The sequence below is a fragment of the Mobula hypostoma genome, chromosome 25 (assembly GCF_963921235.1).
Source record: "Mobula hypostoma chromosome 25, sMobHyp1.1, whole genome shotgun sequence".
Classification (NCBI taxonomy): domain Eukaryota; kingdom Metazoa; phylum Chordata; class Chondrichthyes; order Myliobatiformes; family Myliobatidae; genus Mobula; species Mobula hypostoma.
Window position 1 is genome coordinate 22,368,746 of NC_086121.1, and position 72,089 is coordinate 22,440,834.

A 72,089-nucleotide genomic window follows, 5' to 3' on the forward strand; every position below is an offset into this window, starting at 1 on the left:
TAAAGTTTTAAAAAAAATGTTATTTGACCTTTTGAGAATTGACCATTTAAGTCAATTCTTAGTATTTACATGTTTACATGCTAAATTTTTAGTATTTTTCTTTTACTTTTGATAATTTAACACTTTTGAGCTACTTCTGTCTCTGACCAAACTGCTCCAAAGCCTTTGATGGGAACTAGTTCAAAGTACATTTATTATCAAATTATGCATACATTATACAACCTTGAGATTCATCTCCTTACAGGCAGCCTCAAAACAAGGAACCCGTTTAAAAAAAGACCATTGAACACCCAGTGTGCAGAGGGGGAAAAAAAACAAATCATCCAAACAATGAAAGCAACCAAATAGTTTTCTGAACTGAGGCCTACAAAGAGGGTCCATCCACAGACCCCCAGATCAGCACAGAGCCAAGTAATCGTCGTGGAGCAGCGAGCTGAACTGGCCTGTCCCTCACCTCGGGCCCCAACACCTGGACATTTTCAATCAGGCCCAGTGCCCAAGTCGTTGCTTAACCATTGGGCTCAATCGTGTCAATATGCTCCAAGGCTTGGGCCCCACAACAGTTGCCCTGGGACACTACCTTTAGGATCTGCTGTCTCTTTTATAAATGGGATTAGACCGCTGCATTTTATAGGACACCCATACATCAAGGCCTTGTACATCAAATCCCACAGGGTGTTCAACAGTAGCAAGACAGTTTGAAACCAGCTCAGTATACAAGCATTTTGCCACATCATCTCTACGAAGTAGCATGGAAGACTCAAATAAATGAATTACTTAAAATGCTGCCTTTCAGACACAAGTTACAATGAATTCCAAAAGCAGCAACCAATGAAACATGCACTTCATTAAAGAGACAGAAGTCCTTATGTAAAGGTAAATGATGCAAGTTGCATTATTCTGCAATGGCGTCCACAGCGGAGTCTGGTCATGAATACAAGAGATCCTGGGAAACCAGAGCAACACACACACACACACAAATACTGGAAGAACTCAACAGGAAACCACTGTTCTTTTAAAATAATACTTTTTATAAGATTTGTACTTTTTAAATAAACTCAGTATTTTTCACACACTGGCAGAAATCGGTATAGCAGCTAAACTAACAGTTTATCACCTTTCTCATTTTTCATTTGCTAAGTATTAGCACATTACCCACATAATGTAATTGTTTAATTATGTAGCCTATTAATTCATTCCTACCCAAGGAATTTCTCTTATCTGATCTATAAAAGTGATAGATTTTTCAGAAGTGCCATCTTTATTCCTTTGTCTTACACCACTTAGCATTAATTCCCCTCTTAGCTTCTCAGCTCTTTGTTTTGTTTGCTCAGTATTTGTATGTTTGTTTGTACTCTAAAATAAACTGAAATTTTGGAATTACAACTGCTTGCTATTTTGACTCAGAATGGGGAAATGATAAAGAGAAGGTGGGAGAGGAAAAGTATTACTGCAAGTTGAAGTAATCAATGTTCATGCCATCAGTTTGGAGGCTACCTAGACAGAATATGAGGTGTTGCCCCTCAACGTGAGACAGACTTCATTGTGGCAGAAGAGGAAGTTAATGGTGAGGGATGAATGGACAAGGGAATGGGGGGGGGGGGATTGATTCCTACAAAATGCGGAGATTGGGGGGTGGGGGAGGTAAAGATGTGTTTGGTGGCAGGGTCTTAATGAAGATTGCAGAAGTTACGGAGAATGACATATTGGATGTAGAGGCTTAGAGTGGTTGGTGAGGACAAGAGGAACTCTATCCCTATTAAAGTGGGAGATGGGGTGAGTGTTGATGTCCAGGCATTAGAGGAGAGGCAGGTGAGGGCAGCATCAATGGTGGAGGAAGGAAAACCCTATTTTTTGGAGGAGGCCCAGAAAGGAACATTTCATTCAAGGAACAGATGCACTGAAGGCAAAGGAACTGAGAAAAGTTTCCCTACATGAACCTGCTCTCCCACTCTCACAATAATGGCCATGGGCTAATCACACTGCGGATATGATCTGAACTACAGGGAATTAGGTGGTAATACATAAGCACAAGAGGTTCTGCTAATGCTGAAAATTTTGGGCAACCCCACACAATGCTGGAGGAACTCAGCAAGTCGGGCAGTAACTACGGAGGGAAATAAACAGCTGATGTTTCAGGGTGAGGCCTTGTTCAGGAATGGAAAGGAAGGGGGCAGAAGCCAGAATGAAAGAGTGAAGGGTGGGGGGAGGAGGGAAGTAGTAAAAGCTGGCAGGTGATAGGAGAGTGATGAGAAAAAGTGGGTGGTTGGTTGAGGGGTGATGAAGTAAGTGAGGAGGGAATAGATGGAAGTAGTAAAAGGCTGAAGGAGGAGGAATCAAATAGGAGAAGATAGTGAAGAAAGGGAAGAAGAACTAGGTGGTGATAGGTAGGTGATGAGAACAGGTGAGAGGGTAAGCAGAATGGGAAGTGTAAAAAAAAAGGAAGGGAGAAGAAATTTTCAACTCCAGGCAAATTTCTTCTGCTCAAAGTTGTAAGTCTCCCCCCCCCCCCCAAAAGTACATATGCCAACTCCAAGATTCATTTTCTTTCAGGCATTCACAGTAAATACAAACAAAATAGAATCGATGAAAAACTTCACACAGCAAGACAGATGTACAACCAATGTGCAAAATACAACAAAACTGTTCAAGAGCAATACATTAATTAATAAATAAGCAATTAATATCAACATGAGATAGAGTCCTTGCAAGTAAGTGAGTCCATAGGTTGAGGGAACAGTTCAGTGAAGGGGTGAGAGACGTTATCCCCTTTCATTCAAGATGGTTGAAGGGTGATAACCATTTCTGAATCTGGTGGTGTGGGTCCTGAGGCACCTGTACTTCCTTCCTGATGGCAGCAGCAAGAGTATGGCCTGGATGGTGGATAGTGCCTTCCTATGACAGCCTCTTTGTGGATGTGCTCAATGGTGGGGAGGGCTTTACCTGTGAAGGACTGGTCTGTATCCACTATTTTTTTGTGGACTTTTCCATTCAAGGGCATTGGTGTTTCTATACCAGGTGGTGATGCAACCAGTCAGTATACTCTCTACTGCACATCTATAGAAGTTTGTCAAAGTTTTAGAGGACATGCTGAATCTTTGCAAACTTCTAAGAGACATTGCTATGCTTCCTTCGTAATGGCACTTACATGCTGGACGCAGGACAGATCCTCTGAAATGACACCACCAAGGAAGTTTACATTGCTGACCCTCTCTACCTCTGATCCCCTGATGAAGACTGGCTCATGGACCTCTGGCTTTGGTCAATAATTAGCTCCTTGGTCTTGCTGACCTTGAGTGAGAGGCTGTTGTGTCACCCCTCAACCGGATTTTCAATCTCCCTCCTTTATGCTGATTCATCACCAGATTTGGTTCGGCCAATGACAGTGGTGCACCTTTGCTGATGGAGATTGGGGAGGAGATGTTGCCAACCCAAACTGACTGGGGTCTGCAAGTGAGAGAATTGAAGATCCAGTTGCACAAGGAGGCATTAAGACCTAGATCTTGGAGCTTATTAATTTTACGGTTATGATAGTTTTAACTGCAGAGCAGAGTCAATGAAAAGTATCCTGATGTAGGCATTTTCACTGTCTAGATGTTCCAGTTCCAGGGTTGAGTGAAGTGCCAATGAAATGGCATCTGCTATTGACCTGAGTGCATCCAAGTCACTTTGCAGGTGGGAGTTGACGTTTCATCACCAACCACTCAAAGCACTTCATCTCAGTGAGGATGTTAATGATTCTGGTACAGGAACTTCAGGACCCACACTACCATATTTTGGAACAATTATCCTGCAACCATTAGGCTCTTGAGAGGGGATAACTTCACTCACCCCATTTCTGAACTGTTCCCATAACATATGGGCTCACTTTTAAGGACTCTTCATCTCATGCTCACTATTTATCATTTATTTTAAATTTTTTATTTCAAGATTCAAAGTACATTTATTATCAAAGAATGGACAAATTAAACACCTTGAGATTTGCTTACTTACAGGCAGCCACAAAGGAAAAAAACCTGAAGAACCCTATTTAAAAAAAAGACCATAAGCATTGCATAGAGAGAAGAGGGAAAAACACACACACACACACACACATCATGCAAACAATACAGGCAAACAACAGCATTCTGAACCAGATTGTGTCCTTAGATCCACTCCCTGGAACAGCTAGAGCAGGCCCAAGCCTCAATATCAGTTTATCCTATTAGTGGGGCAAAAATGCCACGAAACTTGGAGACGACAGCCACCAGTTGGCAGCTTGCTGTCTTTGCACATTGGTTGTTTGTCTTTCATTGATTCTATTGAGTTTCTTGGATTTTACTGTGTATGCCCACAAAAAAATGAATCTCAGGGTTGTACATGGTGACATACATGTTCCTTGATAATAATCTTACTTTGAAAATTCTATTTTTTTTGCTGCAGTACCTTCTACTCATTAAGAACTTCAGTATTGTCACTATTAAACATTTGACATACACATTTCTCTTCTAAATCTGCTGCTATACCTTCCTTTGTCCATGGTCAATATTCCTCTCAAGTTTTAAACTCTCAATTTGCTATGCCATTTCTTTGGCTACTTTAACAAACCAGATCAATTTCCTCAGCCCAAATTCAGTACCTAGTATATGGTAAATGCAAGCTCAGAACACAAGATCTTGGGAGACATGATGAATTTCATTCTAACAATCTGAGGTGTCCAACAATCTTTGCTCATTGCTTCATGTCATCAGATAACAGTAACAAAGATAGATTGGTGAAAAATCTGGCATAAAAATGGAACAGTTGCATTTACAGTTGTGATAAAGAATTTATTGATTTTACAAACTGAAACACAGATCAGAACATAAACCTACCATATACTAAAGTCAACTTTTTATTTTGAAGTTCTAAATAGATCTTTCCTGGCAAGGCTCATTAATGATTTCTAGATATTTATGTAGGGGGCTTTTAGCTTTAAAAGGAAAATATCCATAAATTCATATTAATAGTTGTATGAATTAGGTAAAGGCCTTGCAAAGTATGCTTGTCAGTTTAATTAACTTGCACCATCTTTCTATTGTTCTGTTTCAATAATTCCAAAATATAGTCACCAACACTTTCTCAATTCCAGAGCAACTTTCGAAAAACACCTTCCAAAGACTTGACAGATTATTTTGCACATTATAAGGTAGAACCATAGAAACTTTATATGACAAACATTTCCCTACTCGATACTTTCAGAATAAAATCATGGACTTTACACTTACAATAACACCAATCTTGTCAGGAAATTGACTATGATTTCTGGAAGATTTTTAGGCTCTCTTCAGCTATCTATGTATTAAAGACAATGGATACCACTAATATAGTCTAATTTTAATTAGTAGTCATTTATAATGTGGTTGCTGCAATTATGCATAACCTGCTCAATAGAGCGGAGGGCAGGTATATATCAATATCCAGGGAATTACATGAATTTGACAAAATTGCACTGTTCTTCAAACAAGTGAAAAATCTAATCTAATTTCTATTGCTTGCTAGAGATGATATTTAAAATTCCAAATATCCTATTTTAACACTTAATGCCACTGATGAAAATGGAACAAGACATTGCAAAGGCTCGTCTCATTAAACTAGTAGATTGCAATTATATCGCTAAATATTAAGCCAAGTAAAAATTTTGTGCAGGTTGTTTTGTTGTTTTGAAAAACTGTATTGCTAAATTCCAAAGGTGTCGTAATGAGGAAAAAACATAACCATCTTCCAGAAATAACCGATTAAATAATTATTTCTATTACAGTGTCATTCTCAGCAACACAAATAGTGCATTGAGCATTTGAGGAAATCAATTACAAAAATGATGGTTTCCCTGACAGTTTTGGCAAGGATTATCCATTAAACTTAATGAGGAAAAGCTTCTAATTTGCTTGTAGGAATGTGCATAAGGTCTCGATCTCTCAGGCGGCCACTTATTTTACACTGGACGACCACAATTGCCTTTCATCATTTTATTAAAATAAAAAGTAACTATTTTAAAATTACTTAAGTTCATACCCAGTTTTACTTTGCTCGGCATTCACTTTTTGTATTGTGTTATCCCAGAAATACTTCCTGTATAGTCTAAATACAACAGTAATATAAATACATTAAAAAGTCATTTACACTGGGGTAGATATCTTTAATCATTGAAGTAAACAATTAAAATCTGAAAATGTCGCTGCAAAACATGCCCCTTTTCAAAATAATGCTAGTTTGACAATCATAATTAGAGGCATACTATTGGTCACCCACTGTAAAGTACACATGACCAGCGCAGTAAATCCGAACCTTCTGCATATTCTTGAATTATTTGTTAGCTTCATTGATCCATTCACTTGAAAGAAAACCATAGGCTCTGGTTGGTCATATTTTGTACATATACAAATGTAATTTTAATTACATCACTCCAGCGCAGTCTAACGTCTTTCCTCTTCTGCAAAGTTTCCCCAAAAGGGGACAGATTTGCTTGCAAGTTTGGTCACGTCGCCAGCTTTATTCTTGTGCTATGCTTCGTAACACGTATTTCACTGTGTAGGCAAATGCTGCAAAACCAACAATGACGAACAAGTTTGCTAAGGCTCCCCCTAGGAGTCCATGGTTTCGGTTGGCCTGTTGAAGGCCTTGATGGTTGGCAGCTGGTAGTACTGCGTGCCCATTAAGAAGTGGCATACCATTCTGGTGCATTTCTCCATCAGGGATAACATCAGGTAAAGGCAGAGCCTGCGCCCTGTTACTTAGTTCTTGTGCCCGTTGCTTTTCTTTTATTTCCTGGAGGCAGAAAAATATACATTATGCAATGATTTGGAAGCTCCTGGGTTCTTTTCATTGTACTTTGTCTCTTGAACCATAATCTCATCCTAGAAAAATGTTGAGCAAGATTCTCTACAACATTCTCTACAGCATTGGCCCAAAACTAACTTTTAAGTGTGACAAACTATGGTGTACCTTGGGGCAAGGAAAAACAAACAAAAACTGTTGATTGCAAATTATGCTCAAACACCACCCTACTTCTAAACCAGTTCCTTCAAAAAATATTTGAAACTTTCAATATTTAGTCCCTTCATAACCTTTCATACTTGGAATCAGCTTCAAGCATTTCATAACACATTGCTAGGCTTGATTTCAAAAATATTATCAGCATTCACTTTTTCCCAGATGGCAATTACAAATCGCCAGACTCTTGTGTCCAGGATTATATAATGACAAACACCTCCCTTTGAATCTTCCCCTTCCCAAAGGACGAACGAGTGGAGAGTTGGCTATTGGTTACCCGCCAAATGTTCAAAACTCTGCATTTGCCAGATCATCCCAAATGTGGAGTTACTAATATTTCCTAACACCACACTCTGTCCTACTATTAAAGTCATCTATTATTTTTTCATAACTTTCCTACACACCAGTTCCAATTCAACATTCTAATTTTTACTTCTATTAAGCCTGGATCATTCTCATAAACTTTCTTTGGACCCTAACTCCAGCACATGCATTCTTAGATATGGGACCCAAAATGGCTCTCACACTCCAAAAGCATTACATCCTTGCTTTTACACTTGAGTCCTCTCAAAATGAATGCAAACATTGCATCTGCTTTCCTTAAAATACCGACGCAATCCACATGTTAACATTTAGGGAACCTTATTATTAGCTAGCTTACCTTCAAATACGTCTTCATTTCTCACATTGTTACTTTTTTTAGTTGCCCTAACTTCCCTGACTACAAGTTCTTTACAGATTGACATAAAATGTGTGTGCAATGAATTGAAGTATTTAAATATGTCAAAATCAAGCCATTAAGAATATTACCATTCTTAAATATGATTTCTGCAACAACATTTGGTCTACATCATGATTGGCTAGTTCATTTTTAAACATTTAATACATGCAAAATCCCAAGATTAATGATGCATTTAGTACTTTAATTCTAAAGTTCTATGAATTCTCACCTCCACTAAGTCTGGGAAGAGCTCACAAAACACTTTATCCTTTAGATTAAAGGCACTGCTTTGGGCAGCAAGTTGTCTTTTCTGCCAAAAAGAAATCAAAATTAGTGCAAGGATGAGTTATGATTGCTGCTAGGAATTCTCAAAAATTCCCCCTCCCCCAAATTAAAACACATCAGTATTAAGAGTTTTGTCAACCTTTGTAAAGAAGGACAAAACACTGGAAGCATCTCACCACCTGCCAGGCATTCACTACTGTCACCATCTATAAAAAGTAATGAATTTAAAACCTTAAATGACACTACACATTAGGCAGCAGGACCTTCTGAATACAACATTGTCTCCCACAAAGCTCAAATTCAATCCACAAGAGGTTTTCTCTGCCTCAGCTGTGCACATTTTATCAAACAATTCCATCTAAATATCCCTCTATTCATACTTCACCCTTGCATTCAAATGTGTACATTTTGACACTAATCTGCATCCCACCACTGATTTGGATTTCAGTTTCCAATTTTTCTTCCCAGAGAATTTGACAAAAAAAAAACTTTTCAGCACACATTGCCACTACACTCTCCCTTGTAGGGCCACACTCTGGTCTTCATATTTGATTTCCCTTCACAAAGTAAAATATTGGGACATACTATCTTTATTCCATGCCTTCTTTTCTGCAACCTATGAACAGCCTTCTCTCCGTCCTGTTGCTCATCAATTTTAAAAGTACTTGACCCAAAAGAAAATTCTAACTGGTTTGATCCATGTATGTGGATCTAGCATCATATAATATTCAGAGTTCATAATATCTAAATAAGTGGGTTTGGAAAGCACTAAGTTTTACTTCTAAAATTGCAGTAGAATGGAGTTTGGCTAGCAATACCTCATGACATATAGCATACCTCAAGCTTCACAGCCCGGTTTATTGTACTTATTGAATACATTGTAGAGAGATCCTGCTAACTGAAATTTTTGTTTCATAGATTTTAAACATTACATTGATTGCAGCAAAATAAATCATAACTTAAACATTTACAAAATACAATCAAAACCAAAAATCCTTCACTTAGCACTTAAAGATTAGCACAAGGTAATGGCTACTATCATAACTAGGCAATTTAGGTACAAATTAGCTTGCTTCCCCTCTGCCCCCACCCCATGAACAGGCTGATTTAAGTTGTAAAAGTTGTAAAAGTTTTAAGACAACAGTGAAAAGTAACGAGGTTAATTTGGTACTAATCTGATTTTTTAAGAACCATCACATATTAATAAACCCTTACTAAAATGGATGTTAGAGAAACTTGCAAAAGAAAACTCATTTACTCGTCTATACCGCTCAAAAGCTTTACTTTGCGTAACTATGGCAGTTGAATCCTTGAATTCAGAACACTAAATGGTTTATTACAGTTCTACATGTGCCCATCACTTTTAGTCAGTGAGATGCTGGTCACGAGAAGAACAAAAAAATCAAATTAAATTGCACTTTCTATCTGGGGAGAAATTTCATCTATTTTAACAAAGAAAACAAGACAAGATTCTATTTGGAATGTCATGTAGAAAAGGAAGGTCCACTACACAATTCAAAATGTATGAACCCAGCAAAGTCTTGAGAATAGTAAGAACTCACTGTATATTCTGAAGTTTCAATACTGCCCAATGTAGGGCCTTTCTCTACCATGAAGCTAAGGAGACCCGTCAGGATTGTGGAAACAGACCAGGCTGGGTTCCAAGTATCTGGATGGAAATCAGTGATTGAAAGACATAACCTGAAAAGAAAAATTGTTTGCTAAAGTTTACTCTTTTTCAATTTGTACTATGTAGCTTCCTTTGGCATTCTTAATCTGTAGAATTTAAACATTTTTTAAATAAAAGAAAATAAGTACATAACCAGCTTCTTGAGGTAATAAAGCAGTGTAAAAAGAGCAACACATCAGTAACTTCCCATGATCAGTTAGAGCAAAATTCTGGAAAATTAGCTACAAAAGCTCTCTTAATAAAACAGTGCTCTGGTTTTGGAATGAAGGCAAGATGATGGAAAATAAATAATCTGAGAGTTTATTGAACACAAGATTTATTCCATAGAGATTTCAGAAAACTATAATTTCTGTGAGATCTTATTTCAAAGGATTTACAAGAACTAAGACGTGTGCCTGAGTATACATAAAAGTAATGGGAAACAGTGATGTCTCAACACACTGAAATCCAAATAGCGGACAAAGAGGGGAAGTTAAAAGCATTACTAGAAATCCAAGTGTAAAACAATGCATCCACAGAGTATCCCTAATGACCATTATTTGGAAGACTGCATGATACCTAAGATTTTAATTTTGTAATGAGTATTAACTGTGAATTTATAGATGGAAACTTGCAACTATCATTTCTTCCATATATAAAATAAGTGCAAAACCAAAAACACTTTAAAACATCTAGATATTAATTTGTTCATATTAGAAATCAAATGAAATCATACTGTTGCAATTAAAAACAATGATTTCTGCTATAAATTTGGCCAAAATTCCAAACTTTTAGAAATCCAAGTTGAAAATGACAAATGGATCCACAAAACTCTTCGCAAAATTCTTTTCAATTTCAGCTTAATGTTTTACCAAGTTTATTCTTAAGCTGAAACATTCATCTGCAAAAATAACCATAACCTCATAAAATATTAATATACAGTCTACGAGTCTCAGCTCAGTTTTGCAAAAAACCTAAAATTCTGAAGCTCCTTGCCTTATTTACTTTTCTCTCCTCACCTTTAGGTATTCCTCCAATCACTAACCAAAGATGAAATAAGACCATAAGATATAGGAGCAGAATTAGGCCATTTGGCCCATTGAGTCGACTCTGCCATTTCATCATGTCTGATCCAATTTTCCTTTCAGCCCAATCTCTTGCCTTCATATCCCTTCATACCCTGACCAATCAAGAATTTATCAACCTCTGTCTTAAATATACACAAAGACTTGCCCTTGCCCTCCACAGCTGCCTGAGACAAAGCAATTCAGATTCACTACCCTCTGGCTAAAGAAATTCCCCCTCATCTCCATTCTAAATGGATTCTCCTCTATTCTGAGGCTGTGTCCTCTGGTTTTAGACTCTCTCACCACAGGAAGCATCCTCCCCACATCCACTCTATTAGGCTTTTCACTATACAAGAGATTTCAATTAGGTTACTCCTCATTCTCTGAATACCAGTGAATACAGGCCCAGAGCCATCAAACACTCCTCATATGACAAGCCATTCAATCCTGGAATCATTTTTTGTGAATCTCCTTTCAACCCTCTCCAGTTTCAGCACATCCTTTCCAAGCTGCTCACAATACTTCAAGTGAGGCCTCACCAGTGCTTTATAAAGTTTCATCATTACTTCCTTGGTTTTGTAGTCTAGTCCTCTTGAAATAAATGCTAACATGGTATTTCCCTTCCTCACCACAGACTCAACCTGCAAATTAACCTTTAGTGAATCCTGTACAAGGACTCCCAAGTCACTTTGCACCTCAGTTTTTTGTAATTTCTCTCCATTTATAAAATAGTCAACCCTTTCATTTCTACCAAAGTGCATGACCATACACTTCCTGACACTGCATTCTATCTGCCACTTCTTTACCCATTTTCCTAATCTGTCCAAGTCCTTCTTTAGCCTACTTCCTCAAAACCACCTGCCCCTCCACCTATCTTCGTATCATCTGCAAAATTTGCAACGAAGTCCTCAATTCCATCATCCAAATCATCGACATATAACAAAAAGAACTGGTCCCAACACACACTGCTGTGGAATACCACTGGTCACTGGCAGCCCGTCAGAAAAGGCTCCCTTTATTCCCACAGTTTCCTCCTGCCAACCAGTCACTGCTTTATCCAAGCTAGAACCTTTCCTGTAATACCATGGGCTCGTAGATTGTTAGCAGCCTTATGTGTGGCTCCTGTCAAAGGCCTTCTGAAAATCCAAATACACAATATTAACTGATTCTCCTTTCTCTATCCTGATTGTCATTTCTTCAAAGAATTCTAACAGATTTGTCAGGCAAGATTTTCCCTTGGGGAAACCATGCTGACTATGGCATATTTTATCAGGTGCCTCTAAGTACCCTAAGACCCCGTCCTTAGGAATCAACTCCAACATCTTCCCAACCACTGAGGTCAGACTAACTGGCTTATGGTTTCCTTCCTTCTGTCTCTCTCCCTTCTTGAAGAGTGGAGTGACATTTGCAATTTTCCAGTCTTCCAGAATCTAGTGATTCTTGAAAGATCGTTACTAATGTCTCCATGATCTCTCCAGCAACTTCCTTCAGAACTCTGGGGTGTATAGCACCTGGTCCAGGTGACATATCTACCTTCAGATCTTTCAGTTTTCCAAGAACTTTCTCTCGTTATGGTAACTTCACACACTTCATACCCCGACACCTGGAACTTCCACTATACTACTACTCTCTTCCACAGTGAAGACTGATGCAAAGTACTTATTCAGTTTGTCCACTATTTCATTGTCTCCCATTACTACCTCTCCAACATTGTTTTCCAGTAGTCCGCTATCTTTTACACTCTGTTTCTGAAGAAACTTTTGCTACCCTCTTTAATACTATTGGCTACTACACTTCATATTTCATCTTTACCTTCTTAATGACTTTTAAGTTGCCTCTTCTCAAATTTCAGGGTGAAATCGATCATATTATGGGATTGTTTTACCTTGGTCCCTAATTAATTCTGGCTCATTGCAGAACACCCAATCCAGAATAACTGATCCTCTAGTGGCCTCAACACGAGCTGCTGCAAAGAGCCAACTTGTAGATACTGTAGAAATTCTCCCTCCTGTAATCCAACACCAACCTGATTTTCCCAAACTACTTGCATATTGAAGTACCCCAATAACTATTGTAACACTGTCCTTTTGGCATGCATTTTCTTTCTTCCGTTGCAATTTGCAAGTCACATCCTTACTACTGTCTGGGGGAATATTGAACAAGCCCAGGGCTCACATTTAAAAGCCTAGGAATGCCTTCATCTCCTGTATCCTTTCTTCTCATCAGAAAAAAATAAACTTACCTACATTCTGCATCTCTCAAAAGTCTGACTAATATTTAGAACAGCAAGTTATGAATAAATTGAAAATCAAATAAAAGATAAAAATTCTGATTAACAATCAAGGAATCTTAGTAATATACATTGGGATTCTGGTAGCTGGGAAGCTGATCACTTCAAATCAGTCATTAACTGTAACCAGCCAGTAGTAAAACTTCAATGGACAAGTTATTCAGGCACATTTATAAACAGTAGATAAGGATATTAAAATTGTTTATAGGTTGCAAGTAGGAGGCAGCTAATTATTTTAGCTGGGGGCCTTTTAGGGTTTATCATTTCATATTGAAAGCGTGTTTTGTTTCAAGTGGTAAAATACCTTTCAGTGAAAATCTGTCAGGCAGACTATTGATCTACCGGAGATTTTACACCCCATGTATGAAAATACCTGATTTTCCAATTATTCATTCAGATCCAAGTGAAGCTCAAGTGAAAAATGCTTTGAAAATTAATACCTGCATTGCCAAACTTGTGCTAGTCAAACACCAAATGTTTAGATAAGAACATTTCCTTGATAGGTTTCCTAAATTATGAACATTAATAATGCTTTAAATATTTATGATCCAACAGATGTGATGCATGAACAATTTTAATGTAAACTGGTAAAATGTTTGCTTCCCTGTGTTTTACTTATATACAGTATGAAAAATATAACTGGATAGATAGATCAGGAGAGCACAGAGCAGCTTTCTGCATTTCCAGTTAGTCCGCCAGGCAGAACACGAGTTTATCAGCACACATATGCTGCAAAATTCTTTTCACGCAGGAAAAATTTTAGCTTACTTAAAGTCAGAGCTTACCAACAAAGTAGTTTATGCATTGAATGTTGGGAAAGAACCCTTGGAGAAAACCCAAATTAACACAAACAGCCTCAATGGCTGATGATGCACAAAAGAGATGTTTGGCAAGACTCTTTCAGGCCTTAATAAAAATTATACAGTCTTCTGGACGTGCAATAGAAATAAAAACACATGTACTTCCAGCAATACTGGAAAATGATTAAGGCCCAGTATTGGGCCTATTTGGAAAACACCAAGTGAAATCTTGCTTTTAGTACTTCCTTGACATTGGCAAAGAATCTCATTGTGCCAGAAACTATAAATACTTTCATTTTAAAAAGAAAATTACAGGTTTAATGTATATTGCAAAATACAGAGGAAAGAACAGAAACCATTGAACTGTTTTATTTTTATGTTTTACGTTAAAAAGAACTTGAGTTTCTTTCAAAGTTTCATGCAACTAATGAAAACCTGAAGACTTTATACATTATTCCTTACCGGGTATTACACTTGAATCTTCCATTAGGTGTAATCATATAAATACTAGGTGGTTTGAATGGAAATTCTCTTGGGAAAACTAGCTTCCCATGATAAAGACCACCTAGAATTGAAAGAAACAAAAGCATCATGAGAATACTGAATCCATACATTCTAAAAGTAAAATTTATGCAACAAAAACTTGAAGGCACCATCTTTGATGAGGAAAGGGCAGAACAGAAAATAGCAATTCAGAAGAAAATTGCACAAAGCTGTAGCTGGTTGAGTGAGAACTGCAATTTTTTTCTCAGATTTCGAAATTATTTATTACTTCCTGTAGAACTGGTTTGGAAATGTGATGGCTACAATAAAACAGACATTTCTGAAGTATTTTTCAAAATGACCCATTCATTACAAGCGAATGCCATGTTTTTTTCTCATGTAGAAATATACTTGAGAACTTTCTCAAGAACTCATTTCCACTAAGACAGTACCTGACATTTTAACCATTCAATATCAGACACTCATCAAGATTAATGCCCTCAATATACAGTATATTAGCAGTGGAGTAATTAGCACTTGCTAGATTTTTACATTTATATACACGTTTGGTTACTTTGCTCTCCATCTGCAACCAAGCACCCATATTCACTTGAAACAGTTCAACAAATCACTATTAAAAGAAAACAGTATCAACATGAAATTAATTCCCCCCCCCGCCCCCAATTCAGAGCTTAAATCACAATCAGACCCAATTAATATTTGTTAACATCCTGGTGATATAACCCCAGCACCTAATTATTTACACCAGATCAGTTAAGATGGAACTCTTGAGTTAAAATTAAACTGGAGAAGCTGTGGTTTTCCTCCATGTGGTAAAGTGAAAGGAATGTCCATGTGAAAGGAGATTAGATACAGTAGATGTATATGTTATCTTAATATGCCAGCCAGTAACCACTGATCAGTATGTACAGTATCAATACATACCCTCATACGGTGTTTTCTCAGGGCCTCGTACCACATAATGCCTACCAAGAGAAGATGACTATTAAACCATGGCTTCTCATTCTGAATAAACCCCTTCAATTTAGCACAGCCATTGCAAAGTCCAACTCAATACAACAAGCTACAATCAACTGTTTCAGAAACTCCATTATTGGGAACGTTTTAAAAATTTAACCAACATTTTTATATACAAAAATTCCAGAAAACCCAGAGTAGAATTAAAATACTGAATCAAAAAATTTCTAAACGACAGCATTTATATTCGATAGACCAAAGAACAGGAACAATATGACATCATTTAGATGTGCTAAGTATACAATTGTGTCATAATGAAAAGATATAACCACAAATATGGCTACCTGGAGAAGACAAATCTCAGTTGTATTCTGATTAATAAAATGAACCTTTGAATTAATTTACACAAAAATAAAGAGTTTCAAATTCCCAAATGCTCATGCAAACTCCAATAAGTTTCCAAAACAAAGTGACTTTCACAAACCATAGTGCAGAATTTATATAAAATCAAAACAAGATGCAGTGTGTCCAAAAGTTAATGATTAGTCATATCCAGCTAATTTTGATCACAAAAGATGAGCTGATACTCATCTGATCATGTAATCCAAAGTCATATTTGCATAACTCGTGCACATGCACTTTAATCTTGTTAGTTAAGTATACATCAATATATTTACCTCTACGTCAAATGTTATTGCATTTTACTAGAATGATTGCACACAGTCACATCCATGCCACTAAAAAGCAAAATTACAAACCAGGGTCTGTGCATTCACCCTTTCTGGATTCCTCAATTAAATCCCTACTCAAGTCTCTTTTGTTCCTAAGAGAGTAACCATACCTTGGTCTGTCTCCCCACAGATCCATTATTGCCCTGCCCAAAAGGACTCTTAATTCTGCTCTGCAACCATCACATCCTTCCTGCAGCAAGGAGACTGCGATGTACGTAGAAACGCTGCCCTAGTAACTCCAGCAATATTGTACTTGGATTTTGGGGGGGGGGGGGGAAAGGGGTGAGAGATTTCCAAAATATCCACCTTCCTTTTGTGAGGAACAGCTCCAACGTACTGAATATTATTCTCCCTTTGACAACGGTATTACCAGGGTTAATTGGTGCCACACACTTATCGTTGCATTGATGTCAAAGGCAGTCAAGCTTGCCTCATCTTTGGAATTTTGCACTTTTCCCAAATTTGAACTACAGTTGTAAAATGAAATGTATTCTCCTAACAAGACCACAAGACAGCAGAACAGAATTAGGCCATTCAGCCCATCGAGTTTGCTTCACGGTTCTATCATGGCTGATTTATTCTTCTTCTCAACCCCATACTTGGGCCTTCTTCCTGCAACCTTTGATGTCCTTATTAATCAAGAGCCAACAACCTCCAATTTAAGTATACCCAAATGACTTTGCCTCCACAGCCATCTGTGGCAATGAATTCCATGGGTTCACCACGCTCTGGCTAAAGAGATTTCTCATCTTTGTTCTAATGGGCTATCCTTTATTCTGATACCATGCCATCTGGTCCTAGATGCCCCCATTATAGGAAACATCCTTTATATGTCCAGTCTATCTAGGTCTTTTAATATTCAATAGGTTTCAATGAGGCCTCCCCTCATTCTTCTCATCTCCAATGAGCACAGGCCCAGAGGCATCAAAAATTCCTCAGACATTAACACTAATTCCCAGGATCTTCTTTGTGCACCTCCTCTGGAGCCTCTCCATTGCAGGCATGGACACATCTTAGATAAGGGGCCCAAAACTACTCGCAATACTCCAACTGTGGCCTGACCAACGTCTTATAGAGCCTCATCATTAATCCTTACTTTTATATTCCAGTCCTCTCCAAAAGAATGTTAACATTGCATTTACCTTCCTTATCACTAACTCAACTTGCAAGTTAGCCTTTAGAGAATACTGTATGAGGACTCAAAGCCCTTTGCATCTTTGATTTCTGAATATACTCCCCGTTTAGAACATAGTCTATGGCTTTATTCGTCTACCAAAATGCATGACCATATACTGTGTTCCATCTACCACTTCTTTGCCCATTCTCCCAATCTGTCCAAGTCCTTTTGCAGACTTCCTACTTCAACACTACCTGCCCCTCCAACTATCTTCGCGTCACCCACAAACTTGGCCACAAAGTGGTCCCAACACTGATCCCTGCAGAACACCACTAGTCACTGACAGCCAAACAGAAAAGGCCCCTTGGTGTCCAAATACTTGTCTCCTGCCAGTCAGTCAATCATCTATCCATGCTGGTATCTATCCTGAAATACCATGGGCTCGCATCTAGCTCAGTAGGCTCACGTGCTGCATCCTGTCAAAGGGTTTATGAAAATACAAGTAAACATCATCTAACGACTCCCATGTGTCTATCCTGCCTGTTATTTCCTCAAAGAACTCCAATAAATTTGTCAGGCAAGATTTCCCCTTTAAGGAAGCCATGCTGGCTTCAGCCTATTTTATCACGTGCCTCCAAGTACCTCCAAAGCCTCATCCTAAATAATGAACTCCAACATCTTCCCAATCAGTGAAGTCAACCTAACTGGTCTAAAATTTCCTCTCTTCTTGAAGAGTAGGATGACACTTTTCAATTTTCCTGTCCTCCAGAACCATTCCAGAATTCTAGTGATCATTACTAATGCCCCCACAACCTCTTCACCTACCTATTTAAGAACCTTGGGGTTTAGTTCATCTGGTCCAGGTGACTTATCTCCATTCAGATCTTTCAGTTTTCCAAGGACATTCTCTCTAGTAATAGTGACTACACTCACTTCCACCCTCTGACACTTTCGAATTTCTGGCATGCTGCTGGTGTCTTCCACAGTGAAGACTGACACAAATACTTAAGCTCACCTACCATATCCTTGTCCTCCATTACTACTGGTCTATCACAATTTTCCAGCAGATATCCACACTTGCCTCTCTTTCACTCTTCATACATTTGGAAAAAAATCTTGTGCTATCCTTTTACATTATTGGCTAGCTTACCTCCACAATTTTTTTCTCTCTCCTTACTGCTTTTTCTCTCTCAAGTTGCCTTGTTGCTTTTTAAAAATTTTCCAATCCTCTAGCTTCCCACCAATCTTCTGCTAGTTATATGGCCTCTTTTGCTTTTATGCTGTTTTTGACTTCCCTTGTCAGCCATGGTTGTCTCATCCTTCCTTTAAAATATCACCATTTCTTAATGATGAATCTATCCTGCACCTTCCAAACTGCTCCCAGAAACTCCAGCCACTGCTGCCCTGCAGCTCTGCAAAGAGCTCACCATAGCACACATGCAAGACATTAAATGTACAGGAAGGCAATACAGGAAAATATTTGAAATTAAGCATAATTAAACATAGGGGCCACATTATTAAGTAAAAGACAAATTTAGAGTTGACAGTTCTTCATGGGTTATCAATACATGTAATACTTTGCAGTGAAAACCCACAAATCAGTTGAGTCACTGAATGTATTGAACACGATTTCAAGATCATTCTGCGTGAACAGTTACCAAGATACGTGAAATACACAGTAACTGGCCAGTCCTTTGTACTGCAGTAAACTCACTTACCATTCAAGAATATTAGATGGGAGAGGTTCAGCACAGATATAAGGCACTGGGTCTTTCTTTATTCGAAGATAGTCCTGTTTAAGTCTCTGTGTTGCTGTTGTTGGAGCTCGCTTGTTACTGTTGCTGCTCATCTATTTATGACAGGAAGAACAATTTTAAAACTCAAATCATTTGAGAACTAGCTCAAACTCCAAGAACACAGTTACAAATCTAATAAAACCATCCAGCTATTTCTCACAAAGACCTGCTTGGGTAGTAACCCATGAGAATGGTGGCATAATGGTCAGTTTGCTGAAAGCAGGTTATTTCCTGTTTATGGATGTGCTCTGTCCCGAACTCTTCATAACCTGAATAGTTTGCAAGATGAGAATGTGACCGTGAACTTTGCTCCCAGGTGGCAGAAGATGCCTACAGCCCCACAGCAGCTGGCAAATCCATTTTGCCAATTCCAAAACCCCAGAGAAGGATTATACAATCCTAATCTGGGGAAGGCCTGCAATCAGATTATTGGTCCAGGAGTGCAAGGTCAAATTCAACCATGGCAATTGAGCTAATAGCAATTAAATAAATTGGTTAAAAAGATAACATCAGAAATGACAAAACTATCATAAAAACCCATTACATCTCAGGGATAAATTTTCAGCATCTTACTCAGACTGGACTACACACAACTCCAGAGCCACCAATGTGGTTGACTCAGAAAGGCTAACCCACCCAATCAATTAGGGAATAAATAACAGCAAATAAACAGAACCAATACAAATGCTTCAACATTTACAAAATTCAAACAACTAAAACTCAATCATTTCAATGTCGATTATTCTTTCTAATCCCACTATTTCACTTCAAATTCTGCACAAGCTGTGTAAATAATCACAAAGCTGACAGCACAGGAGACCTTGGGGCTTGTCAAGACTGTGGTGGTTCTGCGCAAGTGCAAACCAGGCAGCAATCCTCATATGTCCCTTTTATCCCGCCCTTCGGCAGGTTATTAATGTGTGGTAATAGACATGGTGGTGAAAAACCATGAATCAGTTCCCAAAATGACCTTCCTCCACATTTAAGGAACTATGAAACACCAATTAAATCCACCTGCACTGCTCGCCCCGACAATGGATTCCAGATTGTCAATGCCTATTGTGTGGATTGATTAAGATGGTGACATCACTGGTTCCTTTGCAAATCTTCCATCCTCTGACCTCTGGTTATTCACTGTCACTAGTGGGAACAGTTTCCTTAGTACAATCCCCACACCCCTATAAGATCCCCTCTCATAGTTCAGAGTTACTTTATTATTAAAGTACATAAATGTCACCATATACAGTACAACCTCGAGATTCATTTTCTTGCAGGCAATCCACAGTAAACACGCAAAACACAACAGAATCAACGACAGACAACACCCAACAAGACAAATAACCAATGTGCAAAAGGCAAACTGTGCAAACACAAAAAGAAAATAAATAAACAATAGAGAATATGAGATGGAGAGTCCTTGAAAGCAAGTCCAAAAGTTGTTGGAACAGTTCAGTGATGGAGGCAAGTGAAGTTAACCCCTCTGGTTCAAGAAGCTGATGGTTGGGGGGTAGTAATTGCTCCTGAACCAGGTAATCTGGATCCTGAGGTGCCTGTACCTTCTTACTGATGGCAGCAGCAAGAAGACAGCATCGGCCTTGATGATGGATGCTGCTTCTGCGCAGGGGAGATGTTGTTGCCAATCAGAACTGACTGGGGTTTGCAAGTGAGGAAATCGAGGATCCAGTTGCACATGGAGGCATTGAGGCCTAGGTCTTGAAGCTTACTGATTAGTTTTGAGGGGATGATGGTATTGAATGACAAACTGTAAGCAACAAAGAGCACCCTGATGTATGAACCTGTGCCATCCAGATATTCTGGGGTTGAGTGAAGAGCCAGTGAAATGGCATCTGCTGTTGACTTGCTGTGACAGTAGGTAAATTGGAGTGGATCCAGGTTGCTTCTCAGGCAGGAGTTTGTATGTTTTATCAGTAACTTCTCAAAGCACATCACAGTGGATGCAGGCGCCACTGGCTGATAGTCACTGAGGCAGGTTACCATGTTCCTCTTGTATAATTGAAGCCTGCTTGAAGCAGGCGGGTACCTTAGATTGCCGAAACGAGAGGTTAAAGATATTGATGGAACACTCTAGCCAGCTGATCAGCAGAGGACTTTACTCAGCCAGGTAGCCCATCTTGGCTGGATGTTTTCCTGTGGTTCACCCTCGTTAACGATACTCTTATGTAGGCCTCAAGCACTGAAATCACTGAGATTGTGGAAGTTGGTGAGGGTGCCTTCATGTTTTGATGGTCAAAATTAGCATAAACGGTATTGAGCTCACCTGGGAGTGTAATCTTGTTGTCACCCATGCTACTTGGTTTCACTTCGTGATGGCATTCAATCCCTACACCCTACCACAGCTGTCGAGCAACCTTCAGTGATTCGAGTTTAGTCCAAAGTTGCTACTTCACGTGCGAGGTAGCTTTCCAGAGATCTTTCCTGGACCTTTTGTACTTTACTTGGTCGCCAGACCCGAATGCCACTGATTTGGCTCTCAGCAGATTGGGGATCTCATGGTTTATCCAGGGCTTCCGGTTAGGTAAGACCAAATGATCTTTCGGGGACATACTCACCTACTACTGACTTATAAAGTCTGTGACAGCTCATTCAGTTCTTCTGGTGAGTCCTTGAACACAGCCTAGTTCACCGACTTGAAGCAATCCCGTAGCCTCTCCTCTGCCTCCTGCAACCACTTCTTTGGCATCCCTATCTCTGGAGCCTTGCTTTGTCCTCTGCCTCTGTAATGTACTGGGTGGGCACAGGAGTACATTCAGCCAGAGACTCATTCCTCCGAGAGGCAGCACAGAGCGTCGTAGGAAGTCATTCCTGCCTGTGGCCATCAAACTTTACAACTCCTCCCTTGGAGGGTCAGACACCCTGAGCCAATAGGCTGGTCCTGGACTTATTTCATAATTTATTGGCATAATTTACATATTACTATTTAACTATTCATGGTTTTATTACTATTTAATTATTTATGGTGCAACTGTAACGAAAACCAGTTTCCCCCGGGATCAATAAAGTATGACTATGCCGGCAGGAGGAAGACAGCCAAGTGATCACATTTCCTAAAGTGCAATGAAGGCATGGAGCAGTAGGCACTCGTAATCGTGATATAACAACGGTCAAGTGTGCTGTGACCTCTGGTGCTACAGATGATATGTTGATGATAATTGGGCAGAGATTTCTTCAAACAAGCTTGATTAAAGTCTCTCAACTTCCTATATTCCAAGAACAGCAAATCCTGCTTCTCTATGTAAATAAAGTCCTTTTCCTTACTGGAATCATTCTGATAAATCTCTTCGGCATCTTCTCAAAAGGTTTTCATTTAATAATAATAAACACTGTATTGATCCCGAGTGGGAAATTTTTTCGTTACAGCAACATTTAAAAACACACTTAGTGTGCAGACTTTAATAAAGTACTGAATAATATACACAATTATCAATGTGCAATAATGTACAAAATAATAAAACTGATTGTACTATGATGTGTGTTCTCCTGCACACAGATGAACTGGTGTATATGCTTATTGCACTTGGAAAGGTTTTCTGTAATGATCCTTGTGACAGCAGAGCTGAGTGAGCCTGTTTGAAAGGGTACTCTGCTGCTTATTCAGTAGGCCATGGAGAGGATGTGCCAGATTGTCCATAATGGACAACAGTTTGTTTAGTGACCTCCTCTCCACCATTAACTCAAGAGTTATCTTCCCTAAAATGTTTACCCAGATCCTGTACCAGAATTGAAGGCAAACCCATGCTTTTATGAAAAGCTCATCATGACTTCATTGTTAATGCTTCGATTTATACAGCTCTTAAATTATCTTCATTGATTTATAGACACATACCCACTAATTGCTCAGTTCCTGTCATTAGTTGTGCTCCACAATTTATACTGCCTCTTTGTTCTGCCCACTGATCTGCCACTCTTCACCTTTTATTCTGTGATCAGTTCAGCTACAGTGTGTACCCCTGCCATCCCCCTCTCAACGACATACTTGAGGTTATCTTCTATCCTCCTCACACTTACGCTTTCAAGTTTCACACTGCCCTGAAGTTTGAAAACTGTATCCTGTACACCCAAGTCCACATCTAGACTGTGGAAAGAAACACCTCAAGGTAAAATTAATGGGGCAATGGGACTGCTCTGTGAGCTGGCATAGGCCTGATGGACTGGAGAAGAACCTCCCCATTTCATTAGGAAATATGAAACATGGAATTAAGCAGGCTCATTTTGGTTTTATGAAATGGAAACTGTTTAGCAAATTTACTAAGAGTTCTTCAAACTTTACTAGCAAGATGGATGTGGTGTACTGTATTTGGATTTCCAATAGGAGCCTCACAAAAGATTACTACATAAAATTATTGAAGATATTATCAGCCAAGATAAAGGATGGGCTACCAAAAAGGGTGGGGGGGAGAGGAGAAATCAGGACAAAGTAGGGAAATCTGAAATTGGAGCAATAGCTTCCTCATATTAACAATTAGATTTTTAAAAAAGTACATCATAGCTAAACTTGCCGAAAGCATAAAGTCAGAAAACTAGTGCGATGATTTTGGAGTACCAGGAAAGTTTGGCCCATGGCCTTAACGAAATGCCAGGTTATTCACTTTGTGAGGAAGAACAGAAATGCAGAATTAAGTCTGTATGGAGAACACAGAAAGCTAATATAGAGGCAGATGAGCATGCATGTATAGGTAACACAAAATTAGCATGCAGATTATACAGTAATTGAAAATAAAAGCAGAATTTTGGTTTTATTGAAAGATAAATATTAGCTTTATTTGTTACATGTGTGTCAAAACATACAGTGAAATGTGTCACTTGCACCAATGACTAACACAGTCCGAGTACGTGCCGGGGACAGCTTGAAAGTGTGTGTGTGTGTGTGTGTGCAGTTTTGGTCCCCTAATCTGAGGAAAGACATCTTTGCCATAGAGGGAGTACAAAGAAGGTTCACCAGATTGATTCCTGGGATGGCAGGTCTTTCATATGAAGAAAGACTGGATGAACTGGGCTTGTACTCGTTGGAATTTAGAAGATTGAGGGGGGATCTGATTGAAACGTATAAGATCCTAAAGGGATTGGACAGGCTAGATGCGGGAAGATTGTTCCCGATGTTGGGGAGGTCCAGAACGAGGGGTCACAGTTTGAGGATAGAGGGGAAGCCTTTTAGGACCGAGATTAGGAAAAACTTCTTCACACAGAGAGTGGTGAATCTGTGGAATTCTCTGCCACAGCAACTGTTGAGGCCAGTTCATTGGCTATGTTTAAGAGGGAGTTAGATATGGCCCTTGTGGCTACAGGGGTCAGGGGGTATGGAGGGAAGGCTGGGTTCTGAGTTGGATGATCAGCCATGATCATAATAAATGGCGGTGCAGGCTCGAAGGGCCGAATGGCCTACTCCTGCACCTATTTTCTATGTTTCTATGTCTGGCACCGAAGTAGCATGCCCACAACTTACTAACCTTTACAAATCCGTATCTTAGGAATATGGGAGAATTGTGCATTCTCTGCATAACGTACAGAGTGAAGTGGGAATTAAATCCCAATCATTGGCATTGTAAAACATTACATTAGCCATTATGTCAAGAAAGTGAGTTTACTGCACTGGAATACTACAGATAGCTTTGGTCTGTTTAGGTACTTGCCTTGTTGGTACTTCAAGTAGCTTCACTAGGGTGATTGCTGGAATGAAGGGGCTGCCTTAAAAGGAACAACTGAGCAAGCTGACCTATTTTCACTGAAGTTTAGAATCAACTTTAGGGAAATGTGCAAGATCCCGAGAGTGAAGTGTCTCAGGGCGGATGCTGAATGTTTCCCATTGTGGAGAAATCTCGAAAAATGAGCCCAGTTTTGGAAAAAGGCTCAGCAATCTAATGTGGAGAGAAAGAAGAATTTCACAGCTAGTCATGAATTGTTGGCATTTTCTATCCCAAAGGCTGTTGTTTATATAATCAAAGACATGACTGGCAGTGTTTTGGAATACAAAGGAGTCAAAAGCATTGGGAACAGGCAAGGAAGCGGGGTTCATGCCAACACTGGACTAGCCATGATCCTACAGAAAAAATGGAGCAGGCTCAAGGGAAACACCTGATCTCCTTCTGGCTTTATTTCTCATACTCCCAACATTTCTCCCCCCAGTTTGAACAAATTCCTCGTGCCAGTTCACAAATTCAGCACATTTGTATTATATTTTTTATTTCGAGATACAGCACGGTTACCGGCCTTTCTGGCCCAACAAGCCCGCACTCCCCAGTTACACCCACATGACCAATTAACCTACTAACCCCCATGCCTCTGGAATGTGGGAGGAAATGGAACAAACACCCTACAGACAGCGGAGGAATTGAACACAGGTCACTACCACTGTAGTAGGTCTAGCACTGAACCACTTCAGGACATACATCCAAATCAGTAATGCATGCTCCTTCCTTTCAATACATGCAGCAAGTGACTTGAAAATTACTATCCTCTGGCCCCATTCTTTAACCTGCTGCTCTTCGTGCTCAAAAACCTGTTTTTTCAGGACTCCCATTTCTGTCCCTTATTGCTTCTAATGTGAACCACAATTAAGGAAGCAATCCCTCATCCCCCATGTGTGGGTTGGTTAATTGGCTTCTACAGATTAGCACTCGGTACATGCAGGTGGCAAAAGCATCAGCAGCAGATGAGGGGGATGAAAGATGACAAGCTGCAGGACTAAGAAATATGGTGGGTGGAAAGTAGGACGAATGCAAATGGTCTACTGGGAACCAGCACGGACTTAATGGACTGGATGAGCTACCTCCTCTCTCGATAAACTAACTGCAGGGATGTATTTAAATGTTGTTATAATACGAAGGAAACAGAGGGCAGAAAGTGCAAACACTTCAACTGGTGCTAAATAGAACACGAAGCAAAGCAAAACCATTCAATACACGGATGAATTAAAATGGGGGACTAATTGAGCACATTGTGCCCAAGTGTGAGAGGCAGATGGGCTCATTCTGCAATGCAACACTCTCGCATCCCATAAACTCTAGTAAGCCTTCCTACTCAAATCTCAATAGATGAAACCAACTTCTCTAATAATTATAATTCAACATCCCTGTCATTATCCGACTGAATTACAGCCTACGACCGTAAGACATTGGAGCAGAATTGACCCACTCAGCCCTCGTGTCTGCACCAGCATTCGACCTTGGCCGATTTATTTTCCCTCTCAACTCCAATCTGCCTTTGACCCTGTGCCCCAAAGCTCTGATGTACAAGTCTGCAAACAGAACTTCTGTGCCACATTCGCAGTGTAGAAATTTATTACCTTTGTACCTGTTTTCCTCTCAGTCCAGTACATTCCAATATCTAGTATTTCCTCAAAACTTCCCTGAAAATTTTCTTCCAGTTTATAAACTTGCCATTCCTGGGTTACTGATGGAAGTATTTTCCCTACATACAGCAAACAAGTTGGTTCCAACAGCCATCACCCAGGTACAACAGCTTTAATCCTTCGTTCCGAGCAAACGTTAACACTATTTCCTTCAAACACTCTCCCACCTTACTTGCCACTTACATTAAAAATCCAAAAACACCTTGCTTCCAAGTCTATTTGCTCTCAAATGACTCACATTTCTAAATGTTCATTAATTTTCATCAGACTAACGACAATAATTACCTGGTTTATCCTTCTCTCCCTTCCTGTAGAGAGGTGTTACAATGGCTATGCTTCAGTCCACCGGTAGAATTTGAATATCTAAGGAAGATTGAAAAATTGAAGTCAGAACCTCCAGCTTCCTTCATCAACCTTGAGGCTTTAGATAACTTTTACACCAAAATCTGCTAACAACTTTTCTGTAGTTATCTCAAGGTACATCCCATGTTATCTTCTGGTACGTCTACAGTCACATCAGCACTTAAAAAATAGGCCTGACACCAAGTACACTTTCATCCTACAAATTTAAATTCCCATCTTATTCTTCTACTTTTCAAGCATGTTTCTAATACTCCCACTACCTTACACTGAAGTGCTACCCTTTTTTCATCCTCCCCGTCAATCTGATTTCCTTACAGATTTTAAAACACAGAACGCACAGTAACCGGCCCTTTGGCCCACAACGTCGGCAGCAAACGTAACGCTGAATTATACAGACAACAGAAAAATCTGCAGATGCTGGAAATCCAAGCAACATACACAAAACATTGGAGGAACTCAGCAGGCCAGACAGTATCTATGGAAAAAAAAGTCCTGATGAAGGGTCTTGGCCAGAAACATCATCTGTTTACTCCTTTCCATAGATGCTGCCCGGCGTGCTGAGTTCCTCCAGCGTTTCCTGTGTTTTGCTGAATTATACAAATTCTCTTCCGCCAGCATTTGATCCTTACCCCACCATTCTCTACAAAATTGTGTGCCTAAAAGCCTTGTAGTCTTATGCACAGAAGGGAATTCACAGTCGCTGATTTACCTAGCAACATAACTGTCTTTGGGATGTTGGAGGGAACTAGAGCACCAAAAATACATCCAGACTGTTACGTGGAAAACGTGCAAACTCCATGAAGGCAGCACTGAATGCACTTTGCAGCCTCCGTACCAGCTGTACTAATATCACCCTAATCTCTTGCCATAATAGCATTTGAAGCGTTGAATCTAGAAGTACACTGTTTAACATGTGAACAATCCAGTGGAACCAAATAGAAGGGAATTAAGACCTCAATGCTGGGATGTGGACAGAAGAAAGGACTTTCATATTGGCTCAAGTTGCCAATGGATTCAACAAGATCAGTGGTATCTCTCCTGTTTTGAGATGCCTCCTGCCAGCAGACCACATCACAGAAGCCTACAGTAAAATAAAGATCACTACCACCCAGTTGACCATGGGATTTGTGCTGGGATCATGTCTTGAACTTTAAACAACCCTTACAATCCATTTACCTTTTGGAACAGAGATTCAAAAACCCAAGGTATACTGGGCCAGTCAAGCTCTCAGGTGATGGAACTCACTGCAGGGGCACATTACTCTAACAATGTGAACATCACTGCAGGCAAGAGCTGGGATTATTTGAAAACTTGTTAAATATTGGTGGAGTGATACTAAGAGTAAACAACCCCTTGGAATGTAAGAGCATCAGGAAATTCGGAACTTTATTCAGTACCTCCTTCCACGGTTCCATCCCCATTAATCCCCAGGCCAAAACCGTCATCAAAGCCAAGACAATGCCTCAAGCAGGTGTAGTAATCTTACATGGGGAGTGGGGGGAGAGAAAGCTTTATGACAACGTAGGTATAGGACCGAAGCCCAAACAGACCCTCACTTATTCACGTGCATTAGGATGCTGGACGCGGAACTTCTACTGCCACTGACAGGGTTACTGTTGTAGAACCAGTGCAAGTCTGACACTACAGAACCGGTGGAAGGTTAGTGGGCGGTTACTTGGCCGTCCCCTATTGCCACCGCCTGACTTGCAGCTGATTGTTAATAGGGGTTTACCGCCTGTCTACCGAGAACACCCCCGGCCCCCGGCCCCCAGCCCAGGCCGGGCTCCGCTCCCGAAAGTGGCGGTAGGTAGCCCCGGGTCGGCGGTAGCCCCAAGGCCCGGATCCTGCGCCCGACCCCGAACCGGGCCTTCCCACAGGTCGCGCCATTTACCTCGTCATGAAAGCCGTCCAGCACCTTCCGAACGGGCCTCCAGATCCTGGTCGAGCAGCCAAACAACGCTGCGACTGGAATCCGCCCGGCACTCCCTCCCCGGGTGAAGGAACCGAACCGGGCGGCAATAAAACCAAGGGCTGAATATGGCGGCCGCAGAGCCAGCTGTGCATCACTTAAATACTTCCGGCTCCGCGTCCAGCGGCTCCCCCTGACGATGGCTCCCGGAACGTCAGCAGCGGTTCCCTCCGGTGTCCCTGCTGAATCCGACAGGGTGTTGCAGGTCCAGAAAGTGCATGGAGACATACACCGGTTCTTTGCACTATATATATATATCATATATATAAACAAAGCATATTGAAGAGAAATAGGAATGCCTCGGGTAAACCACTCAATGGGGATTTAATTGATTAGATTGTTGTCATGTATTGCAATACAGGTTGCAATAAAATTCCTTGCTGATAAATTTCACTTCTCATAGGGTCGAACAGCACCGAAGCAGGCCCTTTTGTTTAGGTGCTTCTCTATGACGACCCAAAATTTGGATTTCATGTTTCAATACTCTCTGTTAGGTAGTCCTGTTCCAGGATTCCATATTTTTTTCCCCCATTCTTGTTTATGCCCTACTACAGTACTTGACAGCAACAGTTTTAACGATTGTTGGAGCACTTGTGTTTCTGCGCTGGTATCTGTGGCCCTAACTCAATGGAAATAATGTGGCAGAAGGGTTCCTGCTTCAGTTCCAGAGACTGAATCAATCCAGAATTTAGGTGGCATGGAGTTTGCATGTTCTCCATGTGACGACATGTTTCCTCTAAATGTTCTGTTTTCCCTCACCAATCCCAGAGGTTATGCTGGCTGGTGGATTTGTAGGCCAATATAAACTGTGTCTGGCATCTAGCTGAGTGGCGGAATCTGGGAGCAGTTGATCGGAATGAGGGGAGAATAATGGAAATGCAGAGACCTGGTTGTCTTGCCCTCTGCCCTCAGTCCAGATGCAACATTTTGACCTGAAATTATGACAATTCCTCCTCTCCCACAGGTTCTGCTCAACCTGCCAAGATGCCCCAGCAGATTGTTGTGGAGAGAATAATGGGATTCATACAGGATCAGTATAAATAAATGGTTGGTGGCTGGCACAGACTTGGTGGGCCAAAGGGCCTGTTTCCGTGCTTCTAATTAGGCATAGCATGGCCAAGTGGTTAAGGCGCTGGGTTAGTGATCTGAAGGTCGCGAGTTCGAGCCTCAGCCAAGGCAGCGTGTTGTGTCCTTGAGCAAGGCACTTAACCACACATTGCTCCTGCACATTTATAGCCCAGCTATTATATATAATAATAATATAATGGGGTAAGGAAATTTCTACCCATCTTAGAACACATGCACTTCATGGATACAATCACACTTGGCTTCTATTTTCAAGCTTTGAGTGAGGCAAGTGTCATGCAAAATGGGGATGACAAACAGGTTGAAGTAAATGGAAAGATATACAACAGCATGATACCGCGGACAAATGGCCGTGCAAGGCGGCAGCCAGTCATGCAGCACGAACATGTAGCTGAGGATTTGAGGGTTCCACTCAGACACCAGGAGAGCGTTCCTGGCTGCAGCAGCCTTGACGTTGGGCACACGTATTTCCTGCAGAACCTGGAACCCGATGGAAAACGTAGAACGCAGTACAGCGCAGCAAAAGGCCCTTTGACCCACAATGTCGGGAGGGAACGTGTGCCAAATCAAATCGCTTCCTCCCGCACATGTCCGGTATCCCTCCATCCTCTAACTATTCATATGCCCTTTTAAAAGCCACTTAAATGCATAAAAAAAAGACTACAAGGACAAAGTAACAGTTTTCAATTAAACTGGTATCTCATACAAGATTACACTGTGCTTTCCTGACCCTTAATCTTCTGCACCCCTCATCCATGCCCCTGGATGATGCATCCTTCTACCCACAGAGAGACCTAGGGCCCCAACTTGTATGGTTAATTTGCATGTTAATCTAATATAACAAAAGTGTGTATTTCTACACTTTCAAAAAGCCTGATTTGTACAGCAATATGGCATAAAAAGATGGGGTTATGTTTTCTGTCATTTTTTTTTTCTGTTTCATGGATGTCTGTGAAGAGTAAGAATTTCAGGTTGTATATTGTATACTTTCTCTGATATTAAATTGAACCACTGGAAAATAAGCACATCCCCAAAGGATAACCCCCATCATCGCAAGGAAGCTACAAATCTCTGTTATGACAGCAGGGATAACTCTAGAGATATCTTCCTGGTGACCAAACACCTCCATCAGAAAAAGGAAATATCATGGATCAAGATAGGCAAAGTGTACTGTAACAATATATTGGGAGGCGATGATGCAGCAAGTCAGTGCAGGTGCTGAGAACAGTTAATTAACACAGGTACGAGATACACCAGACCTCTGGAGGTCTGTGGTAAGTGCAGAAACTGGGTCCATTGCTGCTCATCATCACCTTTGTATCCTTGGTCAAAATTGAACAAAGGGATTCTTTCGGCACCCTGATCGAAGGCAGGAACCTGCAAGGCACACGATGAACATGCGTTGAAGGTATATCAGAAACAATTAACCACATGCTTTCTTGTTGGGGCAGTGAAGGATAATTGAATATCGGTATTATCGGTGAAGGTGCTGTACCTTGTGTTGGAATATCTATAAAAAGCTGTGCTTTGTATAATAGGCGTACGTAGACCTCACCAAGGTGAACGTGCATTTCCCCTTACTCAAAGAGAGATCTGTCAGATAAATGTTATTTGACCTGGGTAAGGATTTGTGTATTTCTCATGCTCTGCGTCAGCACAATATGGGATCAGAGAAATGTTAAGGACACACCATTATTCAACTTTTAAACCCCCAAGCTTTGAGTTTCTTCTGCTTCTTTATCAATGCACTTGGCAAGAATGAAGAGCTCACACTTCAGGTCCACAGAAGACTGATGTCCCAAATGGGAACCACAGGTTCATCTGCGGATGAGGTAGGAGATGCTGTCTGAACATGGCTGGGTGGTTTGGGAAAAGTTCCTTTTACCACTTAGGTTGGGTTTTAGATACATAGCAAACCTACAGCACAATACAGGCCCTTCGGCCCACAAAGCTGTGCTGAACAGGTCTTTACCTTAGAACTACCTAGGCTTACCCATAGCCCTCTATTTTTCTAACCTCCATGTACCTATCCAGGAGTCTCTTAAAAGGCCCTTTCATTTCCGTTTCCACCACCACCACTGGCAGCCCCTTTTCACGCACTCACAACTCTCTGCGTAAAAAACTTACCCCTGACATCTCCTCTGTACCTACCTCCAAGCACCTTAAAACTATCCCCCTCATGCTAGACATTTCGGCCGTGGAAAAAAAAACCTCTGACTATCCACACAATAAATGCCTCTCTTTATCTTGTACACCCCTATCAGGTCACCTCTCATCCTCTGTCGCTCCAAGGAGAAAAGGCCAAGTTCACTCAACCTATTCTCATAAGACATGCTCCCCAATCCAGGCAACATCCTTGTAAATCTCCTCCGCACCCTTAATATGGTTTCCACATCCTTCCTGTCGTGAGGTGATAAGAATTGAGCACAGTACTCCAAGTGGGGTCTGACCAGGGTCCTATATAGCTGCAACATTACCTCTCGGCTCTTAAACTCAATCCCATGGTTGATGAAGGCCAATGCAACATATGCCCTCTCAACCACAGAGTCAACCTGCACAGCAGCTTTGAGTGTCCTATGAGCTCGGACCCCAAGATCCCTCCGATCCTCCACACTGCCAAGAGTCTTACCATTAATGCTATATTCTGCCATCATATTTGACCTACCAAAATGAACCACCTCATACTTTTCTGGGTTGAACTCCATCTGCCACTTCTCAGCCCAGTTTTGCATCCTATCAATGTCCCGCTGTAACGTCTAACAACCCTCCACACTATCTACAATACCCCCAAACTTCGTGTCATCAGCAAATTTACTAACCCATCTCTCCACTTCCTCATCCAGGCCATTTATGAAAATCAGGGGTCCCAGAACAGATCCCTGAGGTCACTGACCTCCATGCAGAATATGACCCGTCTACAACCACTCTTTGCCTTCCATGGCAAACCAGTTCTGGATCCACAAAGCAATGTCCTCTTGGATCCCATGCCTCCTTACTTTCTCAATAAGCTTGCACGGGGTACCTTAATGCTTTGCTGAAATCCATATACACTACATCTACGGCTCTACCTTGTCTCTCAAGACTCTCAGTGCAGTCCTGGTTGCTCATTCACCACTTGGCCTGGAATTTTGAGAAATCTATGGGAATGTTGCATTTGCCCCGTCTAAAGCCACAAATCTATTAATTTACCCACCTAGTAATGTCTTCATTTGACCGAGCTTGGAAGAGAGCAGTAGTTGTCAGAGTCTGGCATCAGGCAGGCAAATAACATGGTTTGCTTCAAGGCACCATCTCAGTGCAATTAGTGTTGGACTGCTTTGCTTTACCTGACCCGCTGGTGAATAATTAATCTACATGACTCAGGCCCTGTACTCACTGGAGTTTAGAAGAATGGGGGGGGGGGGGGAGGAAGAGAGAAGAGATCTCATTGAAACCTACTGAATTTTGGAAGACCTCGATAGGGTAGATCTGGAAAAGATGCTTCCAATAGTGGGAGAGGATAAGACCAGTGGCCACAGCCTCACAAAATCAAAGACGTCCCTTTAGAATAGAGATGAGGTGGAATTTCTGTAGCCGGACAGTGGTGAACTTGTAGAATCGGTTGCCACAGACTGCAGTGGAAGTCAGGTCCTGGAGTATATTTAAAGTGAAGGTCGCCAAGTTCTTGATTAGTAAGGGCATCAAAGGTTACAGGAAGACAGGGGAATGGGGCTGAGAGGGAAAATAAATCAGACATGACTGACTGGCAGAGCAGACTTGGACTGAATTATTACTGCTATGTCTTATGGAAAATGATGCCTTTCTATATTTTGGAATGTTGCTCCAGTGCCTTACAACCCCCAAGTCTCAAAAGCAAATAGGAGGGCAGGGAATATCATTGGCCAGTATACTATGTTTGGTGCCAGATTTGAGGTCTTCACATTCAGAAGCCCATTTCCTCAGAGGGCCAAGGACTATACTGGCACACTTGTCGTCTTGGCAGACTTCATCATCATCATTTGGCTTCACTGCCTGCGGTTTGGTAGATGGTCTATATTTTCCGGTGCCTCACTGGGACACTTTGTCAGAGGGTGGAGTTGTACAGCAGCTCCCACTAGAATGAACCTCTGTGTTTTGCAGATGCCCTGTATAAAGCACATCCTCTTGCATACTTAATGAATTAGAGCTCAGCGTCAAGACAACTGAGATTGGGGGTAACTTTGATTCATTGAGTGGAGGCACCATAGGACGAATAGTTTCCCCATTAGTCCTCTAGTTCAACTCTCTTCTAGCAGAGCCTTTATTGAAATGAGGTAGACATCGATTCACTTGTTGACATGCAGCTTATGCACATCTAGAATAGGGCATTTCTTCAGCTTCCAGAAAAACACACAGCTCAGGTAACCAAATGAGCCACCAGATTTGAACCTGAGTCAAAGGAGCTTCTTAGTCATCGTTGATGAGTCCCTGGAGACCTCTCGGTGAGCAATCTTTGTCAACACTGATGAGTGTGAGATAACCCAGTATATAGGCAGAGATTTGATTGTTGAGAATCCTTGTCCCACCAGTCCAGGGTTCCAACCTTTTTTATGCCACGGAGCCTTACCATTAACTGAGGGGTCCATGGACCCCAGGTTGGGAACCCCTGCACGAGTCAAAGGGAAGCAGCCTCTCCAAACTAGTGCACTTCCTATGCACAGGCCGGGGGAAGAAAAAGTGGAGGATAAAAATGTGAAATACAAAGATGCAATGAAGGACAGGTGAAAGGGGCAAAAGGGAGCATTGGAAAGTAAAGGCCCAGCAGCAGTAAGAAACAGCAATAAGCCAAGGTAGGCGCAGCAAGCGATGCACATGCATGTGGATGGCAAGAGGGAGAGTAAACTTTCAAAGCCATTTGGTGACATGGGGAAAAAGAGGCATAAATAGAAAGTGGGAGGAATAGCTGAAGGAAGAGAAATTCAGCAATTGGTTTGAATCATTAAATCTCTTCCCCACACCTCCCTCAATACAAAAGGCAATCAAATCCATTACGTCCACACCAACACCTTGGAAGAGCTGATTAGTTCATCTGTAAGTATGTGACCAATTGCATATTAAAAGCTGGATCTGCTTTCAGTACAGGTTTCTGTCAGTACTATAAAGCTATGTATGAGTTCCCTCATTGTTCCATTCTGAACATCTAGGCTCTGATTACTAATCTACTTGAGAGGACATCATGATGGTTAACTGCTGAGCCAAAGCTCAGCTGTACCTCTCCATAATAGAAAGTGAACTATTTTGAGACAGCATGGATCTAGCTCATCTTACAAGTTATTCCGACATCTTGAAAAGCCTCTTGGGCAATGGATAGAGCATCATTCCATTACCCACGCATTTATCATAAATAACTCATTATCTCCACAAAACCATACTGTCCAAGATAGATTAAGATATTCTACATAAAATAGCATTAAATGATTTATTGGGACAGAAATAAATTACAGTTTGGCCCAGTACACTGGAAGCAATATTGGAACAAAGCAAAGAGCAGGACTTAGGCAAGCATCCCAGTGATTTAAAAAAGAAACACAACTGTCCTCTTCTTCTTCAATCATTGATGTACAATGAGCCCTTGTGCCAAAAACTACATCCTATTAGTACTATTTTCACTAGACGGGGCCCAATTATCTTCTCTTTTAAGTGTAATCAAATATATTTCAGTATTCTTTAGTACATGAAAATTGGATGATCAAAGCTGAGGAAGACAACATGTACTGATGTTTTCCAGCAAGCAGTTTTTCTCCCCAGCCTGTCACATTTTCCAAGTTACCAAAATCTTATTGAAGAATTTCATATAATCATACTTAGATTCAAGTATGCATGGTAATAACTATTTCTTGTCAAAGTCCACACAGCAATGCCAAAGATTTTTGGACAGATTTGAAGTCTGCTTCAAATGTTTTGTTAAATTGCCAGCAAAACTCAGTTACAAAACAGATGAAAATTATTTACAGTAATTATTCACATTTATTCCTTTAGTCGCGGTGCACAATACGTGAAAATATTCCATCGGGTTCTCTGCCATCGCCTAACGCATCAAGGAAGCCTTCTTCCCTTCTTCGCTTTGCTAGTGCTGCCAGGGATTTGAATGTCTTTGGTTCGTATACAGCCAAATCAGCAAGTACTTTCCTATTTAGTTCCACTTGACTCTATCAAAATTTAATAACAAAAGCTTAATTATTAAAACATCTCATACAATTTTCAGAACTTTTTTCTATCAACTCTAAAGCATAAAAATTACAAAAAAAGCCAGTTAAACAACACATTTATCAGAGTGGAAAGCAGCACTGTGTCAAATTTAGTCAGAATCTGAAGTTGCATGGACCAACCCAGCTGCCGATTTCTCTGAACTTATCCTCTACTTCAACATTTAATACATAGAGTCAGTGTACAGTAACTCTGGGCTTTGACATAACTTTCTATTGTCAACACAGTGGGCAAGAAAATAAAATTTATATTCATTTACGTATTTGTACAATCCAATCTCCCAGCCAAGCCATACAAACTTTATCACTCCCATGGGACAACTGGCCTATCCTTTCTGAATGTTACTATATAACTAACCAAAAGTGTAGAAAAACTGAATTTATTCATTTTTGGACCAATAATTAATCCTAAATATACCACTCTTACATAACAGGAAAATAAACTATAAGAATTTGACACAGCATTTACATTTTGAAGCATTGTAGCAACTCAATTACTTTATTCCTGTTAGTGGTTATAACTATTTAGACAGCAATTTTTTTTTAAACAATGATATTTCAAAACAGTAAATTAGGCAAGTTCTAGCTGCTGGTCAGAACACTACAAAAATTCCTGTGTTCTCTGAATCGTGTCGTCTAGCACAGCCTGTTTTAATATTTCATGCAGAAGTCACCATGCTCTGGCATGCCCTCATTGAAGCATCAGTTTAGAATATGTTTAAGTTCTCAGAAGAGCACATGCCCACCAGGTTCCGGTTCCAAGAACTCAGCCAGAACTAATTTACAAATCATGAGAAGCCCTCATAATGGAATGCAAAATAAACCACCCGCTCATTGCAACATGATCAAGGCCATCAATCCACTAAATATTTATAAGCTGCAAACTCACCTTAATCAAATTACAAATTAGTATTGGGTATTTCAGCCCATGCTCCCTGGAGGCTGCTGCTATTCTGCTGATCCAAAGCTGAAACAAAATAATTCATCATATTTTCTTTATTCAATCATGAATTTTATTACAAGAACCAGGGATATTGGCAGGTAAACTTCTACGGAAGTAGAACTACTGAATGACTTCAGTACTATTGTACCATTTAAAAATCAAGTAGAGCTTAGCATTTTTAAAAAATAAAATGCTCATGTATTTTGGTCCTTCATGTCAGCAAACAAAGTAAAAAATAATTAAGGGAAACCGTACTGCAGGTAGGCAGGATATATGTATGGGAAAGATGTAGATCGGGATACAGTAATGGTTAGTCATTCTAGGACTGTATCTTGGAAATGGCCTCTGAAATGTCCATTTTACTATCTAAGCCAACTGGCATTTGATGTAGCTGAGGACTCAAAGACAACTATTCTCTCGAAACAATGATCAGGAATGTCAACAGCCACCTTAGGAAAAAATAAACTCTGTGGCGTTAATTTCAATCAGCTTCTGCACTATTTAATAAACTTTACTTCAATAATACAAATTAATGCACCTAGGTACCAAATACTACATGAACATCCCCATTTACACACAACCCCATATTGTATTACATTTTATTAAGGCCACAAGATAGAGCTGAAGGAAACCACATGACTCACGTAGTTCACTCTGCACAAAAGTTTAACACTTCACCATGTAGCTTTCAATTCCTTCAACTGACCTACCTAAAATTACAATTGTATACACAAAAGGCTAATCAAAAGACCCATATTTGAGTATTTCCCCAAATCATGACTAATAATGAACTGACTTGGGCACAAAGTAGCAGTGACCCAATACTTGAATAACAAATAAAACGTAGGTCGATCAGCCATTCGTGCCTGTTCCACAATTCAGTTAAGAATTAATCTTGTACTTCAGCCTTGCGTTCCTGTCCTAACATGGTCATCCTTGAGTCCATGAATATCAAAAGATCTGTGATTTCTGTCCAGAAATATTTCCAGTGGCTGAGCATTGAATAGAGTATTCCAAAGATTTACTACCATCGGGGAGAAAAAATTTCTTCTCAACTCTGCCATGACAGACTAACCCCTTATTTTGAGACTGTGACCCCTGTTTTTAGCTACTCCAGCTAGGAGAAACATCAGCTCCACACCTATCCTTTCAAGTCCCACAAGTTTTATGTATTTCAATAAGATTCCTTCTTATTCTTTTAAAATAAAAAGAGTATAGGATCAGTCTGCTTACTCTCTTTTCATAAACCAAGCCTGAAACTCCAGTAGTAAAACTGGAGCGTCTGTGCCAGTCTCTGTCTTGCAAGTAGCGTGAATTCCAGTTAATTGGGCCATCAGTTAATCAGAGCAGCTGCTTATTTGGGACAGCTCTTCAAGAACAAAAACTAACTGAGAAAATAGCCGAGTTTTCCTTCAGTTATTTGGGAGACTTTGCTCCTTAATTGGGAGAGGAGACTGTTGACAAACAGCTTCTAACTAGTGTCAGTTGTGTGCATGTCTATAGCCATTAATTCCTACACCATGCTTAGAGCAAACAGTTTTTAAATAATACACGTTGCGTGTGTTTGTGTTCAAATAGCAGTGATTTTTGTCACTGACAGTTGGCAAGAAATAAGCAGCAAGACAGTTCAGAGCTGTTTCAATTACTGCTGATTCAGGCTTGCAGATACATGCTAGAAATGGCCAGGAATGAAAATGAAACGATTTCACTACTTAAGTTAGGCACTACAAAGAATTTAAAGGTATCAACAATGTTACAATGAAAATGAAGAATTGGAGGATGCAATTGTCAAAAGCCTTGTATGAAGGCAGTCCATTATCTGCACTAGGTGTCTGCGCTGATTTTGTTCATTTACAGTCAAAAGAACATGTCACTGTACACTTATTAAATAATAGTTTTATAGCACTGTACTAGTATTGGTAGTGTTCTAATTTGCTCTGAATTTCATTTAAACGCATAATTTAATAATCAGTTTGTCTTTTTTATTAACTATTAACCTTATTAACTATTTCCATGAAACTTCGGCTTACTGTGGCAGCCGCTTGACTGTGCCAAATGTAGGGGTCCTGATGTGTCCCAGTTAACCAGAATCCACTGTATTTCCTGCCTCGATTTGAAATACCATACCTGTTCACAACATACACGCTGTCAGGTTGACACTGCAACTAACTAGCAATCTTTAAAATAATCAACACGAAATAAAAACATCAAAAAGCATGAAAATTCCTTGCACTCCTGTGTATGCAACAATAGTCTAAACTTACAGCCCATTTAAGTGCTGCTTGCTCTGTTAAATATTCCTCTCGAGTTCTCATGCCAAATGATACCAATTTCTCTAATACTTCATAAAGCACTGGCTCTCCCATTCCACATTTACAAACAACCCTCCAGAAGCACTATTGTCACTGAACTCATTTCATGTTTCTCTATAACTTGAGACTACAGCTGCATATCTTGCCAGATGTCTGCAAAACCCCTCCCCAGTTGCCGACTAGCCCAGTCAGTGGGGCTCTTTACCGTCCTCATGTTCCGTTTCTTCAGTTTCCTGGCTTTGGTGGAGTAGAGGAAGGCTCTCCGAACGGCCCGCAACGCCAGGCTGTAGCATCGATTCTTCCGCCCGCGGAAATGCTGCATAAACAAAGAAATAATAAATGAGAATCGATCTTTGGGCAGGTCATAGGGCTGAGGTGAGAGGTGGAAGATTCAAAAGAGAACGCAAGGGCAACTTCACGCAATGAGCTGCCAGAGGAAGTGGTTGAGGCATTTAAAAGGACATTAGCACAAGAGGAGATGGATGGGAGGATAGATGGCATTATGGACCAAATGAGGCTAAGGTCACATAGACGAATTTGCCCGAAGGGCTTATTTCCTTGCTATACGACTGACTGACCGGCACACGGAGGCCGGGTCACAGTGATAGACTCAGGCCTTTCGGCCCACCAACTCCATGCTGACTACAGGGATCCCATTGCCAACAGCAACTGGGGCTTTACCGCTTCCTATTAAACCCAAACCTGTCCCGCTGGGTAAAGTTATGGTCGGGCCCCGGAGCTGGGAGTCTGGCGGCATCCCAGCAGCCCGGCCTCAGGTCCCGACCCTCTGCCTGCTCGCCCGGCCTCCCTCCCTCACCCGTGCGTGCTTCAAGACTTCTTGGACCCGCCAATATCGATCGGGCCCGCGGCTCCGGATCCAACGCGAGAGCGTGAGGAAAACCATCAGCGTGAGAGCGGCAGTTCGGGTCCCCGCCCGCCGCCGGCTGTGTCCAAGACCCGCCTCGGCTTCACCTCCACCGGCTCGGTCCCAAGGAGATGCGGCCCCTCACCTCGAGGGGACGTCACAGGCCCCACATCCGGCGGTCCCTGCCCTATGATTGGTCACTCCGATCGTGCGCATGCGTACCACCTCCCGGGGTGGGCGGGGCTACAGTTCAGCCCGAGTACGCACGTGATTTTGTGTTAACTCTGTCATTGAAAGTTGTCTCTGTTCAGGGAGGTGTTTGTGTCCTGTTAGACGTCGGGGATAGGGTCTGATTATTTTAAAATTAAATTAAAACATTGGAAACGTTTGGATATTTTCAGCACAACAGATTAAATCAGTAGTATATGTATTTCGCATTCTTTCCACGTACTCATACAGTTAGGAGATTTAGCCTGTTGCAATTAAAAATGAGACCAGAGAAAATGGAAAATCTATAGTTACTGAACTTTGTACACCGACTAAAGCTGATTGAAACTTCGCTTTCATGTATTATTGTTTTTCTTAATGGTAAAGTCTAATTAGCATAACTGAACTCAAAGCGTTTTAAATCTTTCACTGAGAATACGATAAGGCAGTGAATGAGCAAGAACTTGGTGTTTCATTCACTGGAGATTTCTGGTTGTAAAGCCTAAAACTTGTGAATTAAAGGACGGAAGAACCGAATATTTGAAACAAAAAATAGAAAATGTAGAGAGTACTCAGCAGGTTAGGCGGTATCACTAGTGAAAACAAATGCTTCTAGTAAACATTACGTGACTAATGTTTCAGGTTGGTGACCTTGCATGCGAACAACTAAATATTTAATTTTACATCCAAAATAATAAAGATAAACATTTACTACAATAAGATTTCCCTCAAAATCTGATGTTTATCAAATCCTATATATAATGAGACCGCTTTGCTGAACATCTACGCTCTGTCCGCCAGAGAAAGCAGGATCTCCCAGTGGCCACACATTTTAATTCCACATCCCATTCCCATTCTGACATGTCTATCCACGGCCTCCTCTACTGTAAAGATGAAGCCACACTCAGGTTGGAGGAACAACACCTTATATTCCGTATGGGTAGCCTCCAACCTGATGGCATGAACATTGACTTCTCTAACTTCCGCTAGGCCCCACCTCCCCCTCGTACCCCATCTGTTACTCTTTTTTATGCACACATTCTTTCTCTCACTCTCCTTTTTCTCCCTCTGTCCCTCTGAATATACCTCTTGCCCATCCTCTGGGTCACCCCCCCCGTCTTTCTTCCCGGACCTCCTGTCCCATGATCCTCTCGTATCCCCTTTTGCCTATCACCTGTCCAGCTCTCGGCTCTATCCCTCCCCCTCCAGCTTTCAAATCCCTTACTCACTCTTCCTTCAGTTAGTCCTGACGAAGGGTCTCGGCCTGAAACGTCGACTGCGCCTCTTCCTATAGATGCTGCCTGGCCTGCTGCGTTCACCAGCAACTTTGATGTGTGTTGCTTGTATTAGCTTTCCTGATTACAAATATGCCATGTATTCTTTTCCTCGTCCTAGTCCCAGACATTCAGGGTGTGTTAGAATTATATTTACCACTATACTTTGTTCACAAGTGAACTCCTTGGGTTTTGTGGTGATAAGCCATTGAACAATTTATACAAATAACATCTGGATTTGATTTTGTCACTGAAAGCTGGATGGGGAAGGATGATTACCTAATTAGCTTTGAAAATACTGTTCGCTTCTCACAGGGGTCCGCAGCGATACACGTAGGCCCTATTGAGTCTCAGCCAGCCATCATGACCTATTTTTGACGGACTGTTCAAGTTAATCAGTGAGATGTTAGGTTAAAAAAAAGATGTCATAATCCAAATAAATGTCCAAAAAGAAACTGAGCCTGAAAGTGTCAGTTGGAGTAACAAAATATTGGAGTTTATTTGACGAGATGGTGGCGAGTTCAGAAAGGCGGCATTATTTTCTTCTGCAAGGGTTCCTAAAGCTACATAACTAGTCGGGGGGTGGCTCTCTGCTCTGTGATGTTAGAATGCACAAGAGTCAAGTAAAATGTAAATGAAAACATAAACAGGAGTCAGCCAAAAAGGCATTTCAATTCAAGAATACAGACATTCCACAAAGATCTGCCAGGGAATCGTTGGAAGATTTACTTTGATCCAATTCCAGACACATTAGAAATGTTTTTATTGTTGACTGCGCACAGTATATATAAAAAAAAACTTAAAATTGTAAGCCTGGCCTCAGTAATTAGTTAGAAAGTGTTCCAAGGACAGTATCAAAGCCCTGTGAAATGACCCATCATAGTTCTGTGTGAATGCTGAGCAGTGCCCATGAGGCAGCTGCAAAGAACTCATTCACGAGGGCCTTAAGTTTACAACATCAAAACCACCTTGTTGATTACCAATTGAGGAAGCCCGCTGACAAAATGCGTACCTCAGTGGTTTATTTGCAAGTGCCACGGTCACGCAGAGAAGATGAAACTAAATTTCTCTTCAGTTATAATTTTACTACAACCTTAGAGTGCTGTATCAGAAGATGGTGATGGAAGCTTCCCTCGAATACCATGAGTGAACTGCAAACAGACATCAACACAACACCAAAAATCCTAAAGGGTGCTGCTCCTAAGTGTTAGAATCGGTTGTTTTTTTAAATTACCTTTTATAAGATATCAATTGAATTAATGCAAGACCAAGAACATTGTTTCCTTTTTACTAACATAATTACTATTTTTAATATAGTCATAGTCATACTTTATTGATCCCAGGGGGAAATTGGTTTTTGTTACAGTTGCACCATAAATAATAAATAGTAATAGAACCATAAATAGTTAAATAGTTATATGTAAATTATGCCAGTAAATTACGAAGTAAGTCCAGGACCAGCCTATCGGCTCAATAATTTGTATCTTTAAAAAACTCATGTATTTTTCACAAACGAGAGAAAATCTGCAGATGCTGCAGATGCTTATTATTTATTATTTTTATTTATTAGTTATGTTTATTATTTAGTGTTGCGTTTGTTATGTTATGATTGCACTGCCCCTGAGAAACGCTGTCTCATTCTGCCCTGCAGAGCTGATGTATGGTTAGAATGACAATAAAGTTTTTTGAATCTTTGAATCTTGAATCTTGAAATCCGAGCAACAGACACAAGATGCTGGAGGAACTCAGCAGGCATTTATGGAAAAAAGTACAGTCGACGTTTTGGCCCAAAATGTCCTGCTGAAGGGCCTCGGCCTGAAACACCGACTGTACTCTTTTCCACAGATGCTGCCTGGCCTGCAAGTTCCTCCAGCATTTTGTGTGTGTGGCTTGGATTTTTCACAGTATGTGGTGGTTCATCTCCACCTACTGGCCAAAGGCGGTATAACAGTTATGTAACACACATCAAAGTTGCTGGTGAACACAGCAGGCCAAGCAGCATCTGTAGGAGGAGGTGCAGTCAACGTTTCAGGCCGAGACCCTTCGTCAGGACCTTATGTACACCCTTATAACAGTTATGTACACCCTTTTATCTTTTAATTGGCTAAATGTTAGCACTTTATTTATTTATTGATTGAGATACAACGTGGAACAGCCCCTTCCTGCCTTTCGAGCCTTGCCGCCCAGCAACTCCACGATTTAATCCCAGCCTAATCACAGGACAGTTTACAATGACCAATTAACCTACCAACCAGTACGCCTTTAGACTGTGGGAGGAAACCCACGTGATCGCAGGGAGAACATACAAACTCTTTACGGGCAGCAGTGGGAAGTGAACCCAGGTCGCCTGTACTGAAAAGCGTTGTGCTGACCATTACGCTACTTTGCCACCCCATATATGTTATAATTGTTATAATTATGTAGCCTTTCAATTGGATTCTATTATCTAAGTAATTTCTGTTATCTCGAGAATAAAAGTGATGGCTTTTTGAAAAGCACCATGTTGAATCTATTTAATCTCGGGTTCTCAGCTCCTCACTTAGTTTCAAGTGCTCTGTATCTTTGTTTGAACTTTAAAGTAAGTGATTGTGAAGAATCAACATTTTTTTGCTCATTCCCGAACTCCTAAGAGAACCCAGGCGTTGAAAGATCCGTCATCAGTTTTCAGAAGTAGCCCTGCATATTAGACTAGAAAAGAATAACGGTAGGGGTAGATGTAACACAGGAACATGCAGATGTCATCAAGGAAGTTATAAAATTCAACAGTACAATCTTGCTAGGTAGGCAGGAAGTGGCGCTGTGTACAAAGGCTGTTGTAAATCTAGTCAAGAAGAAAAGAAAAGCTTGCAAAAGGTTGAAAAAACTAGGTAATGATAGAGATCTAGAAGATTATGAGGCTAGCAGGAAGGAGCTTAAGAATGAAATTAGGAGAGCCAGAAGGGGTCATGAGAAGGCCTTAGCGAGCAGGATTGAAGAAAACCTCCAGGCATTCTACAGGTATGTAAAGAGCAAGAGGATAAGACATGAGAGAATAGGACCAATCAAGTGTGACAGTGGAAAAGTGTGTATGGAACCGGAGGAAGTAGCTGAGGTACTTAATGAATACTTTGCTTCAGTATTCACTACGGAAAAGGATCTTGGCGATTGTAGGGATGACTTGCAGTGGACTGAAAAGCTTGAGCATGTAGATATTAAGGAAGAGGATGTGCTGGAGCTTTTGGAAAGCATCAAGTTGGATAAGTCACTGGGACTGGATGGGATGTACCCCAGGCTACTGTGGGAGGTGAGAGAGGAGATTGCTGAGCCTCTGGTGATGATCTTTGCATCATCAATGAGGACGGGAGAGGTTCCGGAGGATTGGAGGGTTTCAGATGTTGTTCCCTTATTCAAGAAAGGGAGTAGGGTTAGCCCTGGAAATTATAGGCCAGTGAGTCTTACTTCAGTGGTTGGTAAGTTGATGGAGAAGATCCTGAGAGACAGGATTTATGAACATTTGGAGAGGCATAATATGATTAGCAATAGTCAGCATGGCTTTGTCAAAGGCAGGTCGTGCCTTACGAGCCTGATTGAATTTTTTGAGGATGTGACTAAACACATTGATGAAGGTAGAGCCGTAGATGTAGTGTATATGGATTTCAGCAAGGCATTTGATAAAGTACTCCATACAAGTGTAACGTTCAGTTATATTGGCTCGTGTATGTCTAGGGGAGATCCAGCCCAGCACTCGCCTCAACACTCTCCACAGGGTTGGTGGCCACCCGAATCAATCACAAACGTCAATCATCAGCCAGCACACCCAGTAAATTTTAACAAATACACTTTATAAATATTACTAATTCTATGGCATTAATATACATTTGATACAGAGAGGAAAGTAATGAAAAAAAAGGCGCCAACACTTATCAAAGTCCAAGTTCTTCGCACGCTACATTGGAGCTCAATTCGACTTCAGACGACCACCCGAATTCCGTCGACTCACGGCTCGGAACCACCCTGAGTGATCGACCGGAGCCTCTCCGCACGTCCGTGGTCCTCCTCGTCTCTCCTCCGACTCCCCGCCAAAACTCAGTCCACAGTCATATCATACAGCATGGTATCCGAAAACAAAACAATACATAACCACCCATTGGCTAATAGAACATTGTTATCTCATTTTAAAGTAAACAAACTGCTAGCGCAAACTCTCTTCAGCGTTAAAGCACAACAAAGCCGCATTCCCCAGATTAACATAACAAAGTCGCCGTTTTAAATGTAACAAAAGAAAGACCCCGTACACAAGGCTTATTAAGAAAGTAAGGAGGCATGGGATCCAAGGGGACATTGCTTCGTGGATCCAGAACTGGCTTGCCCACAGAAGACAAAGAGTGGTTGTAGACGGGTCATATTCTGCATGGAGGCCGGAGACGAGTGGTGTGCCTCAGGGATCTGTTCTGGGACCCTTACTCTTCGTGATTTTTATAAATGACCTGGATGAGGAAGTGGAGGGATGGGATAGTAAATTTGCTGATGACACAAAGGTTGGAAGTAATGTGGATAGTGTGGAGGGCTGTCAGAGTTTACAGCGAGACATTGATAGGATGCAAAACTGGGCTGACAAGTGGCAGATGGAGTTCAACACAGATAAGTGTGAGGTGGTTCATTTTGGTAGGTCAAATGTGATGGCAGAATATAGCATTAATGGTAAGACTCTTGGCAGTGTGGAGGATCAGAGGGATCTTGGGGTCCGAGTCCATAGGACACTCAAAGCTGCTGCACAGATTGACTCTGTGGTTAAGAAAGCATACGGTGCATTGACCTTCATCAATTTTGGGATTGAGTTTAAGAGCCGAGAAGTAATGTTGCAGCTATATAGGACCCTGGTCAGACCCTACTTGGAGTATTGTGCTCAGTTCTGGTCGCCTCACTATAGGAAGGATGTGGAAACCATACAAAGGGTGCAGAGAAGATTTGTAAGGATGTAAATCTGGTTTGGGGAGCATGCCTTATGAGAATAGGTAGAATTAACTTGGCCTTTTCTCCTTAGAGCAATGGAGGATGAGAGGTGACCTGATATAGATGTACAAGATGATGAGAGGCATTGATCGTGTGGATAGTCAGAGGCTTTTTCCCAGGGCTTAAATGGCTAGCATGAGAGGACACAGTTTTAAGGTGCTGGGGAGTAGGTACAGAGGAGATGTCAGGGGTAAGTTTTTCACACAGAGTGGTGAGTGTGTGGAATGGGCTGCTGACAATGGTGGTGGAGGCGGATACGATAGGGTCTTTTAAGAGGCTCCTGGACAGGTACATGAAGCTTAGAAAAATAGAGGGCTATGGCTAACCCTAGGTAACTTCTAAGGTAGGGACATGTTCGGCACAGCTTTGTGGGCCGAAGGGCCTGTATTGTGCTGTAGGTGTTACATAGAAACATAGAAACATAGAAAATAGGTGCAGGAGTAGACCATTCGGCCCTTCGAGCCTGCACCGCCATTTATTATGATCATGGCTGATCATCCAACTCAGAACCCAGCCTTCCCTCCATACCCCCTGACCCCTGTAGCCACAAGGGCCATATCTAACTTCCTTTTAAACATAGCTAATGAACTGGCCTCAACAGTTTGCTGTGGCAGAGAATTCCACAGATTCACCACTCTCTGTGTGAAGAAGTTTTTCCTAACCTCGGTCCTAAAAGGCTTCCCCTCTATCCTCAAACTGTGACCCCTCGTTCTAGACCTCCCCAACATCGGGAACAATCTTCCCGCATCTAGCCTGTCCAATCCCTTTAGGATCTTATACGTTTCAATCAGATCCCCCCTCAATCTTCTAAATTCCAACGAGTACAAGCCCAGTTCATCCAGTCTTTCTTCATATGAAAGACCTGCCATCCCAGGAATCAATCTGGTGAACCTTCTTTGTACTCCCTCTATGGCAAAGATGTCTTTCCTCAGATTAGGGGACCAAAACTGCACACAATACTCCAGGTGTGGTCTCACCAAGGCCTTGTACAACTGCAGTAGTACCTCCCTGCTCCTGTACTCGAATCCTCTCGCTATAAATGCCAGCATACCGTTCACATTTTTCACCGCCTGCTGTACCTGCATGCCCACTTTCAATGACTGGTGTATAATGACACCCAGGTCTCGTTGCACCTCCCCTTTTCCTAATCGGCCACCATTCAGATAATAATCTGTTTTCCTATTTTTGCCACCAAAGTGGATAACTTCACATTTATCCACATTAAATTGCATCTGCCATGAGTTTGCCCACTCACCCAACCTATCCAAGTCACCCTGCATCCTCTTAGCATCCTCCTCACTGCTAACACTGCCACCCAGCTTCGTGTCATCCGCAAACTTGGAGATGCTGCATTTAATTCCCTCATCCAAGTCATTAATATATATTGTAAACAACTGGGGTCCCAGCACTGAGCCTTGCGGTACCCCACTAGTCACCGCCTGCCATTCTGAAAAGGTCCCGTTTATTCCCACTCTTTGCTTCCTGTCTGCTAACCAATTCTCCACCCACACCAATACCTTACCCCCAATACCGTGTGCTTTAATTTTGCACACTAATCTCCTATGTGGGACCTTGTCAAAAGCCTTTTGAAAATCCAAATATACCACATCCACTGGTTCTCCCCTATCCACTCTTCTAGTTACATCCTCAAAAAATTCTATGAGATTCGTCAGACATGATTTTCCTTTCACAAATCCATGCTGACTTTGTCCGATCATTTCACCGCTTTCCAAATGTGCTGTTATCACATCCTTGATAACTGACTCCAGCAGTTTCCCCACCACCGACGTTAGGCTAACCGGCCTATAATTCCCCGGTTTCTCTCTCCCTCCTTTTTTAAAAAGTGGGGTTACATTAGCCACCCTCCAATCCTCAGGAACTAGTCCAGAATCTAACGAGTTTTGAAAAATTATCACTAATGCATCCACTATTTCTTGGGCCACTTCCTTAAGCACTCTGGGATGCAGACCATCTGGCCCTGGGGATTTATCTGCCTTCAATCCCTTCAATTTACCTAACACCACTTCCCTACTAACATGTATTTCGCTCAGTTCCTCCATCTCACTGGACCCTCTGTCCCTTACTATTTCTGGAAGATTATTTATGTCCTCCTTAGTGAAGACAGAACCAAAGTAATTATTCAATTGGTCTGCCATGTCCTTGCTCCCCATAATCAATTCACCTGTTTCTGTTTGCAGGGGACCTACATTTGTCTTTATCAGTCTTTTCCTTTTTACATATCTATAAAAGCTTTTACAGTCCGTTTTTATGTTCTCTGCCAGTTTTCTCTCATAATCTTTTTTCCCCTTCCTAATTAAGCCCTTTGTCCTCCTCTGCTGAACTCTGAATTTCTCCCAGTCCTCAGGTGAGCCACTTTCTCTGGCTAATTTGTATGCTACTTCTTTGGAATTGATACTATCCCTAATTTCTCTTGTCAGCCACGGGTGCACTACCTTCCTTGATTTATTCTTTTGCCAAACTGGGATGAACAATTGTTGTAGTTCATCCATGCAACCTTTAAATGCCTGTGTTCTATGTTTCTATGCTGTTGTGTAGCATAAATATAATGCAGGGTTCAGTGAAGTACAAGCGATAGTGTGCATTTTATGGTGTTAGATAAAGTACATTGTGAGTACATTATATAAAGTGAACAATTTCAAGTTCCTTGGTGTCAATATCTCTGAGGATTTAACCTGGACACAACATATTGATGCAGTTATACAGAAGGCATGACAGTGACTATATTTCATTAGGAGTTTGAGGAGATTTGGTTTGTCAACTAAATCACTTGGAAACTTGTACAAATGTACCATGGAGAGCATTCTGACCGGCTGCATCTCCGTCTGGCACGGGGGGGGGGCGGGGTTGGGGTGGCACTACTGCAGAAGATCGAAGTAAGTTGCAGAAACTTGTAAAATTGGTTAGCTCTATCATGGGTACCAGCTACCATAGTATCCAAGACATCTTCAAGGAGCGGTGCCTTAGGAAGCTGGCGTCCATCATTAAGGATCCCCACCACCCAGGACATGACCTCTTCACACTGTTACCTTTGGGAAGGAGGTACAGGAGCCTGAAGACACACACTCAGTGATTCAGGAACAGCTTCTTCCCCTCTGCCATCTGATTTCTGAATGAACATTGAACTCATGAAAACTACCCCACTACTTTATTATTTCTGTTTCTGAACTGAATTGAATTGAGTTGATTTTATTACTTACGTCCTTCAAACAAGTGAGGAGTAAAAATCTTTATGTTACGTCTCTGTTCAAATGTGCAATGTGCAATTCTAGTAATTTATAAGTTACAGGATAGTCAATATAACATAGAAATACAATTGTGACAGCATGAATTAATCAGTCTGATGGCCTGTGGAAGAAGCTGTCCTGGAGCCTGTTGGTCCTGGCTTTTTTGCTGCGGTACCATTTCCCGGATAGTAGCAGCTGGAATAGTTTACGGTTGGGGTGACTCGGGTCTCCAATGATCCTTCGGGCCCTTTTTACACACCTGTCTTTGTAAATGTCCTGAATCGTGGGAAGTTCACATCTACAGATGCACTGGGCTGTCCGCACCACTCTCTGCAGAGTCCTGCAATTGAGGGAAGTACAATTCCCATACCAGGCAGTGATACAGCCAGTCAGGATGCTCTCAATTGTGCCCCTGTAGAAAGCTCTTAGGATTTGGGGGCCCATACCAAACTTCTTCAACCATCTGAGGTGAAAGAGGTGCTGTTGTGCCTTTTTCACATTTTTACATTACTTATTTTAACTTAACTATTTAGTAGACATATATAATGTAAGTCAGTTCTTTTCTCTATATTTAATTATCATGTATTTCATTGTACTGTTAACAAATTTCATGACATATGCCGGTGATATTAAATCTAACTCTGATTCTGGGTCTGACATCAATGTACATAAGTTGTCACTCTTATATATTGTATTGTGCAAGCATACAGCATTGTTAAAAGTACAATGGCTAGTTTACGGTGTTATAAAGGGTACATGATTACTTTAAGTTTATACACAAGTAGAGTTAATTCTGTTTCTCAGATCCACAAAAACCACTGTGACAGTCTCGTGCTGAGGCGATGTCAAGGGGTGTTTCGTACCACAGGTTAGTGGTGTACATGTTGGCACCTCTGCTCAGCAGTAATTGGATGGTCCGCTCGTGGCCCCTTTTGGTGGCGAGGTGGAGAGGAGTGTTCATAAGCCAGCCTCTTGCCTCTATATCAGCTCCACGCTCGATCAGATACTCTGCGACATCAGCATCACCCCTCTCTGCCGCCCGATGAAGCGCAGTCATGTTCAGGCCGTCTCTGGCGTCTACGCTGGCCCCCTGTTGCATGAGAAGGTCCATTATTCGGAAGTGGCCCATCCCTGCTGCGGCCTGCAGAGCAGATACTTTGTTACTGTCTGCAGCCCCGTGTGCGAGTAAATCTACCAACACCTGTCGGAAAGGATGCAAATCGTGAACTTTACAAATGATCCCTGCCGCTTTTTATTGAAAATCATTATATTTTGAGCTTTTCCTTTAAACCAGGTGTTCCCAAGCTGGAGTCCATGGACTCCTGGCTTAATGGTGTTGGCCCATGCCATAAAAAGAAAGATTGGGAACCCCAGATTTAAACTAACTAATTACTTACAAGTAGCAGACACAAGAAACTGCAGATGCTGGAATCTAGAGCAAAAAAAAACTGCTGGATGAACTCAGCAGGTCCGACAGTATCAGTGGAAGGCAATGGGCGGTCAATATTCTACACTGTTCCATTTCCTTGCTTAGTTCTTTCAGCAGTTTGCTTGTCATTACCATTGGCATTTCACTGAAGACCTGTGGCTGCTTACAGTGAATGGGTTAACATTTCAGGCAATTAATCCTTTATTAGGGTAAGTGCACCACAGAAATGTATTGGAAATCCGCTATTAATTAAATTGGTAAATTGGTTTATTGTTGTCACATGTACTGAGGTACAGTCTTGCATACTGTTCATAAAGATCAGAAGACCATCAGACATGGGAGCAGAATTAGGCCATTCAGCCCATCAAGTCTGGTCTTCCATTCCGTTATGGGTGATTTATTATCCCTCTCAACCCCACTTTTCTACCTTTTCCACATACGCTTTGATGCCCTGGCTAATCAAGAACCTATCAGCCTCCACTTTAAATCTACCCAATGACTTGGGTGTCTGTGGCAATGAATTCCACAGATTCACCATCCACTGGCCAAAGGAATTCCTCCTCATCTCTGTTGTAAAGGGACGTCCTTGTATTCTGAGGTTGTCTTAGAGTCTCCCACTATAGGAAACATCCTCTCCGCATCCACTATCAAGGCTTTTTAAGATTCGATAGGTTTCAATGAGATTCCGCACCCCCCCCCCCACACACTTCACTCTTTTAAACTCTAATGACCACAAGCCCAGAGCCATCAAACGCACCTTGTACGTCAGCCCTTTCACTCCTGTTATCGTTCACGTGGCCTCCTCTGGATCCACTCCAACACCATCACATCCCGTTCCTAGACAAGGGACTCAGGGCTGCTGACAATACTCCAAACGCGGCCGGCCCACTGCCTTGTAAAACCCTCAGCACTACATCCTTGCTTTGATTTTCCAGTCCACTTGAAATGAATGCTAACATTGTATTTGCCTTCCTTACCACCGACTCAACCTGCAAGTTAACCTTTAGGAAATCCTGCACAAAGACTCCAAAGTCCCCTTGCACCTCTGACTTCTGAATCTTCTCCCCATTTAGAAAGCAGTCTATGCCATTATTCCTCCTATAGAGATGCATGACCTACATTATGTTCTATCTGCCACTCCTTTACTCGTTCTCCTAGGTCCTTCTGAAGACACCTTGCTTCCTCAACACTACCTGCCCCTCTACCTATCTTTGTATCATCTGCAGTCTTGGCCACAAAACCATTAAAGCCATTGACAGATAATGTGAATAAAAGCCCTGACCCCTGTGGAACAAAACTTGTCACCGGCAACCAACCAGAAAATGCACCCTTTATTTGTACTCCTTGCCTCCCGCCAGTCAGACAAACTTCTATCCACGCTGAAAATCTGCAGATGCTGGAAATTCGAGCAACACTCACAAAATGCTGGAGGATCTCGGCAGGCCAGGCAGCCTCCATGGAAAAGAACAAACAGTCGACGATTCGGGCCGAGACCCTTCATCAGAACTAGAGAGAAACGATGAGAAGTCAGAGTAAGAAGGTGAGGGGGAGGGGAGGAAGAAGTACAAGGTAGTAGGTGATAGGTGAAGGCGGGAAGGGGAGAGAGGGGGTGAAGTAACGAGCTGGGGAGTTGATTGGTGAAAGAGAAACAGGGCTGGAGAAGGGAAAATCTGATAGGAGAGGACAGAAGGCCATGGAGGAGCACCAGAGGGAGATGAGAGAGGAAAAATGGGGATGGGGAGCAGTGAGGTGGAGGCATTACTGGCAGTTCGAGAAATCAACGTTCATGCCATCGGGTTGGAGGCTACCCAGATGGAATACGAGGTGTTGCTTTTCCAACCTGAGTGAGGCCTTGTCGCGACAGTAGAGGAGACCAGGACTGACTTGCCAGAATGGGAATAGGAAGCGGAATTAAAATGGGTTGGCCACTGGGAGATCCTGCTTTTTCTGGCGGTCGGAGCGTAGGTGCTCGGCAAAGCAGTCTCCCAATCTACATCGGGTCTCACCGATATACAGGAGGCCACATCGAGAGAACCGGATACAGTAGATGGCTCCAACAGACTCAGAGGTGAAGTGTCGCCTCACGTGGAAGGACTGTTTGCAGCCCTGAATGATAGTGAGGGAGGAGGCGTAGGGGCAGGTGGAGCATTTGTTCTGCTTGCAAGGATAAGTGCCAGGAGGGAGATCAGTGGGGAGGGATGAATGGACAAGGGAGTCAGATAGGGGGTGAGCCCTGTGGAAAGCAGAAAGTGGAGGGGGAGGAAGATGTGTTTCGTGGTGGGATCTTGTTGAAGCTGTTGGAAGTTGCGGAGAATTATGTGCTGGATATGGAGGCTGGTGGGGTGGTGGGTGAAGACAAGAGGAACCCTTTCCCTGGAGGGGTGGTTGGAGAACGTGGTGAGGGCAGACGTGAGGAAGTAGAAGAGAAGGGGTTGCGGGCAGCGCTGATGGTAGAGGAAGGGAAGCCCCTTTCTTTGAAGAAGGAGGACATCTCCTTTGTTCTAAAATGAAAAGCCTCATCTGGCCTATAGTTTCCTATCCTTTGCCTTCCTCCCTTCTTAAAGAGTGGAGTGAAATTTGCAATTTTCCAGTCCTCTGGAAACATTCCAGAATCTAGTGATGGTCGAAAAATCACTACTATTGCCTCCACAATCTCTTCAGATACCTCTTTCAGAACCCCGGCGTATAGTCCATCTGGTCTAGATGACACATCTGTTATCAGACCTTTCAGCTTCCCAAGCCCCTTCTGTGTAGAGGTAGCAACTACACTCACTTCTGCCGCCTGAATTAATTACAACAGTGCATTGAGATAGTACATGGTAAAACAATAGCAGAGTGCAGAATGAAGTGTACAACACAGAGAGAGAGTGCAGTGCAGGTAGACAGTAAGGCACAGGGTCATAAGGAAGTAAATTGTGAGGTTAAGAGTCCATTTCGATCGCAGGGGACTCTTTGATAATCTTATAACAGCAGGATAGAAGCTTTTCTTGAGCTTGGTTGTACATGGCTTCCGACCTTTGTATCTTCTGCCTGTTGGGTGAGGAGAGAGGAGAGAAGAGAGGAGGCCTGGAGTGGGAGAGGTCTTTGATAATGAGGTAGGGAGAAGTGTAGACAGAGTCCATGGAAGGGAGGCTGGTTTCCACAACTCTCTGCAGTTTCCTACGGTCACGGGCAGGGCAGTTACCACACTGAGCCGTGCTGCATTCTGATAGGACGCTTTCAATGTTGCACTGATAAGGGTCAAAGGTGACATGCCAAGTTTCTTTAACCTCCTGAGAAGGTACAGGCGCTGGTCAGCTTTCTTGACTGTGTTGTCAACACGGATGTACCAGGACAAGCTATCACTCTGAAGAACTTGAAGTTCTCAACTCTCTTGACCTTAGCACCATTGACGTAGAGTGCTGTGTAAAAGTCTTAGGCACATATACATATCTAGGATAGCGAAGACTTTCGCACAGTACTGTAGTAACTTTATGCATTGCTCTGTACTGATGCCACAAAGAAAAAACAAATTTCATGACCCATGTGAGTGATGATAAACCTGATTCTGATATGGGTCTCTATTGTGGACTGAGAGTGGGAAGGGGGCAGGGAGAGGGTAATCATGGTTGGGAAAAGGAGAAAAGAGAGGGGAGGGAGTGGGAAGCAACAGGGAGACATTCTGTAATGATCAATAAACCAATTGTTTGGAATCAAATGACCTTGCCTGGTGTGTCGGGGCTGGGTGTGTCTGCACCCAGACCAACACCCGCCCCGGCACTCCTCCTCTGCCACCTGTCCCACACCCCCACTGTGGCTCTCCACCCTCGTCATTCCCAAATTCCTTTAGTCCCGCCAGATTTATAAAATCACTGTCCGCTCCACATTGACAAATGCAGTACTGCACAAAAATCTTAGGCATCCTAGCTACATATATGTGTCTACGACTTATTCACAGTGCTGTGTTACCCTGAAATTCATTTTCTTTACAGGAAATTAAAGAACTACAATAAAATTTATGACATTGAGATATAAACAAAGGCTGTCAAACAACCAATAATGCAAAAGAAGACAAATTATGCAAATAAACAAATAAATAAACATATTAATAATAAATAATACTGAGAACATAACTAATTGAAAGTATCCATTTACCTGTAATTTTCAGCCTACTTTGAAACAATGCAGTTTCTTATTTGAACTAATCATCACTTCTTTTGATGCTAACTCAACTAACAGGATAGATGAGCATTTGAATCAAAGGTTCATTTATTATCAAAGTATACAACTCTGAAATTCTTCTTCTCCAGACAGCCACGAAACCAGGAAAGAAAAGAAAGGCAGCACGATCACCAACCCCCAAATCCCCCCTCCCCACAAAAAATGAGCGAAAATGGAACAGGCACATCAACCCCTAAACCAGAGAAAGAGAGAAAAAAGGGGGAAATAATAAATAAATAAATAAATAAATAAAGGATGGGGTAAGAAGGGGAGGGGGGCATTAATGCCTTATATTCCATCTGGGTAGCCTCCAACCTGGTGGCATGAACATTGACTTCTCTAACTTCCGTTAATGCCCCTCCTCCCCTTCTTACCCCACCCCTTATTTATTTATTTATTTATTTATTCCCCCCCTTTTTTTTCTCTCTCTCTCTGTCCCTCTCACAATAACTCCTTGCCTGCTCTCCATCTTCCTCTGGTACTCCCCTCCCCCTTTCTTTCTCCCTAGGCCTCCCGTCCCATGATCCTCTCATATTCCTTTTGCTAATCAACTGTCCAGCTCTTGGCCCCATCCCTCCCCCTCCTGTCTTCTCCTATCATTTTGGATCTCGCCCTCCCCCTCCCACTTTCAAATCTCTTACTAACTCTTCTTTCAGTTAGTCCTGACAAAGGGCCTCAGCCCAAAACGTCGACTGTACCTCTTCCTAGAGATGCTGCCTGGCCTGCTGCATTCACCAGCATTTTGTGTGTGCAACTATGCTCTTCTATTGAGATGTTCCCACACCCAATGATCTCACTTTAAGGACTCTTTATCTCATGTTCTCGTTATTTATTGCTATTTATTTATATTTGCATGTGCACAGCCTGTTGTCTTCTGTGCTCTTACTTGATCTTTCATTGATCCTGTTTACAGTTACCATTCTATAGGTTTGCTGAGTATGCCAACAGGAAAAAGAATCTCAGGGTTGTATGTGGTGATACGTATGTACTCTGTTAATAAATTTTACTTTGAACTTTAAAATTTGCAGCAGATTAACTAATCGATTGAACGTCCTCCCATGGATTTTTCAGCTTGCTCTGAAACGAAACAGCTTCTCGTTTGAATTAAGTGCAATTTCTTTTTAAAAAGGTGAAACAAATCCACCTTTGGGGAGATTTGAGAAACACACATCCAAATGACAGGAGCCCCCATCTCAAGGGGAGGATGTTGTTATAGCTTTGGGATTTGTTCCCACAAAGCTTGGCATGAGGACATTTCCGTTCAGACACCTGGTGCATAGACAGTGGGTGGATTATGTCACTGCAAAAAAAAACAACAACTTTAAAGTGATTTAAGAGGGGCGGTTTTTACTTTGGCTTATTGTCGATGTACAGATTGTCGGGGAGCTTGACTGTAGAATACCATGTGCTTGGTATCTACGACATTGTTTACAAAGGGAAGGTCTGGTATGGTCTGTGTCTCTCTCAGTGTATTTTGCATTTCATTATTATTTGTCGTCCAGACATACCTCTTCTTGGCCATTAGCAGCAGCAATCGATAACGCTGTCCTTCCAACAGCATCCTCAGCATTGATGCAGGTTCCAGTTTCCAATAGCATTTCAATTACTTTTCTGTTTCCAACCTCCGCGGCCAGGTGCAAGGGCATCATGTTGCCCCGTGTCGTGCCGTGCGTTGAAACTCCTCTCGAAAGGAGAAATTCGATTATGTGCAGCCGGTCACTCACGACCGCCCAGTGCAGTGGGGTCCAGCGCTGCGCGTCCGCTGCCTCGGCGCTTGCCCCGTAGTTCAGCAGCTGCTGCGCAATCAGGAGGTGCCCCCCTGCGGCTGCGCAGTGCAACGCGGTCAGTCCGCGCCTGGTCGGCACGCCGGTCGAAGCCCCACGCTGCAGGAGGAGGTCGGCAATCTGGGTGTGTCCGTTCCAAGCAGCCCGGTGAAGAGGAGTCCAGCTGTGCCTGTCTGTGGCGTCGATCTCTGCCCCGCGGTGAACGAGAAGTTTAACCAGTGATTGGCAGCCCTTAAGTACTGCGTAATGTAGTGGGGTGCAGCCAAATTCATCCCTGCATTTAACGGGATAATGATAGTCATTAAGAAAGCACACGGTCCATTGGCCTTCATCAATCGTGCGATTGAGTTTAAGAGCTGAGAGGTAATTTTGCAGCTATATAGGACCCTGGTCAGACCCCACTTGGAGTACTGTGCTCAGTTCTGGTCGTCTCACTGCGGGAAGGATGTGGAAACCGTAGAAAGGGTGCAGAGGAGATTTACAAGGATGTTGCTTGGATTGTTTATGAGAATAAGTTGAGTGATCTCGGCCTTTTCTCCTTGGAGCGGCAGAGGATGAGAGGTGACCTGATAGAGGTGTTCAAGATAATGAGAGTCATTGATCGTGTGGATAGTCAGAGGCTTTTCCCCAGGGCTGAAATGGCTAGCACGAGAGGGCATAGTTTTAAGGTGCTTGGAAGTAGGTATAGAGGAGATGTCAGGGGTAAGTTTTTTTATGCAGAGTGGTGAGTGCGTGGAATGAGTTGCCAGCGGCGGTGGTGGCAGCAGAAACAATTGGGTCTTTTAAGAGACTCCTAGACAGGTACATGGAGCTTAAAAAAATAGAGGGCTATGGGTAAAGCCTAGGTAGCTCTCAGGTAGGGACATGTTCAGCACAGCTTTGTGGGCCGAAGGGCCTGAATTGTGCAGTATATTTTCTATGTATCAGATAGTTATTATTCTGTATTGTTAGTGTTTTACCTTGTCCTAACTCTGTGCACAGTGCAATGATTTGATGCATATGAACAGAATGCAAGAAAACATTTTCGCTGTATCTCAATATATGCAACAACAATAAACTGACTCCAGTTCCAAATACCTGACTGTACCCACACACTTTTCAATCATACAGTTAAAGTGAACACCACAAATTCACAGATATACACAGGTTGAGCACCCCTTAACCAAAACTTCAAAATCTGAAAACCTGCAACATCCAAAATTTTTTTGATCGCTGACATGACATCACAAACAGAAAATTGCGGAAGGAGCTGGGAAAGTTTCTAGGCAATGCACAGGTCTCTGTGTACCGCAGATACTTCAGAGAAGTGACCTCACATACCTAATGATCAGGAGTTAATGAAAAATAGAAAAACACCGCATAAAGTGAAAAACGAAGATCTCGATTGTGTATTGGAAGAGTGGATTTGTCAGCTTCGGAGTAAAATATTACCGGTAAGTTGATCATGAAACAAGCAAAGATCTGTCACAATAAACTAAAAATTGAAGATATTTGTGACTATTCAGCAGGCTGATTGAAGAAATTTAAGAAAAGACAGGGCATTAATTTTTTTTAAAGATTTGTGGTCTGCTGATCACGAAGCAGCAGTGAAATTCACTGATGAGTTTTCTGAGATTGTCGCTGATGAAAATCTAACATGCTGATCGGTTGCATCAGCACATACGCGTGATGAACAAGTGTAAGACCAAGACAGCGTACCGGTAACACATAAATTCAAGGTCGGGAATGATAATGATGCCAAACAGCCTCTGACTGTCCACCTGGGTGGCTGAGGTAGTGATGGCTTACCTTTCTGATGGTTCAATGTATTGTTTCACGCACAGAATTATTAAAAATATTTTACAAAACTACTTTCAGGGTGTGCGTATAAGCTGTATATGTAATGCAAATGGATGGATTTCATGTTTAGACTTGGGTCCCATCCCCAAGGTAGCTCTTTATATAGGTTGCAAGTATTCCAGAGTCAAAAAAAACCCCCTGAAATCCAAAGCATTTCCAACCCCTAGCATCTCAGATCGGGGTGCACAACCTGTATATGTAAATGAATTCTGGATGGTATAGGCTGGTTCCTGTGCTAATGGAAGAATTCAGGATGAATAAAGTGGGAGATTTGGATTGAGGACCAGTGAGACAGAATCTCTGCAGAGATTGGACCCAATATATTTCATGTTCAAAAGGTTTCACCAAAATTTCCTCCTTTTATGCTCTCATCCAAAACACTGAGAGCTATGATTTGCAATAGATCCTTGGGATACTCCACTTGTGACTTGATTCCTGTGGAACTCCTCCTATTAATGACTATCTAATTCTGACCGCATACAGAGATTATATCTTTATTATTATGTATTGCAATGTACAGCTGCTGGATAGCGAGAGGATTCGAGTACAGGAGCAGGGAGGTACTACTGCAGTTGTACAAGGCCTTGGTGAGACCACACCTGGAGTATTGTGTGCAGTTTTGGTCCCCTAATCTGAGGAAAGACATCCTTGCCATGGAGGGAGTACAAAGAAGGTTCACCAGATTGATTCCTGGGATGGCAGGACTTTCATATGAAGAAAGACTGGATGAACTGGGCTTGTACTCGTTGGAATTTAGAAGATTGAGGGGGGATCTGATTGAAACGTATAAAATCCTAAAGGGATTGGACAGGCTAGATGCAGGAAGATTGTTCCCGATGTTGGGGAAGTCCAGAACGAGGGGCCACAGTTTGAGGATAGAGGGGAAGCCTTTTAGGACCGAGATTAGGAAAAACTTCTTCACACAGAGAGTGGTGAATCTGTGGAATTCTCTGCCACAGGAAACAGTTGAGGCCAGTTCATTGGCTATATTTAAGAGGGAGTTAGATATGGCCCTTGTGGCTACGGGGGTCAGGGGGTATGGAGGGAAGGCTGGGGTGGGGTTCTTAGTTGGATGATCAGCCATGATCATAATAAATGGATGTGCAGGCTCGAAGGGCCGAATGGCCTACTCCTGCACCTACTTTCTATGTTTCTATGTTTCTATAATAACGAGTTTCACGACAGTGACAATGATAAACCAATCCCAGTTCCACCAGGGATATCCCAAAGAATGGCAAGGATCTGAAGGAATACGGTTGTTAATGGCCCCAGTGTTCCTTGTAACACTGAGGCTGCACTGGTGAGGTCTCACTTGGAGTAAGGCGAGTAGTTTTGGGCCCCTGATTTAAGAAAGGACGTGCTGGCATTGGAGAGGGTGCAGAGGAGGTTCATGAGAATGATTCTGGGAATGAAAGGGTTATCATTTGAGCAGTGATTGATGGCTCTGTACTCGCTGGAATTTAGAAGAATGAGGTGGGGATCTCATTGAAACCTATCGAACGTTGAAAGGCCGAGACAGAGAGGCTGTGAAGAGGATGTTTCCTTTGGTAGGGAGTCTAGGACTAGAGGGCACAGCCTCAAAATAGAGAGACGTCCATTTAGAACAGATTACATTTTTTATTAAAGTCTGTCACAAGCCTTGTGGCCCATCAGGCTGGTGCTTATGCCGGTTTCCGTAGTGTGAAGTGACTGAGAGCACGAGACTCCCTCCCCCCCCCGCCCCGGATAGGACACCAGTCTATTGTGAGGTTAACCCCGAGCATTTGCCAGTACCCATTCTCAGCTGGGTAGACTGGAGCAGTGTGTGGTTAAGTGCCTTGCTCAAAGACACAACACGCTGCCTCGGTCGAGGCTCGAACCCACGACCTTCGGATCGCTAGTCCAGCACTTGGCCATGCGCCACACAGAGATGAGGAGCAATTTCTTCAGCCAAAGGGTGGTAAATCTGTGGAATTCATTGCCACAGGTGGCTGTGGAGGCCAGGTTACCGGGTGCATTAAAGGTGGAGGTTCTTGATTAGTCAGGCAGTGAGAGGTTATGGGGAGAAGGCAGGAGAATGGGGTGTCGAGGGAAATGGATCAGTCACGATGGAATGTTGGTGCAGAATAGACGTGCTGAATGGCCTAATTCTGCTCCTATGTTGCACGGTCCTATGCTCAGAAAGCAAACTCTTTCATTCATAAACCTATTCCACTGACCCTTATGTTAGTCTATTTCATATTGTTGTCGTAGTTGAATGCAGTTTGTGCCAATAGTGGCACCTCACCTGGAGTCTACAAGAGCGCCGTGCTGTAGATATGTCTTCGCCAGGTGGACGTCACCACTACAAGCTGCCTGATGAAGGTCAGTCCACGTGCCAAGGTGGACACCATCTCCTGCTCCCTGTTGAACCTCGTTAAGCTCTTCACTGAGATCCACCAGTCTCCACAACAGTTCTGCTGTCATCCCAGATACCTCGTCATGTCTTCTTAAAAAGTAAGACTGATACAAACAAACTCTTTGAGAGCTTTGTGGGGTATTTTTACATAAATAAAGACATGAATTGTAAAATAAGAAGATTTGGGGCAAGTAGACTCTGAAATTGGGAGGGGCATTGTTTTTGTTTGCAGATCCATGTTTTTTTATGCACCTCTTAGCATCTTTGGTCAATTTAGGGATGGGTGCAGCGTGCAACCCCCAATCAGTGGCGCTGAAGTACAGCAGTTAGTGTAATGCTTTACAGTACCAGCAACCCAGGTTCAATTCCCACTGCTGTTTGTAAGGAGTTTGTATGTTCTCCCCATCGCTGCGTGGATTTCCTCTGGGTGCTCTGGTTTCCTCCCACATTCCAGTGACGTATGAGTTAGGGCTAGTAAGTTGTGGGCACACTGTGTTGACGCCAGAGGCATGGAGCCACTTGCGGGCTGCCCCCAGCACATCCTCGGACTGTGTTGGTCGCCGATGCTAATGACGTGTTTCACTGTACGTTCCGAGGTTTCGAGGCACACGGGCAAATAAAGCTAATCTTTAAGACGCTTGTTTACAGAAAGGATGTTGCAGACGGGTTTGCAAACATGAAAGCTCTTTGTCGGTTTATAAATAACCAATCTTCAGAGAAATGGGAAAACAATTTAAAAAAAGCAATGCAGATGCCAGAAACCTAAAACTGGAACAAAATGTTCATTCTTTTGAAGTCTCTCAAAGCTTTGACTAAACAGTCGGTTTTCAGATGTCTAAGAACTCCATTGTCATTAAAACAAAAAGGTGACTTGGAAACCAGTAAATATTCTAAAACATGACTTGCAAAAAGCAGAGGAGTTTACAGTTTTCCTGTAACTGCATCTCTGGCTACTGGATATTGCAGAGCATATCCAAGGCCACAAAATATGCCTTTTGTTTCAAGAGTCACGTTTGGCTCTTTTCTGATTTAGAGTGCCCTGGGTTTAATCTAATTAGCATGTCCCACGCACCCACTGAGGTTGGGTGGGACTACTACCAGAGGTGATGGGTTAAGGGTGAAAGGTGAAACTTTTAAGGGGAACGTGAGGGGAAACTTCTTCACTCAGAGGGTGGTGAGAGTGTGGAACGAGCTGCTAGCATAAGTGGTGCATGCAAGCTCCATTTCAACATTTAAGAGAAGTTTGGATAGGTATGTGGATGGAAGGGGTATGCAGGGCTATGGTCCCAGTGCAGGTCAATGGGAGTAGGCAGTTTGAATGGTTTCAGCATGGAACAGATGGGCTGAAGGGTCTGTTTCTGTACTGTTCTTTTTGATGACTCTAAATGCTGATTAATAAGTATAAACGTCTGATCTGAAGCTCCTGCACCACACACAAAATGCAGGAGGAACTCAACAGGTCAGTTGACCCTTCAGGTCGAGACTCTTCATTAGGACACTCATCGACAAGCTTGACTGTCTATTTCCCCTCATAGATTCTGCCTGACCCGCTGAGTTCCTCCAGTACTGTGTGCTTTGCTCTAGATTTCCACGTCTACAGCTTCTCTTGTGGCGCACTGGATGGAGTAAGGAAGTGCGCCCCCTGCTGGTGACAATGGGAACTGCCTCCCCACCCGATCTCGATATTTCATGGGAGATCCCAGGTCCTCACTGGGAAGAAGAAACAGGGAGGTAATCTCCAGTCAGCTGACTTATATTGTTGCCTCATTCAATTAGGCTGTCACATTGTCACACTGCTCTGCACAAATTGGTATTTTACTTGCTACCTGACTGTCCCTAAGGCAAAGTCGAGTTTATTGTCATATGTACCAGTGCGTGCGTGTCGAGGTGCAATGAAAAACTTACTTTCAGCTGCATCACAAGAAAATAAAACATGAATTGCCATAGATTGTACACATTTTTAACAAGAAGATACACAACACAGTCACTGTGCAGTACGGAAGCTGTAAGGCATTGGAACTCAGGACCTTACAGAGGACAGCAAAGACTGCTGACAGGATCATGGGGGTCTCCCTCTCCTCTATTTGTGATATTTACCGGGAGCATTGTAGACGAGGGGCCCAAAACATTTTTGAAGATCCCTGTCACCCGTCCCACCATCTCTTTGACCCACTACCACCAGGAAGGAGGTACAGAGGTATCAGGACGAGGACTGCCAGACTGGGTAACAGCTTCTTCCCTGAGGCTGTGAGACTAATGAATACCCTGTCACCGGGACAGCAAGCTCCTTACTGTTTACCTGTGCTGCACACGACACGGATTTTGAATGATAGTTCATTAACTTATGTATGGTAATATCTTGTTTTATGTCCAGTGTGTGACACGTGTTTTGTTTGGTCGTGTATTTGTACAATTGGATGACAATGAACTTGAACTTGGAAAAAATATCCATTGCAGGGCAAAGTGATCAAAGTGGCCGTAATGTTCTCATACTGAGGTAGTGGATTCGGGTTGTACAGATTGGTTCAAGAACCGCATGTTTGAAGGGAAGTAGCTGTTCCGGAGCCTGGCGGTGTGGGACTTGTACCAGGAGTATTTGATTGGTGACTGAGTGTTCTGGGATGCTGTGTTGCTACAAGTGAAGGTCTCCTGAATGGATGGGTCGACTGGAAGGAGGTTTTCCATGTTTGTGACTTTCGAGTGCCCTGTGTTGTGAGTGTCAGAAATTCCATGCACTGGTGCTCCTTTTGCATGCTGGATTGGGTGAAAGATAGGCAGGGCACCCAGAGGGGAAGGGGCTCACTCCTTGGTGAGGTTTTGATCCTTCGATGAGACTGAGGCATCTCGGGCAAATAACAAGCACAGAGTCCAGCCAGCTTCCTCAGTTGCTTTTGTCACATGCAGTCACTGACCAGGTATTCCTGAACATTGGACTGAAATAAAATGCTCTGAACATCCTTCTTAAAAAGATCCAATGAATACAGTGAAGTGTGTTACTTACAGCTGGTTGATCAATGGTTCTAGGTTTAGTGGGTAACAAGGACCTGTTGGGAAAACAAACGGCAAATTAGCTTCATATTAGAAACAGAGAAACTCTGGAAAGTCTAAGACAATGTTTTAAAGTTTGAGACATCAGTTCAGAATAGAATCATTAAACAGATTTAAGATGGAAATTACGGTGAATATCAGCAACTTACTCCACTTTTATTGTGCTTAACTTGTACAGTAAAGAATTTCCACCGCTGGCGTGTACACGGCAAGTGCGGACGTTTAAATATTCACTGATTGAACTGGTCTGCTGCACTCTCAGAAACATTATCCAAGATGCATAAAGGTCCCATTGTGTACCCTCATAATCTCATAATCTCGACAAGTAGAAACTTGCTGAGCCCTTTTTGTGAAATATTATCCTTCAATTACTGCACAAGCCTTTGATGGGACCATTTCGATCTCGCTGGAGTATATTAACCCTTTCAGCATCCATTCATCTTTCAAATTGTGCAATGCCCCTCATCACTCAGTGAAACTATTAATAGAGGAGCTCTCAAAAATTGAAATGTTGTACAATATAGAAATTTTAGCTTATGAGTAGTTGCTCACACAAAATGGGATTTGTTGAGTAACGTTATGTTATGGTGAATTATGTCCTGTCTCTGGAGCCTCACTAGAAGATCAAAGTTCAATGGGACCAACTCTATGATGCCGGGTAGGGTTTGAGTCAGGCTGTGTCATAGTTGCCTCCAGATCAGAGTGACTTGCTTAATGTTACTGCATCGAGTAATGTTTAAGGCTGCTTTATTTATGACAATGTGGAAAAATACATAAATACTCAGACTGTGGTCAGGAGTTAATTTTATACATGGACAATTCCTTTGAGTTGTTATCCTCCACCTTGTTGACCTCTGACTTCATTTTTAAATTTATTTACTGCCCGTAATGCTGCTGGCATTTAGGGCCACAATGAAGCTCCTCTGTCTCTGGCAGTGTTCAGGGATTCTGTCATCGTGTCAGTAGCTTCCTGTCAGTTTTCACTACTGCGAATCATGCAAGTCCCGGGTGGAGACTCAGGAATACCATCACACTCAGGCGTGGAAGGATTCTTCATTGCTGTTCCTGTAAAAATATTATTTTACTGGTCAGAGTAATTAGCCCTGAGCTGAACCCCCGAACCTGGTGGTCCACTCTTAGTCTGGCCTCTACCCTTTGACCTGTTGGCATGGGTGACCCTATAAAGAGCCAAAACACAAAGCCCAGACTCCAGCCAATGTAGCTCTCCGGATCATTGAGGCACGCAAACCTCCAAACTCAACGGCAAGGTTGTGGCTCTCTTGGATCTGACCTCAATACTTGCTGCTTAATTGTTGTCTACATGAGGTGGTGCTAGACAGTACAATCCTCTTAGCTAAAGTTGGATGGAAAGGAAGGTGGATAATTATGTGTTGATATAGTTCAGTTCTCATTTGTTAATGAGAGTGATATTCCTCACCAGGATGAGGAATGAGGGAATTAGTTGCAGGATGAGGGAATCAGGGGCATCATTTCCAACACGCGAAGGAGCTTCACTGGTTATCTTCCTGGAATCATGGCAGAGAGCACCGTGGAAGATGGCTTGTGCTGCATAGAGCTTTACAGACCCAGGGCAAAAGGGAGCGAGGGACGGTCTAGGGGAGTAGTCATCCCAAAGCAGGTACCTGAAAGCTCGGTACAATCGGTGGTGTTGCACTGGGATGTAAACAAGCTGGGCTGCAGGTGCAGACAGAGGTAACATCAGAGCATATTGCTATAGGAAGTAGATTACTGATGAGGCCGTGTTAATCAAAGGTCCGACATTTACCTAGTTTATAGGCATCATTATGTGCCATCTCGTACGACGTGGGCGATCACGGTCTCTGACCGTGATTGTTCTTGGCAAATTTTTCTACAGAAGTGGTTTGCCATTGCCTTCTTCTGGGCAGTGTCTTTACAAGACGGGTGACCCCAGCCATTATCAGTACTCTTCAGAGATCGTCTGCCTGGCGTCAGTGTCGCATAACCAGGACCTGAGTTACGCACCGGCTGCTCATACAACCATCCGCCATCTGCTCCTCTAGCTTCACGTGACCCTGATCGGAGGGCTAAGCAAGTGCTACACCTTGCCCGAGGGTGACCTGCTGGCTAGCGGAGGGAAGGAGTGCCTTACACCCCACAGGCAACTCTGAAATAGTCCAAGGGCAGCAGGCAGCACTCGCTTCGACAAAACGTCCCAGGCTGGCAAGTGGAAGGTCGATGGTGAACTCATTCTGAAAACCCCAGGACCAGAGAGTGCAGCAACGACCGCTGGATGAAGGAACTTGTCCAGTGAACCCACTGGCAGGGGGTGATCAGGGAGCTCCACTCCACACAGAACAAGCAAAGTGTGGAGGAGGGCGAGGGTCCGATGCTTCCTGAATGACTGCCGCGCATCTGTGAGAGGCAACGTCGAGCCAGACGAAGAGGGCCTTCAATCACAGGAGGAGAAGTCAACATGCTAGAGAGTATCTGGAAGGGAAAGAGGTGAAAGGAGCACACACTGTTGGGCCAAGTAGCCAGGTCCTCATAGTCGCTCACATCGAACACAAGCCCTTTTGCCTCTGCCAGCCATCAAGCACCCGTTTACATCAATCGTACACTAATTCTTTTTTATTAGTCCATAAAACATTTTCAGCCCAATGGGTCTGATCCACCTTTCTATCATGGCTGCTTTATTAATCCTCTCAACCCCATTCTCCCACTTTCTCCGCATTGATGCCATTACTAATCAAGAACCTACCAACCCTGGCTTTGGATATACCCAATGACTTGGTCTCCACAGCTGACCATGGCAATGGATTCCACAGATTCTCCACTTCCCTCATCTCTGTTCTAAAAGGTGCTGCGGCTGTGCCCTCTCGTCCTAGACTTTCCCAGTATAGGAAACATCTTCTCCAAATAATGCTGGTTGCAGGCCAGAAAGCACAGCCTTCCCACGGTGAATGACTTCCTTCCATCCCAGCAGGGCCTTTGCTTTGAATATTTCAGTCTTTAATATTTGGGCCATTGCCTGCCTCCACCAAAACAATATTTCTCATGAGTGCTTGAGTGTCTATGTCTTGTTTGCATAAAGGTTTAACCGGATAAATCAGATACCAGAAGTGACCTTGGCAGCAAGCAAGGCTGTGGCTTGGAGCCCACTGGCTCTGTTGTCAATGTTCACGTTGAGAATGGTCACTCTCGTATCTGCTGTGTCAAAGATACATGGGAATGTTCACTCAAAGCCCTGCTCTATTCAAAGACGGTTGGCGGTGTGAAGTAAGGTAAGGTCATGCGAGGGGGAAAGTCCATCTCGTTGCCCAGGACCTGCCCTTCACAGGTGACACTGTAAAAGTAAAAGCAGCGCTGTGGGGCCGGCAGGGGAGCGTAGTGGTGAGCACAACGGTTTACAGTACCAGCAACCCGGGTTCGATTCCTGCTGCTGCCTGTAAGAAGTTTGTGTGTTTGCCCCGTGGCCGTGCAAGTGATAAATTATCCAATCTGTATCAAGAAGCCAGCTGTCATGTCGCAGGGTACCTCAGGGCACCCACAGCACACGTCAACACACCCAACGATTCAAATGCAGCCTCTTCCCCTCCCCCATCAGATTTCTGAATGATCCATGAACCCATGAACACAGTACCTCATTATTCCATAGAGAAATTTCAGACTCTGGATACGATCACTACCTCATTATTCCATGAAGAAACTCCAGAATGCAGATACGATCACTGCCATCCCTTGGGCTCCGGTGTAATTCTCCGCTGTGAAGTCTTTTCAAGGTTTGCCTCCTTGGAAGAAGTTTTCCTCGAGCCCTGATACCTCTCCTGGTTATTCCGTTATGGTCACTTCTGCATCTCTCGTTACACAATTCCGACTGCACCAGGTTCTTTGCACCATTCACGCGGTTTCACACCGTTGTATTTATCACAAACACGAGAAAATCTGCAGATGCTGGAAATCCAAAGCAACACACACTAAATGCTGGAGGAACTCAGCAGGTCAGGCAGCATCTGTGGAAAAGAGTAAACAGTCAAAGTTTTCCTCCTGATGTCTATTCAATTCAATTTACCGTTGAGTTTACTTTTACCATGTTTATTGTTTACTCTGGGAGGTCCATGCGAGCGAGGATTTCATTGCACCCCAACAATAAACTGATCTGAGAGGATGGCTGGTCACCGTGGAAACACTGGCCACTTATCCACCAGGCCTCCTCTCATATCACTGCCGACTGATTGACTTTGCCTGGGGGCTGATCAGGGTCAGCGCCATCTAGTGGCCAAAGTTAAAAAATCAACAGAAAACATTCCTCACTGAGATGGCCATTAACTCCTTTGGATGAAGCTACCATCCCACAAATCATCTCAAATAACTTTAACTCACCTTTTTGTCTCTTTCACTCATGGAAAAGGACATCAGTAGATAAGCGAAGAGATACCACTCATCCCACAATCTCTTTGATCCACTACCATCAGGAAGGAGGTACAGGACGAGGTCTATCAGACAGCTTCTTCTCTCAGGCTGTGAGACTAATGAATACCTGAGGTCTGGTCACTCGTACAGCCAGCTGTTTACTGTACATTGAATTATATTTTATTAACTGATTTGCGGTAATGTTTTGTTTTACGTGCTGTCTGCGTTATCTGTTTTGTGGGGGCACCATAGTCTGGAGGAACGTTGATTTGTTGGTTGTATGTAAGTACAGTCAGATGACAAAACACTTGAACGTGAACTTGATTACCCAGACGAAATACAGGGGCAAACTTTGTAGCTGAATAAGTAGGGAGACAGATGGAGAATACTCTGAACTGATTCCACAACCTATGGGTGCACCTCAAGGACATTTCAACTCATCTCCTCACTACATTGAGGTACAGTCGACGTTTCAGGCCGAGACCCCTCGTCAGTCCTGACGAAGGGTCTCGGCCTGAAATGTCGACTGTACCTCTTCCTAGAGATGCTGCTTGGCCTGCTGCGTTCACCAGCAACTTTGATGTGTGTTGCTTGAATTTCCAGCATCTGCAGAATTCCTGTTGTTTGTGTCCTCACCACGTTCATTATTTTGTAAACGCACAGTTTGTCTTCTTTGGCACGCTGGGTGTCAGTCTTTGTGTGTGTGTGTGTAGACTTTCATTGATCCTATTGTATTTCTTTGTTCTACTGTGAATGCCTGCAAGAAAATGAATCTCAAAGTTGTATATGGTGTCATTATTTTGGTAATAAATTTACTTTGAACTTTGAACTTATTCAGAGCACCAGCTCCTTTTTATTGAAGTGGTTTCATGAAACATTTCATGCTCTCCATTTCCTTTGCCATCATAAGGATTTCATCATACTTCATGACCAGCACATCGCTGTGGTTTATATCCTGATCAAAGTGGAGCTGTATAACCACTCATACACCAGTCCAGTGGGAATTTAATTCAAATTAAGACTGCGGACGAAGGGGCCGAATCACTTCGGCTGCAGTACTGCTAAATGGCGGGAGGTGGCGCTGCGGACCACCCAGCAACAGTGCCATTATTGCTGAAAAACCAAACAGAAAACTTGCGTATACTAGGCATCTAAAATAAAACTACAATATACTAGAAATACTGAGCAGGTCAGACAGGATTTACGGGGAGGGAAACAGTTTCAATGATATAGAGTCCTTGGAAACGTTGGAAAGTAACTGTTTTAAGTTGCCAGAGAAGGGGGTGGTGGAGGGGGAGATAGGGATGCCTGTGGTCGGGACGAGGTCAGACTGGACTGAAATGGAGGTGGTTTCTGCTGAGAGAGAATGGTGAGGGGTTGAAACTCATAGCTGACCCATCTGGAGGAGATGTGAAAACAGGAAGGTGGCTGAGGCCAGAACGGAAACAAAGTGCTGGAACTGTGAGGTGCAAAGTCGAGCTTATGACCACGTACCAGAAAAATTATACAGTACTTGAAGCAGCATCGCAGATGCATAGCTTCAGAGAAGCAGCATTCACAATTTTTGCAAGAAAAGACCCAATTTGAACAAAAGCAATCAATTTTAATGCAAAGTGGTCACAGTGTTGTTAAACTGAAGCGATTGGGTTGTGCCAGTTAGTTAAATAACTGACTGGTTTAAAGGCAGTATCTGCTCTCGAAGCTGGTGGCATGGATTATAGTATTAATGGTAAGACTCTTGGCAGAGTGGAGGATCAGAGGGATTTTGGGGTCGGAGTCCATAGGACACTCAAAGCTGCTGCGCGGGTTGACTCTGTCGTTAAGGCATATGGTGCATTGTCCTTCATCAACCCTGGGATGGAGTTTAAAAGCCAAGAGGTAATGTTACAGCTATATAGGACCCTGGTCAGACCCCACTTGGAGTACTGTGCTCAGTTCTGGTCGCCTCACCACAGGAAGGATGTGGAAGCCGTAGAAAGAGTGCAGAGGAGATTTACAAGGATGTTGCCTGGATTGGGGAGCATGCCTTATGAGAATAGGTTGAGTGAACTCGGCCTTTTCTCCTTGGAGCGACAGAGGATGAGAGGTGACCTGATAGAGGTGTACAAGATGATGAGAGGCATTGATTGTGTGGATAGTCAGAGGCTTTTTCCCAGGGCTGAAATGGCTAACACGAGAGGGCACAGGTTTAAGGTGCTTGGAAGTAGGTACGGAGAGATGTCAGGGGTAAGTTTTTTTACGCAGAGAGTGGTGAGTGCATGGAATAGGTTGCCAGCGGATACGATAAGGTCTTTTAAGAGACACCTGGAACGATACATGGAGTTTAGAAAAATAGAGTGCTATGGGTAACCCTAGGTAATTTCTAAGGGCATGTTTGGCACAGCTTTGTGGGCTGACGGGCCTGTATTGTGCTGTAGGTTTTCTACGTTTCTAATATCACCGTTGCTGGAAATCCAATGTAAAAGAGAAAGCTGGGACCTCCCTGGCTCTGTGTGGGGGGGCCCAGGCAATGCCAAAGATTTGACTCCAGTGGGGTGGATCTGCTGCCGAGCACAGTGCTTACCTTGTCCTGCCAGTCTGCCTGCATGTGACCCTCTGACAGAAATGGTTTACAATCCCATTATCCTTGCAATAATAAAAGTGACTATTTATCAGGTTATGAAGGGCCGCATCCTTGAGGGATATCGGATCATAGTGGATCTGCAAAGTTCAAAGTAAGTTTATTATCAAAGTACATATACATCACCCTGAGATTAGTTTTCTTGCGGGCATACTCAATAAATCCAATAACCACAATAGGTCAGTTAAAGACCGCACCAATAGGGCGGGCACCTAGTGTGCAAAAGATGTCAAACTGTGCAAATACAAAAAGAAAAAATAATATTAATAAATGCGTAAACAATAAATATCAAGAACATGAGATGAAGAGTCCTTGAGAGTGGGACAAAAGGTCATGGGGATTGTTCAGTGATGGTGTGAGTGAAGTTGAGTGAAGTTATCCCCTCTGGTTCAAGAGTCTGGTGGCTGAGGGGTAATAACTGTTCCTGAACCTGGTGGTGTGGGTCCTGGGTGGTGCGTGTCCCTGATAATGGATGCTGCTTTTCTGCAACAATGGTCTGTATAGATGTGTCAACATTGGAGAGGGCTTTACCCATGATGGACTGGGCTGTATCCACTGCTTTCTGTAGGATTTTCCAATCAAGGGCATTAGTGTTTCTGTACCAGG

At 42.5% G+C, this 72,089-nt stretch overlaps 3 protein-coding genes across 4 annotated transcripts; all 3 read right to left on the reverse strand.

The window, feature by feature from the left end:
• Window positions 1-256: 256 nt before the first annotated feature.
• Window positions 257-28,753, reverse strand: ube2j2 (ubiquitin-conjugating enzyme E2, J2 (UBC6 homolog, yeast)). 2 transcript variants are annotated; one of them, XM_063032920.1, is made up of 8 exons: window positions 28,569-28,753; window positions 26,600-26,677; window positions 18,871-19,001; window positions 15,272-15,312; window positions 14,306-14,408; window positions 9,580-9,718; window positions 7,962-8,042; window positions 257-6,786 (listed from the first exon to the last, which is right to left on the reverse strand). In XM_063032920.1, exons 3-8 carry the CDS (start codon window positions 18,999-19,001, stop codon window positions 6,511-6,513), a joined length of 771 nt encoding a protein of 256 aa, XP_062888990.1. In that variant the 5' UTR covers window positions 26,600-26,677; window positions 28,569-28,753; the 3' UTR covers window positions 257-6,510. The 2 variants fall into 2 exon arrangements, with proteins under 2 accessions (XP_062888990.1, XP_062888991.1); XM_063032921.1 differs by lacking the exon at window positions 26,600-26,677.
• A 6,402-nt stretch (window positions 28,754-35,155) lies between these two features.
• mrpl20 (mitochondrial ribosomal protein L20) lies at window positions 35,156-40,250 on the reverse strand. Its single transcript, XM_063033503.1, has 4 exons — window positions 40,029-40,250; window positions 39,417-39,527; window positions 36,846-36,923; window positions 35,156-35,899 (listed from the first exon to the last, which is right to left on the reverse strand). The coding sequence occupies exons 1-4, from the start codon at window positions 40,113-40,115 to the stop codon at window positions 35,726-35,728; spliced, it is 450 nt and encodes a 149-aa protein (XP_062889573.1). The 5' UTR covers window positions 40,116-40,250; the 3' UTR covers window positions 35,156-35,725.
• A 10,331-nt stretch (window positions 40,251-50,581) lies between these two features.
• Window positions 50,582-64,500, reverse strand: LOC134337900 (ankyrin repeat domain-containing protein 65-like). The gene is given in 5 exon segments (XM_063033246.1): window positions 50,582-50,995; window positions 56,932-57,481; window positions 61,313-61,527; window positions 64,425-64,457; window positions 64,459-64,500. Coding segments are annotated over 5 exon segments (1,254 nt in total).
• Between the last annotated feature and the right edge of the window lie 7,589 nt (window positions 64,501-72,089).

What these genes read in the sequence shown, in the direction of transcription:
- ube2j2 (XM_063032921.1), bottom strand. Translation starts at nt 19,001, where the DNA reads ATGAGCAGCAACAGTAACAAGCGAGCTCCAACAACAGCAACACAGAGA. An exon ending in TGAGAAAACACCGTATGAGG is followed by an intron (nt 14,409 to 15,271) that starts GTATGTATTGAT and finishes TTTCAATTCTAG; the next exon opens with GTGGTCTTTATCATGGGAAG. An exon ending in AGATTCAAGTGTAATACCCG is followed by an intron (nt 9,719 to 14,305) that starts GTAAGGAATAAT and finishes TTTTCTTTTCAG; the next exon opens with GTTATGTCTTTCAATCACTG.
- mrpl20 (XM_063033503.1), bottom strand. Translation starts at nt 40,115, where the DNA reads ATGGTTTTCCTCACGCTCTCGCGTTGGATCCGGAGCCGCGGGCCCGAT. An exon ending in AAGTCTTGAAGCACGCACGG is followed by an intron (nt 39,528 to 40,028) that starts GTGAGGGAGGGA and finishes TTGTTTATGCAG; the next exon opens with CATTTCCGCGGGCGGAAGAA. An exon ending in AGAAACGGAACATGAGGACG is followed by an intron (nt 36,924 to 39,416) that starts GTAAAGAGCCCC and finishes ATTTTGTTTCAG; the next exon opens with CTTTGGATCAGCAGAATAGC.